Below are 72,089 nucleotides of genomic sequence, written 5' to 3' on the forward strand. Positions count from 1 at the left end.
AGACCTGAGACCTGACTGGGCATGCCTGGAGTGGACCCCAGAGGGGAGAATACAGATGCAGTTCTCCTGAAACCGTTACAGCCTGATTCTTCGCTCACTCATACTGGTGTAAAGTAAGGGTATCCCACTGAAGTCAATGGAGTTACACTAATGTAAGATGCTGATACTGTCTCCATTGAAAGCCGGAGAAGAGGAAACCCCAACTCTAAAGGCTGGTGGATGGGGCATTTCTGATAAAGAAAATGAACAAGTGTGATTGAATTTTTCGTACTTCTGAAGCTATGAATTTTAATTATTCTTTCTTGGTCTAATCAGATCTTAAAGTTATAAAAATCTAACGTGGGAAACAGCCCCTGGAACATGGAGGAAATTATGAATAAAAGGTGGGGGGAGAAAGAGAAAGAGAGATGAAATAAAAGTAAATAGAATTAGACTTCCAAAGTTGTGGAAATAATTTCTTCAAGGTGAATTCAGCTTTCACTAACCTTTGTCCCATAAATCAACACTTTTGATGTTGGTAAATTACAGCAAGATTAGGAGAACACCATGTCTGTGCCTGCAGGGGGAAAGAAGGAAATTTGGATTCAAATGGGCTTTAAATTACAGCCTGTACATATTAATGTGATGATCAGTGAATGTACTAATGAATGAGCAACAGTTGACTTGTGTGTCTTTAAAGGCGTACAACTGAGATGCTTGTAAAATATAAACAGCCTCGTCTTCTGAAGTTGACACTCACCTCCTAGGGAATACTGATTTTGTGCAGTTTCTAATTTGAAATAAGATTCTGATGAAAAGTTTAACAACATAAAACTAAATGTAATTAGGAACAGAATATTACTGAATCTACAAAATCTCTGGCAGTCTAGTAAGCCAGTCGAAATGACCAATCATGGAGAAGTCTCCGCATCTGCCACAGCCCATGGGCCAATCAAATTGTTGTTAAAAAAAACTGATAACATTAGTGTCCTGTATGCAATCAAATTAAAAAGTTAGAACTAGGATGATACTAACTAAATGCAAAATCTGAAGTGATTATTACTTAGTTCGATGCCAAGGCTGAGTTTTAAGGTGTCTCCATGGAAGCTAAGCTTTCTGGAAAATCTAGCCTCCATTCTGGGTGGGGATCACTTGAAACTCTGTCCATGAGCATTTTTGAAAATCTGGCCCCACATTTCATACAGTCTGGTTAATTTCCCCTAACTGCCAATATGTTCCTTATGGCTACTTCAACATTTGAAACACTTTCAAATTATTACCTTCCCCCTGTGACTGATGAGTTTTCCCAATATCATATCATTGTGCTGCCCTGGCTAGATACATAGTAAGTATGGGGGGAGGGATAGCTCAGTGGTTTGAGCATTGGCCTGCTAAACTCAAGGTTGTGAGTTCAATCCTTGAGGGGGCCACTTAGGGATCTGGGGCAAAATTAGTACTTAGTCCTGCTAGTGAAGGCAGGGGGCTGGACTCGATGACCTTTCAAGGTCCCTTCCAGTTCTAGGGGATAGGATATCTCCATTAATAAATAAATAATAATAAAAGACCAATTGCTAAACATGATAATCAAGGAAAAAGTCTGTTTCAAGAAATAACCATATGAAAACTCCCTGAATGTCCCTCATGCACTCTTGACTTTTTAGCAACGATGAATACAAACAATCCACTCTGTCCATGACAGTTATGTAAGATAGGGCAAGTGTATATTCAGTACAACTGCACTAGAGTTTACATTAAGAGTTATTGCGGGGGGGGGGGATTGTGAATGTATATTACAAGAACAGTGGATCTATTCAATTGTAATTTTATGCCAGTGGCTTTTTTGTGTAAAGCATATTTAAACTGGTTACAAGTAGCTAAGGTCTATAAATATTATTTTGTGTACATTATATATTCTGCTCTTTTACTTTATCCCTAGAAACTGATAGTCTTGTTTTCATGTGGAATTTGATATAAATATGCAAAACTGCATGGACCTTGGACCCTAGTCATAGTTTTACAAAGGTTTTTGTTTTTTAACAATACTTTGAACCTCAAATAAGGCAATTTCTTCCTGGTTAATATCGCCATTCTTGCCCCTGCTTACCTTGCCTACCCTTCTCTGATACACTAAATAAACTGAGCCACAAGAGGTGGAAACCTGTAGGGCAGCAGTTTCAACTGAAAATAAAGATTTGGGGCGATCTCGGCAAACCACTTGGTCCCCTTCCCCCAGAAACATAGCCCATTCCCCTTGCAGATGGTATAACAGTGCCTGCCTCGAAGTACGTAAGTGCCCCATAGCATTACTGTAGCTTGATTCACTTCTAAACTGATGCCACCTGCTACATAACCTCCCTCAAAGAATGTAGGGTCCTTACTCAATCTTTACCCATCAGCAGCCATATATTTTATACCTCTTGCTACCTTCACCTTCTGAATTTTAAGTACAAAAGAAAATTAATGGATTGAAACGATCCACAACTTAGTGTTTATGGACATAGAAAAGACGGCGGGAAAGGAGGAAATAAGACCGTATAACAGAGTGGGTTTAAAAATAATATACTAGATGTTGAGGTACAAAATTCCTTTCTGATGTATTTACATGTATACACTTACTGTGCATGAATTCAAAAAAATCTCCCTAGCATGTCTCACTAAGGGAATCAGGTTAGATTCATCCACCTTCTTCTTTTGTTTTTGGCTGTTGTTTCTGTCTATCACACTGGAAGCTTTTCCCTGGTTGTGGTGCCTGATTCTTTCCTAGGGCACAAGTACGTTCTGGCCCTGGTTTTCAGGTACACTATGTCTCCTTACACTAGCAGAGGGACACTAGTGTATCTGAGAATCACGCCCTTTGTTTTTGGTAATAACGATATTACTTTCCCACTGTAGTAACAGAGATCTGAAAGGCACTAATATTGTTGAAGTTTCAATCTCCATAACTGGCAGGTTTCCTGCCAACATAATGATCCAATCCAACACCCATAGCCAAACAGCCCTGAACAGTGGCAGAAGTTAGGACCCAGATTCAAACGATATAGCTACATAGTAAAGCATTTGCTGGGGAAACAGAGCAGCACTTTCTGCACTCAGATGCACAACTACAGCAGCAGCCTCACAAGCTAAACCACGTCCTATGAAGTTGAACAAGGGAAACAGAGGAAAACAGATGCAAGAGACAGTGTCCTGTTCCATATTAAGAACTAGCCCCACCCAGTGTAAACTGCTAACGAGGCCTCCAATGGGATGCAACACTTACACATTCATTCGCCTTATAAACGTTTTATTTTCCGGCTGTTGATGGTATGCTCAAATTGGCCATCAGTGAATGAGTTTTGTAGAGTAAATCCCTCCATTAACACTAACTTCCAACATACAGAATAGAAACCAGATCCAAATGAAGAAAGCTGGCAGCCTGCTCTCTGCAAGGCAGGCAGGGACATGCACCACAGACCAAGCAACTGTTCCTATTGCAAAGAAAACAAAAACACAGGTGCAGAATGCATGGAGCCCATGCTGATTAGAGCCTGGTATATAGTACACACTCTTTACAAGAAGGAAAAACATTGCTTTTGTTATTTGGCCATGATTCTCTTGAGGCTCCTTTTATCCCATCTCATTGCTCAAAGCAGAATTATTCCAGAGCCCACAGTGGATGTTCTTTGTGATCAGAGAAACATGGGCTCTTTCAGGCCTTTAGAAGAGTTATTCTGGGAGATCACCACCCAAGGTGAAGTACTTGCTACCTGAACAAGCACAGGAAACACTGAGCACCACAATGAATGTTGCTTGGTGCCAGCTTCTCCATGTTGCCCAGTCTTACAGAAATCTATTTTAGTACACATCTGTAAGCCCCAGAGCTAGAAGTCTTGAAGGGAAAAGAAGCTCTCTGCTCCCCCATAGGAGAATGTGGAACGCTAGATCTGGCAGGATTAATTTGCATGTTATAATTTTGCCCCAGTGTGGATCTGTACAGTGGTTTATGATGTATTGTTTGGAGTTACTTTTGTCTGGTTTTGGAAACTATATTAAATAGTGCATGGAAATATATTTATATAAGGAGGGAGACATTGTGAGTGGTTTAGCTGGGGGAAAGTGAATCACCCTGAGCTGACAGTGGTGTACTGAGCCCAAATCAACAAAGGGAGCAGAGATTGTGTTGGAAAGATTGGAGGCTGTGCCCTGGGGAGGGTTTTGCTGTGGGTTGCCTGTCCAGAGATTCTGGACCCTCATGGAGCTGTCTTTATGAGACTGGATGGGCTGGCAGTAGCAGTAGAGCTGACTGTGGGACTGAACCTGACAGCAACTGAGCTGGGGCAGCTGACTGCAGTGAACGAGGACCTGGCAGCAGCTGATGGTGTGAACTTCAGTCGGCTGCAGTGGACAGCCTGAGGAGAGCCACCTCCTGATGCCCACTTGACCATCCCAAGTCTAATTGGATTTGTGAATGAGGTGCAGGTGAGTGGGGTTTGCTTTGTGAATAAGAGTTCTGGGCAATGAATAAGTACTTTGGTAGGATCGGCCCTAATGCACTGTTTGGATTTTGCTAATTTCATTTTATTATGTAAACAGAGGTTTATCTTCTTTCCCCCCCTAAAAGGGTCTGTGTTGTTTCCTATTCCCAAGGACTCCTGAGTGGTTGTGAGGGGGAAAGAAACACCCCTACAGTATGTGTGTGTGTTAAATTTAAAGGTCTTAAAGCCAGGGAATGGGGGCTCAAGATTTCAAGTGAAGGCTTCCGCTCATGTTTGTTATTTTAAAAGCAATTGGTAAAGAGCATTGAACCTGGCCTTTACTGCAGCTGATGACACTGGCAGAAGGGTCACACATCATTCAAATGAAGTTAATTGGCGCTGGAGGCCCACAATGTGACTGAGGCCAAAAAATAAAGACTAGCCCCTTCCCAGCACTCCTGTGTTTTATTACAAGGTGCAGCACAGTCGCAGAATGTATGGAGCATAAAATGGAATCTCAGCAAGGGGACAGCAGACAGGATTGAGGTTCAGTGGCCAATAATGGTTGGGGCCAAGGTGGAAATAGTAGGAAATGCTGTAGGTCAGGTACGAGTTGCACCGATAGCCATGTGTGAGGACCTTCCCTGGTGGTGATGTTTGTGTCTGATGCCAGGGAGAAATGAGAAATGCAAAACAACAGCATGAGAGAGGGTGGTCAAGTCACCTCCAACTATAAAGCAAGCTGTCCGTGTGTTAATAAACTGGGAGGAAGAATACCCAGGCTATCTTATATGTGGCCAGAATTTCCTTTATATTAAATATTCTGAGCCAGATTTTGCTTCAGATACATAATGGCCAATTGGAGTTTTATGTGTGCACCTGCCCCATCCAGGATCAGGACCCTCTTGGCATAATTTGACCCTTTTGTATCTTTTCTATTCATTCACTAATAATGTATCACTTTTTTCATAATCTACAGCAGCTGAGATTGATAGTCTGTCTAGGCTTACACTGGTGTGTGAGCAGAATTTGGCCCATGTGGTGAGGTTTGTAATTTTTGCCTGTCTTCATATTTTTAGCTTTGCATGTCTCCTCTGCTGTTTTGTGCAGAGACCAGTCCTCCAGACTGACGGAGACCTGCTTCTCACATTTGCACCAAAGATGTGATTTAGAAAGTTGTATTCCCTCAGAGGTTTGGAGGTGGTCAGTGTATCATTTTGAAAAGTCTGTCTTGTTTTTATAAACAAGAGAAAGGTAGGTAAGCTTTTATTCCATTCGGTTGCTTTGATTATACCATTGAGTTGCTGTATTGGGCAAATCAGAACAGTGATGTTTTGTTTGATTCGGAGAGGGGGGGAAATTAACCACATTTAGTCATCCCCATTAAATATGTAAAATATGCACAGTGCTATTACACCAAGTTCAGACTAGATCTCATTGCAGTTTGCCCACAAATCATTTTTATGGCTCTTGCATCAACACCAACCAGAGTTCAACACGTTAAGCCTTTGGGTTTCATCCAAATGACCTGGTGGTTCTTTGACAATGAAGACTTCCAAAGCCCATCAGAATACACAGTTGGGTGTGGTCACTTGGAGGTCTCAGGAAAAAAACACAAATACCCATTAAGAAAGGGGGAGAAGGTGGAATTCACTGCTGACATAACACATTTCCACTGAATGCAGTGGAATTGTGCCCATTTATACCTGCGGTCTTTATGGCCCAGAAAGTAGATTTCCCAGGTATTAAATTTAACAGTTGCTGCCCTTGAAAGAGCTAGATACACATTGGTTTGCACCAGGTGAATCTGAAGTCAATGAAGCTACACGGACTTACTCCAGCTGAGGATGTGACCCAAAAAGTCAATATGATTTACATCGCATTAAGCTGTAATGCCTCACCGAGCTACACATTTTGAGCCCAATTCTGCTTCCATTTAGCTTAGTGGAAAAATTCCTGTTGATTTCAACTGGAATAGCATTGGGCCCTTTAAAATGTAGAGATCCAATATTTTTGTTTGCTCCATTTTGCAGATAAGGTGTCAGTTGAGAAAGTCATAATCTCCCCAAAGTTCTGGCCCAGATCCATTCTTCTTTCCAATACAGGAACTTCACGGAATTTCTTTCCAGGAGCTCTTCTCTAAATGTAGCATCCTTTCTGTCTTTGCTGGATGAGTAATTAGCTTGTTCCTCTGAAGTCTTTTTTTTTTTTAATGGAATAGATCAGTGGTTTTAAACCTGTGGTCCACATACTATGTCTAAGATTGCCAAAGAGGTCTATACCTCCATTTAAAATGTTTAGGGGTCCACAGATGAATAAAGGTTGACCACTGGAATAGATAATAACTAAATTAAAACCAGAGGAGGCTAAGGCCCGAATAAAAAAATCACTATCCATTTAGTCAGGGAAAGGCTCATTCAAATATATTAGGACATCTCTAGGCTTCATTCTGAAATTAAAGACTAGCCCAATGATACTGTTAAAGCTATTGTTACGTTCTGTTCCTGCTCCCACTGCAGTCAATGGCAAAGCTCCCACTGACTTCATTGGGAGCAGGACTGAGGCCACAGATGGTATTATAAACGCCTTGAATTACTACGTTTCCATTCTGAAAGTAGCACCAGGATCAAAATATCCACTGCAAACCAAACCACAGTTTCTTTCCACAGCCCTTATTACCGTTTGCAAAATGTTATTCAAGAAACCGAGCTGAAAAGATGCCCACTGAGAATTTCACATGGGGACATACTAAGAATCCAAACCAACCAACCGCAATTTATTCAAACCAAAATGTTTGATTTTAAAAGAACCCATTTCCTCACATTGCCAAATCTCCAGGCATCTCCCTCTCCCTCTCTCTTTTTAATGTGGTCTTATCTTAGCAATAAACACTGACAGAAAAGAAACAAACCACAGCTGACATGATAGAAAACTGGTCTCTGTGCCAGCGTCTTAGGGGACGTCTACACTGCAACTTGGCGCTAGCCTCCCAGCCTGGGTAGGCAGACTTGCGCTAGCAGGGTTTGAGCTAGCGTGCTAAAAATTAGGAGCTCCATTGGAAACTGGGGATAGCCGCCTGAGCTCAGACCAAAGGCTTGGGTGGGCTTGAAAGCCTGAGCTGCCATCCTTGCCTCAATGTCCACATGGCTATTTTTAGCATGCTACCTTGAGCCCCTCTAGCACACGTCTGTCTACCCAGGCTGGGAGGTTCACTCCTAGCTGCAGTGCAGACATACCCTTAAAAACCATAACGTGCTGAAACTGGTATTCATGAATAGTCGTGTACTCGTGAAAGAATGGTCTTCAGAAACTGGGGTTTGAGATGCTTCTCGTGGATTGGCTGCTGTCTGTTTGCCAAGACCAAACTGTCAAGGCTTATTTTGAATACCTCCATTTTGGAGTATGCAACTCCTGACACCTTGGGAGAGGGGTGGGAACAGCACAAAGGGGACATAGTGGCGGCTCAGGATTTGACCCTCTCTTTTTGCTTTGAAACCTCTCTCCAACCTAAAGGCCAAATTCACCCAGTGAAACTCCACTAGCATCGCGGGAGTGGGGTGATTTTGACCCTGAACATAAAAAGATTGTGCCACACACAATAATATTAGGGTTTGAGTCTGTCCCATTTAAGGGGAAGAGTTTTCAAAAATACCTAGGAGATTTAGAAGCACATGTCCCACTGGCTTTCAATTGATAAGTCAATGGGAGTTGTGCTCCTAAATCCTGTAGCTGCTTTTGAAAATTCCCCCCTCAGTCAATAGCAAATACCCAATGATTTCAGAAGCACAAAACTGAGCCCTTATTTTGTGAGACTTTAGAAGAGGTTTTCAAAAAGCACTAATAGAAGTTAGACTCCCAATTCCCATAGACTTCCAATGGGAGTTGGGCACCTAACTCCCACCCTTACAGTATAAGAGTTACTGTGACTAAGATTCACAGTGTAATTGTGTAAGCATTGTCGCCTGTAACATCTTCTGTAAAATGCGACCAGACATTTGCAGTCACATAAAACAAATTGCAATTAATAGTATGGGTACGAAATCACCGTCACAAATTCTAAGTTACATAATTTGAATTAAGCAAAGGTTCTTTCTGCCAAATTTTTATTTACTTACTAGGTCATTACCAATAAGCACTACACTAGGTATTTACTTAAGCACAACCAGTGAGACCTAGATGTCTCGGGGGATTGGCAGTAGGATATGGAACCTCTCAGCTCTAGATTACTGGCTTGGATATGGTCCAGACTGGCAGTGGCTTGAACTCATTGTCATCTTTGCAACATCCTGTGTGAAACGGATTGGTGAGCTCAGGCCAGCTCCTAGTAAATAGAAATCTACAACACACAAAAATGGTGTTATCTGCAATGGCACCAATTAGCAGGAGTTGCGGGGCGGAGTGAGGGGACAGACAACAGCCCTCCTCCCCAAGGGTTTTTTCACTTGCTCAAAGTTCCTTAGGCCACAGAGCTGGGGTGGAGAGGGGTGCACGGGGCAAGGCCTGACCACTTTTAAGCAGTGGTCTATACTAAATCCATACGGCTGCTGCCAGAGCAGGCTGCATGGTCACAGTGCCACTGAAATTTGATCTAGCTGCCCCTTCATACAGACGTGGAAGGGAAAATTCTTTGCTGGCATAAACCTGGTGGCAACAGCTCCTGTGTCAGCTGCCTTGGCAATTTATGGGACCTCACTTTGCATCTGCCCTGTGCAGCTAGAATCATTCAGGGACCTTCCCCTCGCTTGATACAGCTCCACACCTCCTGCAGCTGAGGTGTGGAGAGCCGGAATTCGGCCCTATCGCTATCTTGCTAGAATTTAGCAGCAGGCCATAATCGGAAGACACAAAACAATACACAATATGGCAAACCAGAGGAAAATAAAACTCGTCTTGCCTCCAGATTACAGGGTAGTTCAACAAGCACTCATTAAAGGGGATTTTAGACAAAGACACTGCAATTCAGTGTATTTTGTAGGTACTTGAAAGTCTTAATATTCCCAACACATTTTAATCTGGTTTTTCTTGGTCCCTTTTATTCTTGTGCTCTTTGCAGTCAATGAGAGCAGCAGCAACAGTACCACAGACTCACGCTTTGACTATGCCAATTTCAGGATCCTTTCAAATGTGCTGATAGTATTGATGTACTACGCAAGACAGGCAGGCTGTAAATTCATCATCCATGTCCTCTTCCAGCTATATCACTTTCCCAGTCCACTGCTGGATTCTCTCTCTTTCCACTTCCCCTCCCCTCCTAAAAATGACACATACAGACACATTGTTATAGGGTTATACAAACAGATGGGACTTGACCTAAGCCTAAATAACCCAGCATATCTGGTGTTTGGATTTTGTTACAATAAAACAGAAATGTGTCTTATAGTTAGGAATATTGTTCACGGAAGATGAATGTGCTGCATTCATATAAGGACACAATGGCATTTTGAGATGGGGAACAAACTAATAACCTTCCCCGGTGATGTTTGCTTCTGTAAAGTTCACTATCAGATCATTTCATGGGCACCCAGAGGGTGAACCTGTCAGTTCTGGGGCTCTCTAACTGCCAGGATGTTTATAACATAAGCACAATACCCATTTTTAGGTGCTAAGAACATAGCCCTCCCACAGATCCACATAACTCCTCAACATAGCAGCAGAAATTGTGTAGACTTCAAGGGCCTGGTGCTTATCTCACATTGATGCAAATCAAGAGTTATGTCTATAGGGTTAGAGTCTAGGCTCTTTGGAGCAGGGACTGCTTTTTGTTCAGCCCCTAAAACAAAGGGGTCCAGGTCCATGATTAAGGTTCCTAGGCACTACTGCAATAGAAATAATACTAATAAAAATACATTGGTGTTAAACCTGTGAAACGGGAATCAGCCAGACCCCAGGAGTCTAAGGACCCAAATCTGCAACCCTTATTCATGATGATTACCAGTAACTTGCCTGAGTAAGTTGTATTAAAGGTTGAGTAAGAGTTGCACAATCAGGCCCTAAGACATTAAATTTTCCTCCTTTTGAAATGAATCACCTAGAAAAACACCCATCTCTCTATTTAGCCTTGTACTCATGGGAATGTTATTGCCTATTTAACAAATTCAGTCTATGGGGGGTTGAGGTCTGTTTGCTTGTTTGTTTGTTTTTTGAACTCCAAATATTGCAGATTAGTACAAACACAGGTATTGAGCCAATCTTGCTGGTTTTACTCACAAACATTGTCCCATTGATGTCAGTGGAGCAGAATCTGACCCACAATTTGTATTTATGTAGCATCTTTAATAAGTTCACAATTATAGTCTGAGCCCAGTCCTGTAGGCTTTCCACATGTATGACTTCAGCTGAAGTCAATCGGAGTTTAAATACATCAGAACTGCATGATCAGGTCTCAGAACTGTGTGTAAAGAAAGCCTGATTCAGGATCTAACATATTAGACCATAAAGGGTCAGTGTAACTACTGTTTCTCGGGTCCCTAAATACATTCTTAGATCCTTGATTGTAATAGCTGTGGAGTAGCCATTGTGGTTTACTGTGTAAACTATCATACATGCTCAGTTTGTATTAATTATCGCAATCTTTAAAAACTAAATAAAAACAAAAGAAATGAACCCATAAACAGTGCTTTACAAGAAAGTTAAAGGATTTGAAATAAATAAATCCACAAAAGGAATGTGAGATTCCAGACTGGGTTTCCCTCCTTAATTAACCCAGTTTTGCTTAGGATGTACACAAAATGGGTATGATTCTTCTCTCTCTCATACTGGTTTTATACCACTGTGACAACTGGGGAGTCACTCCTGATCTACGCTGATGTAAGATCAAAATCAAGGCCAGAATCTGTAAGATCCCTCACGCTTTGGAGATGTCATCACACACCAAGGCATAACAAAGTACATTTTTAACTGTGAATGGCTTTGCCTGTGTCAGTTTAAACCAGACTGTGTCACTCTCGTATAGTTTTATTTAAAGGGGTTTCTCATTATATCTCTCAGCAGCAGCAGAGAACACTATAATTAAAGTTGAAATGGCACTTCCATTCTAACCCATATTTTCACTTGCTTCGTCCGGTATTCCTGTTTTAGACTGAAGCTTTCCATGCTTGATCTCAGCCAGATCTGATTGTATATGTTGACATTTTTAGCTAAAATCAATTAGTCTTTTTCAGTTTCACAAGTAAGAAATACTTTTTCTCTTTAAGAAACCCACCCCATACCACCTTAACTTTTGCATTTTGTCATTTTTGTGTGTTTAATTGCCTTACTTTAATGTATGTTGATAATTACATGCACAGGTAAAATGAAAAGCATGAAGTACCATACTACTGCATATGTATATATCTGAGATATTCAAAAGTGTCTAGGTTTTTTGAATGAATCACTAGGGTGACCAGATGTCCCGATTTTATAGGGACAGTCCCGATTTTTGGGACTTTTTCTTATACAGGCTCCTATTACTCCCCACACCCTGTCCCGATTTTTCACATTTGCTGTCTGGTCACCCTATGAATCACTGAACACCCATCCTCTGAAAATCAGGTCCTTTAATTGTGTTTTGATTTGGCCATCCAGAAATTAAGGCATCCAAAATAATTAGTCATTTTTGTGGGGGGAGGAAGAGGAGGAAGGGAAGCAAGGCAGGTTAATATACCATATTATATATATGGTACAGCAGTGATGTTACTAAGATTGTCCCCTTATATACATACATACATGTGTGTATTGTAATTAATGGGTGGGAATTTTTAAAACACTTCAATGTGTTGGGCACCCCACTCTCATTGAAAATCAATTAAAGATGGGTGTCTAACTCCCTTATGCAATGATGAAAATTTTAGCCTATATGTGTGTATGGGCTTGCCGTTTATATCACTATATAATATGCACATGAAAGATACAAACTACCAGCATATAAATTAGTAATGCATAATTGCACAGAGTGAGTGTATGAATACAGTGGCAAAAATATTGAGTGATAAATCCCATGTACTAAATGCAGTATCATTTCATATTTCCCTTCTTCAGACTAGAAAGATGCTTGTTTTCCAAGCCTGAACAGATGCATATGTAAACTTTGGAAGGGCAGGGATTTTTCTACTTTATCTCGTGTTTATTTGTTTTGTTTTCATTTCCAGATGTGTGAAGGGAGGATTCCAGTTGACAATGACTCCGTTTCTCTTGCAGAACGTAATGGGAGTTGAGTTGAAAGGGACATTATTGCACGTTCAATGAGTATATTGTGGCATTGTGGGGGGGGGTTGGGGGGGGGGCACAATTATTTCCCTCTGGGTGACTGTGAAAAGGTTTGGTGAAGGAGGCATGTGAAGGCCTTTGCATGGATCTTGCTGAGCATGTGTTAGGGTGGGATGCCCTGCTGTATTGTGGCGTGCAGGATGTCCCTGCTTTAACTCCAATAAACGCATCCAAAAAAAAAAAAGAAAGAAAAAAAGAAAGAAGCTTTAATGCTTGGAATAGGGTGACCAGATGTCCTGATTTTATAGGGACAGTCCTGATTTGGGGTCTTTTTCTTATATGGGCTCCTATTACCCCCCCACCCCTGTCCCGATTTTTCACACTTGCTGTCTGGTCCCCCTAGCTTGGAATAAGATGTCCCTCCCTCAGACTCCGGCTGAGATTCTCTGCCATGTGCTCGGCCACCTTTCCCACACGTTAGACTGGGACGGGGCAAAACCGAAGCACTTTAAAGGCGGAGTCCCACCGGGGAGCTGGGTCCGGTCAGGTGGGCAGAGCTCCCAGGTGACCGATCACCTTGCGCACAGGCGCAGGGCGCACGTGTTCCCAGCCCTTTAGACGTGCCCAAACTCTCTGCGCTTTCTATGATCCGACCAAATGCAGCAGCCCCCTTCCTCTTGGAAGAGGGTGTAAACTCCCCCCATTGCCCGCGGGACGCGAGGGACTGCATTTGCCGAGCCTAGCACGGCCTCTCGCGCGCGCGTGTCCCCTTCGGGGGGCGGTTTCCCCTTCGCTTTGCCTCTCGCTCGCAGCCGGGCCCGGCCGAGCCCGGCGGCGCGATTGGCTGCGGATGACACAGCTCAGCGCCGGGGGACTCCGCGCGCAGAGCACAAAACTCCGCCAGGCTGCGCCTGCCCCCGCCACAGCCGGAGCGAGAGCGAGCGAGCGGGGGGAAGCTGCGATCCAGGCTCCGCTCCACCGCCGCCGCTTTAGCACCACCCCTGAACCCGCCTGCAATAATAATAACAACCGCCCCCCCCCCCCCCCCCCCCCCCCCCCCCCCCCCCCCCAGGCAGGGGAAACCCCCCCCCCCCCCCCCCCCCCCCAGCCCCCGGAAAGGCGGCGAGGGGGGGTTGCTGCTGTCCTTATATTTTTTGCATGCATGCAGTTGTGTGTTAAAGCCTCCTGTCTGCAGGATCCCGGGGGTTGCAGCGCCCAGCAACAGCCCCGCTGCAGATCGCGACTTCCCCCCCGCGGACTGGTCCCTGCGGTCTCTGGCTGGGGCGGGGGGTGAAGCAGCCGCTGGGCTGGTTTGCTGGCGATCTGCTCCCTGGGGTGGGCTCGCTGCACGCCCGGCTTTCGCGAGGGGAGGGGGCTGGCCAGGATGGCTGGGTCGCCCCGCTCGCTCTTGTGCCTCTGTCTCGGCTGGAGCTGCTTGTGCCTGGCGCTGGGGGACCTGCTGCGAGCTCACCTCGTGGGGCTCCGGAGGAAGGCTGCCCTGGGAGGAGTCACGGGCGGCCGAGCCCGGGCGGCAGGTGACCCTGGCCCCGCACCGCAGCAGCTGCCGCCGGGCGACAAGGTCTCGGAACACATGCTCCGGCTCTATGACAAGTACAGCAGCGCCCGGCGCCAGGAGCTCCCCGGCCTCCACCCGCTGCACCTCCAGGAGGGCAACACGGTCCGCAGCTTCCGAGCCCTGCCAGCGGGTGAGTACGGCCCCTGACCCCCTGGCTCCTCTCCGCCCGCTCAGCTGCCACCTGGCCGGTCAGCTGCTGCCCCTAACCCGCCCCGCAGTCTTGGCTTCCTCCCCCCGAGCCCAGGTAGGTGTTTGGAGTTCAGGGTGAGTCTCTCGAAATTGTGTCTCCTCAGGGCTGTCAAAAGCAGGGGCAATGGATGAGGGAAACACACACACACACCCATCTGAAATGTCAGGAGCTCTGAGTACGCTCCAGTCTCTCCAAACAGAAGTTGGTCCAATAAAAGACAGCACCTCACCGGCTTGGAAAGCCACACAGAGCCCTCCTCACAAGAGGCAGAAACTTCTAACGCTGCCTTAATGTGACCCCCCCAAAATGTGACATCCCCCCCAAACCTGGGAGCCTCCCTCCCACTGAGGCTTGGTAGATATCTATCTGCTGTGTGGTTGTGACTACTTGTGGCGAGAGGTGAAGGCTGTTTGTGTATTTGACTGCACTGTCAGTGAAAATGCAACTGACACTTCATGCAAAGGGGCTGGGGGAAATGTAACCGGCTTTGCACTGGGTATGAGCATGGGGAGAAGCTTGCAGGTCTGCAAAGTGAGAATAACAAAAGCAGAGAAACTTCATATGGAAACAGTTTACCTATATTCCGAGATTCCTTTTTCTTTTGGGAGTTTGGTGTGTGTATTTTGCAGGGCTGGCTGTGCAATACCTGTGCCAGAGACCTTCTAGCCGTACGTTAGCTATAATCCTTATGTGACATGTGCGTATAATAATCGCTGGATCCTACATGAGTTTCGAGATGGGTGCTCCTTTTTCAGCAGATGCAGAGGTTAATCCAGCTCTCTGCCAACACAGCACAAAATAAACTCTGTTTAGTAACGCATTTGCATATAAAACCAAATATATATAATGTCAACTTGATAACACTTGTATCCAGTTCGAGTTAAGGAACTGTCTAGTAACGTTAATAAACAATCTTGCACTGTAGAAGTCGATAGGAGTTTGGCCAATGACCTTAATGGGGACTGGATCAGGTCCATAATTTTTAAGGTGCTGATAATGTTCTTGGTCTGTCTGAAACCACTGTGAAGAGATTTCCCCAAAGCTCTAACATGCACAGCTCCTGAAAAATCCATTCGTCAGTGAAAGCCTTAGGATGACAATATAAATACATTCTGGCGCTTTAATGGCCAAATGGCATTTACAGTTAATATCCCACTTAGTCTTTTCAAGGCAAAAATCCCCTCTTTCTACCTGCCCTGACTTACAGCGTCAAATCAAACTGAAGTTGCATGTTTCAGTTGTTGAAAGCATTAGGATTACCTGTGAGCATTTGGCCACTGCACTGCAAACTGCAAGATGTTTCTGTACTATACAGGATTTACGGTTCAAGAAAGCAACTCATTGAAAATGAGCCTGCTCTAGAGAATGAAATAGGCATGCTCATCAGGCCTGGTGGGGGAGAGGGAGTTAACTTTAGCATGTGCATGAGTCTTTGCAGAATCGGGGCCCTAGAGTACATCATGTTTAAACTGACAAGGAACTCCAGGGACTGGAACTCGAAGGTGAAAGAAACAAAGAAGTAGTGCTCCCTACACATATGCCAATATGTCTTCTGATGTAATGCATACGCTGCATCATATAGATGGTTTAATTAGTTTTTTATCTATTTTTTGTGCTAACTATATACGTTTATGTTGCTAATCCTTCTATCCCTCTGGTAGCTGAGTTCCATGTGTGATACAGTACAACCCTGATTAACCAAATATCATAGGGATTTTGGCTAATCAAGGATTTGTATAATTGAGGGGATTTTTGGTGTAATTAACAGGCAGTAGGGGACATGACTCTCTTTTGGATAACAGGAAATTGCAGATAGTTGAAGTTTAGCTAAGTTGTACTGTATATCTCCTATTAAGGGTTATCCCTATAGCTGTTCTCTAACTCCCATTGAACTCAAGGAGTGTTTTGCATATATAATAGGACTATAAAGTGGCTTTGGGCTCTCTCAGGCAGCTAGATATAGAAATATAATTACTTAAAGTTGGTTGCAGCAAAGGTCTGTTTGGTGACAAATACAGGAAGAGGAAGATGGTTTTACTTTAAGTACAGTCGTGCATACAGAATAATTTACCCCTCAGGAGCTCTGTTAAGTGGAGTTTGTCTTTTGGCATAATTGGGGTTTCGGCTTTAAACGGAAATGCACCAGTAAACCTATCAATGTTGAAAGTCGCTTCTTACTCGGGAATATCTATCTAAGGAGGGTGGGGAATCTACAGTGCCTATTTTGACACTATTTGTTGGCTTCATGTCCTTTGCAGTTAGTTTCTGGCTATGACATAGCACATGGTTGATGGGCTAGTTGTTTTTTTTATTCCTATCTTTAAAGAAAAAATAAAAGCTTGAAAAATTGCACATCTTTGCTGTTATGAAATTAAGTCAATAGCTAAATTTTTCCAAAGCACATTGATGGGACTCAGGCTCTGAAGTCACGTAGATGCTTTTGGAAATTGTATCCTGTTTGCCCAAGCATGTATGTACATTGGCAATCCACCAAGACTGTGTACCAAAAGAAGCAAGCGTTAACAGCAAAGGGGAAAAAGTAGAATCTGTTCCTGATTGTTTAGCTATCTGGTCATTTCAAGAGCTTTTAATATGTAGGGGTCAAAAATAAATGCTGGAAACCTGAAATGTAGTGTTGTGATTCCAAACTATTGTATTCCTTTAAGCTTCTCCATTCCTGCAATATGTGCCTTGATATAGACTCATTATAAAGCCTCATTTACTAATCATATATTTTTCATGACACTAACTGATCGACCCTGCAGTCATTTCACATGCAAAAGTCCCAATGAAATCATTGTCTGGGACTTCACAACCGCCTAAGAGAAGTAGTTCCCCAACTCCCACTGAAATCCAGTGAGCTGGGTGCCGAGCTCCCTGAGGCTTCTTTGAAAATCCCAGCCTTCGATTCTTTAAAGGCTACAATATGTATTGGTTGTTAAGGACGTGATTGTGCATACACTGGGCAAACTACTGTGAGTAGCCAAATTCCTCTGGAAGCAAGAGACTTAAGGCCCAATCCTGAAAACATTCACTACTTATTTATTACTGTGTGTTGTTCTGTCCAGGATAACCCATAATAAGTGTTTGCAGGGTCAGACCCTAAATCTGTTGGTGTCAGAGCCTGAAGTATGTAAAGATTTCCTTACACTGTTCCAATGAAGCAGCTCCCATACGGTTTTAGTTCTGAGGGACAGGGAATACCTACTTTAAATCCTGCCTGTCCTATCTTTTTAAAAGCATGGTCTCTTTCCTAACATTAGTCTTCATATACAGAAGGCTGCAGCCTTCTAAATGTTTCCTGTTGATGCACATGGCCTGATTCTGAAATAGACTGAAAAAGGGAATGATACAATCCAGGCTGAGTGGTATTTGCTCCTTTAAACACACCTGATTAAAGGTATTTATTGTTCTAAACCTAGAAGGCCTTTGGTTGAAATCCCATCTCTGCGGTCTTTCTGATTATATTTATACTGTTACTTGACTGTGGGTGGCAGCAGTCCTATGAACACACTGTTCACTAACCCCTTTCCTCCTCCCCCAATACTTTCACAGTTCAAGTGCCAAAGCAATAAATTTGGAGTGGTTATAAGTTTTCTGACACTTTTATAAGTATTTATGCAAAATATTTAACCAGTTAGGTGTTGTCTTCCCTTTCCCTTAGGATATAGCAGCTCATTTGTAAGGTTATTGATGGCAGAAACTTGCAGTTCTATAAAACCTTAGATCAAATGATGGGGGAGAATGGCGGGGAGGGGGAAATCTTATATTTACTGAAGGTTAAAAGTAGTTAATATTTGGCTTATAACGCAATAGAATTAGGACACTGACAGTATTTCCTTTTCGAGCTGTTTTGTTTCCAGATTCTGCCCTCAGCTTAAGACATTCTCCGTGTAGATTTCAACTCTCCCTCTCTTCCCATGACACTATAAACCTCATTGCCACTGTTCCCTGAATAATTTAGGATGATGTCCCTAACTGATAAGGGGCCGATCTTATACGCATGAGACCAGTAAAGCTCCCATGGAAATCAGTGCAGAGTTGCCTGTGTCAGTAATGAGGATGGAAAGGGGTCCTTAAGAGGACCAGAGCAAGAGTTCAGAAAAAGAAATTTCCACTGATCTAATTTATAGTGTAACTGAGAAAGGAGGTAGATTAATTTTTCTGAAAATACAATGATCAGAAATAGCAAATGAGAAGTGAAAAGACATATGGAAGTTCTTGAAAGCTTGCTGTCCACAACACTTTACCTTCATTAAGAACTTTTGGCTACTATATAATATTGATAACATGACATAAAGGAAAGTTCTTTGCTAGATTTCCAACTAACCCAGCTGGCAAACATTCTGAACTTTATAAAGATAACGTATGTAGTCTGAGTCCAAAAATTGGGTTCCATCACTTGAAATCCTACCAATCTTTTAGCCAAACAAAAGAAAGGGCATCACTTTTGAACGCTGTAATCTTACAAAGTGACAAGGGCAGTTGAAAATATGGATGAAAAAATTTAGTAATGATAACAAGCTTCACGATTATTGTAAAATTAAAACTTTGCCCACTATAGATGGAGTTTTCAGAAGTACCTAAGAAAGTTAGGATTGAAAAGTCCACCCTAAGCTGAACTGAAATCCTTTGCTTACAGGGGATAATCTTGCAGTGGCAGAGAAATGGGCTGAATTACGTAGTTGTTTTTCATTTCTGATTTTGATGTTTCTTCACATGTTCTTTTTCATTTAGGCAAATACAAATAATTTTTAAAAATACGGTTAAATACATTTAAAAGATAATTGTTGGATTTTTACATCAGTCAGTCAGAAGCTTAGAAGTCCCTCACCAAGTAAAAACAATGAACTAACTTAAATATATGTGAGAATATACATCACATATGAGAAGTCAAATTGTGTTCTGGCACAATTTGCTCTCGCTGACTTGAATGGAGTTAGTCTTGATTCTTCCTGCGTAGGAGACTGATCCTGTATAGGATTCAATGGATGTTCAGCCATTGATTTCAATGAGAGCAGGATTGAGAGCAGTCAGAAACATACAATAGTGAGATATTCATGGGATAAAATCTGCAGTCCTTGCTCAGGTAAAACTCCTCATTTGTTTCAAAGACAAATTTTGCCAGAGTAAGGCAGAGAATAAGGCTTATAGTTCTTTGTCTCAGAACGTCCCAAGAGTGAGTTATTCTACATACCACATGAGCTAGAAGATTTAAGCATAAAAAGGGGTAGATTAAGAACAGTACTTCAGCTATAATTGTAAATTTCCTTAGTTTTGTAAGCATAAGTCTGACGTGTAAACTTGATTTTAACTTAATGGTTTCTTAGTGCTAGTTAAGTGCTGTTGCAATCACATTTGTAAGACGAACGATAGGAGAGGGGGAGAAAAAACAATCAACAAAACGAAAAAAGCCCACCTGATTTTTTTTGTATTGGGTTTCTAGGACATTAGGGGACCAGCTCTTCAGCTGGTATAAAGTGGTGTAGCTTCTTTGATTTCAATGGAACTATATTCATTTACACTACCTGAGGCTCTGGCCCTGAATGCAAAGTTACAACCCAGAATAAATGTTTGTCTGAGTTATCAACCTTGGAAGATGGGACTTCTGAAATCCAAACTAAAACACCTTTACCATAGCATCATTAAAGGGGATAGTGTCAACTTGAAATGGAGACAGTTTGTTTTAAAATGTGTTTTAAAGTAATTTCAGGTATTACATCTGCCTATGAGCCAATTTTTGTGGTTTTATAACCACCTTTTCCTATTTTTAAGACTGTTTTCCTTCCCTTTGTTGTGGCATGAAACACCCACACAAACAGCTAGGGAAACTGAGTATAGTGAAACTGACTAATCATTAATTGCAGTCAGACTGAAAAACAAAATAAAGAAAACTCTACTCTTTGTCCTCTAGCCTCTTTCAGGCGTCATTTGCAACAGCAGCTTTCAAAACATTCTGATAGAAGTGTGGTATATATATATCTCTGTATCTATCTATCGATCGATATAGTTGTTGGTGACCCCTTGAATCACACCACTTCAGATGAAATACAAACAAAATCAGGTTCTTTGCATGAGAAACTTGAAAAGTGAGACATTATGAGTTAGCAACATTGGGCCTGGCACTGTAAACTTTCTCTGCTTGGAAATTGATAGGAGCTACACAGGACGAGGGCTTGCAGGATCACGCCCAGAATTTGTTCTGGTTGGTGTAGATAGGCTGGATGTACCTCTATTGACTTCAGAGGAGTTACTCCTGACTTGCACCAATGTAAGCGATAGGAGACTCAGGCTCTATGTGTTATCTAGTTGAAAAACCCATCGTTTAACCAGTTTACTGATATTACCCTTTGTACTACATTGGAGTACACTCGCTATGGGTCTGATATTCTTCTCACGGTGGTGTAAATAAGAAGTAACTCATCTGAAGCAAATTTAATTACAGTGCTGTACAACTAGGGTAAACAAGAGGAGAATCAGGCCCTATATATCCATGTATATCTATCAATGAGCAGATAAATTCACCCTTATGAAGTTGGGATGAAAATCCACAAGCCCAGGCATGAAAATCTACGTATCCGCTTTTACAAATAATTTTATACACACCTGCAGTTACTTTACATGTGGATTGCAATATTAAGCCCATATACTGGAACAAATCTTTTAAAGAAAGAAGTCCATAGTTCATGGATGGGTACTATAAACCATATATTACTTTCAGAGCCGGTATGACCTCTGTGTTTAATTTATATAAGACATATCATTTACTCACTACACGGTACATTTATGATGTGTAAGATGCATATTAAAATCTTTCCAGTCATAAAACGCCTCCTGTAAATTAGTTACTGAGCATGCATGTTCATTGCTTTTCAGAGTTTTTTTTATTAAAGTTGTTATCACTTTTATAGAAGGGGTGTTTTTTTTTTTAATTCCAGGTATCAACCAATATTACATCCGAAATTTCTTCTTTTAAAAGAATGAATCTGGTGCTATGTTTAACAAAATTGGAAAGTTTTATATTTTTACATGCATAATTTAGAAATAGCTAAATTAATTGGGGAGTTTGGGAGAAGGTTGATGGGAAGAGATAGGGGAAAGTTGGGGGGAAAGAAATTTGGCATCAAAATTGTATTCTCGGCCTTGAGCTCTTCTATTCCAAGTTTCAGTTCAGTTGTGCTATGAACCCATGAAAACAGGGTTTTATAATGGAAATGCTGATACATTCTTAACTATATACGGGTGCAAGAGAACTGCTTTAATATCTAATTTAAACTATGGATAATGACGACTGTATAGCTAAATAGCCCTCATTATTGCATCCTTTTTCACCCATGGGATAGATTTGGCAGTCCATAAAAATGTCAGTATATCCTCTATAAAGGTAAACACACCACATGTTAGTGGACTGGTTCCAGCTTATTGATGTCTGGGAATGCCCCTTGTAACATGAATACATGTTTATGCTGGTGATGTCAGTTTTCGCAGGCATGCTGCCTTTTAAAAAATACTTTTTATGCCAGTAATGGTAGTAGGCAGCACAAACAGCTGTGGGTTCTTGTGGGAGGAAGAGAAAGCCCAACGGTCGCTTTTGAAGAATCGTCATGTACGAAAAGGTACCTCACGGTGCCATCAGGGGTCTGTTTCCCATTCGAAGTATGGGTAACTCCACTAGCATCTCTGATATCGCTGTGTAGAAACTGAAGGCAAATGCTGACTTGATTAAGGGTGGTGACTAAACACAGAATATGTACATATTTAGTACTACTTAGAGGGAACCTTCCTGCTATAGATCGCACAAGGCTTATTCGTCTTTGTGGAGCTCCATCATTGTGCTCTTACAGAAAGGCTTTGATTTCAATGAGGTCAGGATTTCACGCAGGAAAACCGAGACAGAGAAGTGAAATTCTTGTTCACTGTCATATGGTGAGTCAGTATAAACTGGGAATTAAGGCCAGGTGAGTCTGATGCCCTAGTGATTGGACCATGTCTGCCTCCCCAGGATATACCGCAGGAATATAAGCAATAAAGTGTGTTTGTGCAGTGTCTACCACAATGTGGCTCTGGTCCAGACTGAGGCTCCTACATGCTACCACAATACAAGTAATAGCAATAAGTGTGTTTGAAGTCTGTCTTGTCTATTTCAATTTACAAGGGGCTGAAAACCATAGGGCTTGATTTTCCAAAGTGTTGAGCATGCAGTAGCAAAATCTGGCCACTTCATTTAGATGCCTTAATGGGAGCAATCCTCTCCTTTTCAATCTGACCTTGTGGTATGTAGGTACCAGTGGAGAATCTGGCTCCATATTTTCAGTCAATAAACTGATCTCTCCCTCTGATTATGAGCTTCAGTAACCATATGCAAAGCAGTGATGCTCAATCATTGTAAGACCACCTCTCCCATGGCTGCCTGATCCTAAGAGAAAGCATCGGCAGGAGCGTTGAGCACCAGGCCCATCTCCTGTATTGTAAACGCTCCTCTCTGGGCTTTCTCTCTTTGGCATTAAAGACCCTGAGATGTGTATTCAGATCTGTTGATGAACATTTCATACGCAACTGAATAGCAACAGGAAAGAATTGACTATGCAAATAGGCAGTGAAGTGTTCTGCCATTTTGTTTGATGTGGAAAGCATATCAAAGGGCTGTTATGATGCCATGACTTGAGAGTGCTTAGATTTTTGACCTCTAGAATGATTTCGTTTGAGACATAGACTGCTGTTTCAAGCAGATTATACTGTCTGTAAAATCTTGAAATCCTCTTATTGGGAGGAGACAGTGGCATCGTAGATAAAGCACCGAAGTGAGACTCTGGACACCTGAAATCGATTAGCAGCTTTGAGATCAACTGATGAAAAGTGCTGTTTAAGAGCTAAGTAGTATTGTCAGACCTAATTTCATTTAAACCGCTCTGCCATGTAAATGGGAGTCAGGCCCAATGTGTCATTTTAAAAAAATTATATTTATTTTACAAAGAAACCTCTTAGCCATTATTCATATGCTAAAGGCCAAATCCTCAGCTGGTGTAAATCAGTCTAAATATTGAAGTCAGTAGGGAGAGAGGCTGATTTACTCCAAAGGCTGGTCTGGTCCATGACTGTACAAAGAAAGAAAATCCTGCAGGACCTTCCTATTCTGTAACATGCTCCTCAGTAGCTCTTGACTTTAATCAAGATTTTGAACTGTAGTGTTTGTGGACACCAGTGCTTTGTAGCTTATGTTCTTTGGCTTTAAGTGCTGCCGTCTCATTGTGAGATCAGTGAGAGTTTTTCCTGAGAAAAAACTGCAGGATCAGGTACCTTGTGGCTAAATCCTCTTTTAAATCTTCATCCTTTGATACTTCAGGGCTTTGTTTTAATTTGTCTGCTGCCCATGCTTTGAAATCCATTATCCCTGCTGCATGATTGGTGAATTGGACTCTGTTCCCAAGTGATGTCAAACCAAGACATACATTTTTGTGTATTTTTTGTTTTAATCGAATTCTAAAACCAAATACATAACACATCAGTGACAATAGCTAATAATCAGCCAGCATGAGTTACATGCAGGTGGGAAACTGGATTAGTTAGTTGCATAAGTGGGTTGTATGAAAGTAGCACCATTTATTGGTAGCATGTGACGTGTGATGTTAATTTTTTTTAAGTAAGAGTGCAAGAATGGCTTGTCTGGTTTTGCTTGTTAATCAAAATACATATTGCCCCGTTCATGTGTATCACAAACCAGTTAGTTTTTCTTTCTTTTTTAAGCAAGAGCAGTTTAATTTGTGTTCCCATTTTCTTTTGTTCCTAGATTCTGAACTGTTACCATTTTTGTTAATTGCTAAAATCCCAAAAGAAAAACTTGACTCTGCATTTAAAAATAAGCTCAAACAACAGATACCCTCATGATAACATAATTGTCCGTAGGAGTAGATTGATGTAATTCATTATTTGTAGATGTATGTATTATTCACGTGTCCATACAGACCCCAACGGAGACCAGGTGGTCATGTGCTAGGTGCGGCACAGACAAGTAGTAAGAGACTGTGCCTGCCTTGTTTGTAAAATAAAATAAAGTTGGATCTAATCTGTTGAAAACAGAGTCTTCAGGTAATGATTCATAGACACAAATTGGATGAATCTCAAAGCATTCTGCAGTTTAGTTCAGTTAGGTCAACTTCCAGGTGCTTAGATTATCTGAACATCTCGAATCCACAAAACCCGTCAGGAAAGCATGTGAAAACAGGTTCTTGTCTGTGTGGGATTCTCAATTCTTCCTTCTGGGTCAGAAATTTGCATGAACTATTCTTCCTTGTCTTTGCAGAACAATGAACATAATAGAACAGGTGTTTTCCATCCCTTAACTGCGCAGTACCCACTTTTCCTAAAACTCTTCGGCTCTATTAGCAAAAAATGGGAAAGAGATGGGCTAGATGTGTTTTTTACTTCATTTGCTGGCTTTATTCAGACCTTACTGGCAATTTTGATGTCAGAATCTGGAAGCCCAGAGTTCCATCTCCCCCCAAAACCTCAAACTTTTTGGAACATCGGGGGCAGGGGAGAAAGAAGTGTTGATTTGTGTTCGGTTGAAGTGCTTGAGCAAAGGTTAATATCAGCAGTCATTTTCTTTATCCAAAGACCTGCTCATCCCTATTTACATGGGCACTTCTGGATTTTATTTTTGTCATTCCTTTTAAATGAAAGAACTCTTTCAAAACCCTGTGAGCTAAAATCCCTCCTTGGACTCTTGAGAAGGTGGATTGCCATGATGTCAAAGAAGGTTTTAACTTAATGTTACCTTGTTTTTCTAATGTGTTGGTTTGTTTCCAGTCCTTTTGGGGGCTGTTGCATATACACGTTTCACTATAGCTGTATTTTCCATACAGCCCAGTTTTACAGCTCTCCAGTGTTTCTTAACGCTAGAATCTATATTTCTGCCAGTTTGACCAATATAAACGTCATCGCAATCTGAGCATAGAACTTGTTTTAAGGAAACCTGCTGTTGCTAGTTGCCCAGTGGAATCACTTTTATGCTTATAATCAAAACACAAGCTTAAATGCCCTGGTGACTCGGGGCCTCTGTTGTAAGTGTGTCTTTGGATTGTGCGAGATACCTGTTAGACTGACCTCTGTAGTTTCAAAGCCATGGAAATTCCCCATTCACAAGAACCTGCTCATTGGCACGGTAACATTGTGCCTATATGGAATTATTGCCCTTGGTTTGTTTCCTTGTGGATCATGCATTCAGGAAAGAGGGTCTGTTTGACCCTTCCACTCCAATACCATGGATGTTTTTTCTCATTAACGCCTTGTTTCAGATCTTGATTCTTCTTTAGCAGCCTCTCCCTCTCTAAAACATTCTGCACGGGTTGTTTTTGACCTCTGCACCTTGAAATGTGACATCATTTAATGCACTCGTGACCCGCTTATTCTGGAGGAAAGTTTATGCTGTGGACTGTGGTCTGCATTAAAAACAGGATGCTGTAACAATGCCATTACCTTGTAATAAAGATCTGTAAAATATCATGTCATGGATTAGCCAATTGTGCAGAAATATTTCTTCTCTTATTGCCTTAAAATAACCATACTATGGCTCCTGGTGTACTTTCCTGGGCTGGTGGGACTAAAGAGAAAACCTTTTGCTTTTCCACATTTTTAGAGGCTTGCTTTATTTTTACTTAGAGACATTTTTGATTATTCTCCTAATTTTGTAGTTGTTGCTGTTCCAATCTCTATCCCAATGGACATGTAGTGCTCTAACACAGTGGTTCTCAACCATGGGTACATGTACCCTAGGGGTGGGCAGAGATCTTCCAGGGGGTACATCAACTCATCTAGACCTTTGCCTAGTTTTACATAAAAAGCACTAGCGAAGTCAGTACAAACTAAAATTTCATACAGACTATGACTTGTTTATACTGCTCTGTATACTATACACTGAAATATAAGTGCAATATTTATATTCCAATTGATTTATTGTATAATTATATGATGAAAATGAGAAACTAAACAATTTTTCAGTCACAGTGTGCTGTGTCACTTTTGTATTTTTAGGTCTGATTTTGTAAGCAAGTAGTTTTTAAGAGAGGTGAAGCTTGGGTGTATGCAAGACAAATCAGACTCATGAAAGAGGTACAGTAGTCTGGAAAGGTTGAGAGTCACTGCTCCAGCATGCCGGGAACCAATCTACAAATACAGGGTGAAATTTACCCTGGTTAAAGGGCCAGTACTAGGGTTCTATTCTGATTGGTATTTACATGATATGTAGACTTTGTGCATGGGCCCTGATGTAGCAGAACATTTATAGTGCTTAACTTTTGTTTTAGTTTTTGAAGTTTATAATATTTTGAATAAGGAAATGTAACACATCCCAGTTTATATTGGTAAATATCCTGGCACATTGTACACCTAAGTTTCTGAATGACAGGTAGACACTAAACAAAAAATAAAGATCAAAAAGTATTGTCCCCATTTTACAGATGGGGAGCTGAGGTGCAGCGAGATTAAGGGTGGAATTTTCAAAGGAGCCATTGAAATTCAATGAGATTTGGGTGCCTAACTCAACTGGGCACCTTTTGATAATCCCAGCCCAAGTGGCTTGCCTGAGGTCACACAAGAAAGCTGGGAATTGAGCCCAACTCTTCTAAGTTCTAACTGATTCCCTACACCCATCCTCCGTTGGTAGGAAGACGTTAGGGTTGAAGTGACGCATACTGGTAAGTGAATGTGTTGAAGCTTTAAAAGACTGACCTGAAGCCTAGTGAAATCAACTAGGAGCCTTTCTATTGACTTCAGTAGGTTTTGGATGAGGTCTAAATTGCAGCTGCCCATGCCAGACCCCTCTTCTGGACAGAGAAAGAACGTTTGTTCGCTAGGGATGTCAAGCTAGCCATTTGTACACATGCTAAATAAACACACATTAAAAATACACTTGGCTGTCAAATTCCTGGATGTTCTTTTGCAGTCTTCAGTGTATCCTTTTAAGCAGTCCTGCTTCCTGTGATATCGTTTACTTCCTGACCTCAGAAGGGTGCAGTGTGGATGCACTCATTGATATGTGCTAGGCACTCAAATATTCTAATGATGTATAAGTACCTAGCTAGTTTCCAAATTCAGTCAATCCTTGGCCTCTCTCCTGAGGTTGCCAACAAAACTGCTAGTTGCTGTTGAAGTTTCACTTGGCCAGTGAGAACTGAATAGTAAAGTGTATTCTTTAAAATTGAACGCTGGATGGGGACTGTGTGGGGATTGTATATTCAAACGTAATGGTCTGCTCCTGCTCCCGTTAAAGTCAATGGGGAATTTTCCATCGGAATAAGTGAAGATAATACAAAGCAACAGGTAACACTGGCCCTTTGGTCTTTTGGGGTGTTAGAATTTTCTGTGTTCTCATGTGAATATTTCTTCTTTCAGGGAGCCCAGGAAGCAAAGAGCCACATGTTTTTAATCTGACCTCCCTAACCAAGTCTGAAAATATCTTGTCGGCGTCATTGCATTATTACATTGGGGACCTACTAAACGCTACCTGGAGTTGTCCCCGATCCGGAGGCTGCTCTCGTCATGGACACAGGAAACCTGAAATTCAAATAGATTTCTCGGTGTTGAGTTTTCCTTCTGATGGGAACCAAACTCGAACCCTGGGACGTTTTCTAATAAATGTTTCCATGGCTTATCGGGATGTCCTTTCCTGGCAGTGGAAGGACATTACTCATGTCCTGAGTGAGGCAAAGCAGAATGATGAACTTCTGATTGGTGTGAAAATGGCCTTGACTGGCCGCTATTCCAGGAGGAGGATTCCGTCCTGCTATGAACCTTACATCCTGGTTTACGCCAATGACTCTGCTATTTCAGAACCAGAGAGTGTTGTTTCTAGCTTGCAAGGACACCGTAATTCCCTGGTTGAGGGTTTCCCCAGACCGGAAGACCACTCAAAGAGCAGCTTTGGTGAACAGCGACGGAAACGTTCCACCAACGTCCTGTTGCCCTTGCAGAACAACGAGCTCCCAGGTGCCGAGTACCAGTACAATGAGGATGAGGGGTGGGAAGACAGAAAACCCTACAAAACCCTCCAGCCGCGGCTGGCAGAGAGGACAAAAGGTAAGAAAAAGCAGAGAAAGAACAACCACCAGAAGAGCCAAACGCTCCAGTTTGATGAGCAAACCTTGAAGAAGGCAAGAAGGAAGCAATGGAACGAACCAAGATACTGTGCGCGGCGCTATCTCAAAGTGGATTTTGCAGACATTGGCTGGAGCGAATGGATTATTTCCCCTAAATCCTTTGATGCATATTACTGCTCAGGCGAATGTCAATTCCCCATTCCAAAGGTACAGTATTTTTTTTTCCCCCACTGTCTTATTCTCCTATCTCCAGAGAGTAGGAAAACACATCTAGGTTTTATGAACTGCACATATTTGTTTACAATGGTAAAATCCAGTTTGGCTCCTATTAAGCTCTAGAATGTAGTAACTAAGTAATATTTTATGTCTGTTCTTTAAGGGGTAGTTGTTAAAATAGCTAATATGAAGTTAGAATTGCTTTATACAAAGATATAAAATCAAAGTTATATAGCAGAATTATTTTTGTCCAGAATCCAAATGTGCTGTAAATTGCTTATTGGGTAATAATAATGTGTGAACTGGTGACCGTCCAGTTTAATCAAGTATAATAAAGGACTGATCCTACAAATGCTTATGACCAAGTATAGTAATTACCATACTGAGTTAGTCCCAATAGAAACCAATGAATGGGACCAGTTGGAGTAGTAAGCGCTATGTTTGGTAGTAAATATTTTCAGGGTGGGGTTCTAAAGCTGCTCTGAAAGGGGGAGGAGGGTGTAGAGTCCTAGAAGTGGATGGGACTCTGAGTATCCACCAAGGAGCTAATGAAATCAAAATCATAAGTCATTTGCTAAAGAACTGTATCCTCTGAGATACATACATAAGCACAAGAGACTTGATCCTGGAACCCTTACTTTAGAGTTGCCCCTATGGCTTTGAGACTACGGCTATGAATAATGATTACTCTGGTGAGTAAGGGTTCCATGATCTGGCCCTGTTGCATGAGCTTGGCTTCTCGAAATCAGTAGGCCAAATTTATTTCTGGTGTAGCTCCATTGGAGGTCATCCCCACAGCTCCCAGCCTACCAAGGCCACAAAGTGGGATGCAGTATATAACAAAGACCCAAAATGGGGAGAGGGGGACACACACAAATTATTCCTGGTATCTGGAAACCACAGTAGATGTAGGGTTCATTGTTCTTGCCTTAGCCTTATCTTCACCATTTTCTCTTTTTCATGTAACTAATTGTCAGCACTGAAAGCAAAATGATTTCAAATCGGTGCGGAATTTTGGGATTAATCGGAATGATGTCTTTTTTTTTTTCAATGAAAGACAGATGAGATGTATGGTAACATCCGGGATAATTTAGTCCAGTATGGGCCTGATCAGGAAGCCTTTACTTATGTGAGCAGTTCTGTTGATTTCAGGGAGACTGCTCACTTGAATTAAGATTGCAGGATCAGACTCTAAAACTTGGAGGGCTGGCTTCAGTTTTGTGCCTTTGCTGAGAGTTCAAAAGGCAAACAAGGAGATTTGCAGTGTTCTTGGAGCCATGTTATTAGAAAAAACTGGTGGATGAGGTAACCTCTTTAATTGAACCAACTTCTGTTGGTGAAAAAGACAGGCTTTCGCGCACCACAGTGACCTAAAGAAGAGCCCCGTGGAGCTCGAAGGCTTGTCTTTCACCAACAGAAGTTGGTCCAATAAAAGGTATTAACAAGATTGTTTGTTTTTCAGTGGTAGTAAAACATTCTACTGGGTCTTTTTGGCTTCTCCCTCTGTGATTGATAGCATCCATGCTCTATCATACCTATATCCCCACGTATGGGTTTGAAACAGACCCTTAACTTTAGCAGCAATTTGACCTGGACTTTTTCCATGTTAACTTTAAGGACTTTAAGTTATAGCAATGCCCTGGGCATTGCTCTGGTTAAGGTTGTGTCAGCACTTCCAATTTCAACCTTGTTTATAAGGATTTTAAACGCAACTGTAAAAAATTTGCTCCGGGGATTGACCTTGGCCCAAGAGCAAATCGTTCATATATGTAGCAATATTTGAAATAGATCAGTGTGGCTATTTTAATGTACAGGAATGCAAAAACAAAAATAATTTTTAAACTAATTCTCTCAGCTGCTCCTTCTACCTGAAAGCACTTTACATTTTAAATGAATTTGAGCATGTTGTGAGCCGTGTAATATGGGCAAACAGATGGATATTTTGAAAGAAGTAAAACAAACAGGGAAAACAATTTTAAGCTGCCAGTTATTCTGTATGAGACTGCTCCAAACCCCACTGGAAATCTGCTACTGACTTCTATGTGATTTGGATCATGTCTTACAACGACGACACTATTTTTCTATCTGTGGACAATCGTTTTTTCCCTGTAAACGCTACACTTCAGTGTGCTGGTGTAGAAGCTGCATCTGCATAGCTAAGTGGACCAGTTCCTTGGACATTGTTTAGGGTCTCTAGATTAAAAAAATAGTATTTTCTTATAGCTCTGTTCTGCAGGGCTTCAGATCCTCAAATGTATTTAGGCAACTAACTCCCGTTAATTTCAATGAGAGCTAGGTGCCTAAATTCTTTTGAAGATCTGGTCCTTCAACTCCCAGTGAAGAGTAGCTCAGCTCTTGGTGGAGTGTAACAGTTCACGTCCAGTAAGTAACATGTAACATGCCATTTCAAAATTGGCACCCATTCACCTGATGGCACCGTGATGGCTTGGTAAGAGGGCGCCTGTGTTGTGTAGCAGGTAAATGGTACATATTCAAAATAGGCCTGATCGAAAGCCCATTGAAGTTAATGGGAGTCTTTTCATTGACTTCAGTGAGCTTTGGGTCAAACTTCACGTGCATAAGAACATGCACCTTCAACAACAAATGAGCTTTTGCAAAAATACACTGAAGTTGCGCAGTGAGGTTATCAGAAGCACTCCTTGCCAACTCTGCTCACACTGAAGTCAAGGGTTTGGCCAGTGCTGAGAGCTTCTGCAAATTTCACCCACAGTTGCTGCTAAATGCCTATTAACATAACAAAGAAAGCAAGTTTCATATAAGGATTTATGTTCTATTTTTTTTTTAAATGTGGAGATCCCGAGGCAAAAGAAAAGTCCCTTTTCCCCACAAACTGCCAAACCCCAGAAAATAGAAAGAGTAATAAGAACGTGCACTTTTTGTACGTAGCACTTTCTTTGTGTAGCACCCTGAAGGGCCCTAAAACACTTCACAAACAGAGGGCTTGATTCCCATGGCCTTGCATCTCTGGTAGTTAAAAGCAAATGCGAGCCTCCCATTCTGATGTGATCATTTTACTATCAGAACTAGTTTGTATTCGCTGCACTAGTGTAAATCACTACAGGAGGTGCAAAACCTAGAATAAGGGATTGCTCACCATCAAACAGGGCCTAAGGTGGCGTCCGTTCTGCATTAGGCATGCTGCTCAGCTGTCTGGAGAAGGGGAAGTGAAGATGAATTGGTTCTAACAAAGCTGCTATTTGAGGTGTAGAGAAGCCAAAGGGAGACAGTGTGCTTACCCAGACATCGGAGAAGACTTCCCATCTTTTGCCAATTTACTTGAGAAACCGTAGTGGTTTCTTAACAGTCTTCTTTAAACATTTAGAGTCAGACTCGTGCTCAGTGAAAGCAGGTGTGAGTCCACGGAGGGTTGAGCTCAGTTGCATCAGGTCTTAATTTGGTTCTGAGAACTAAATGCACTTCACAGTAACGGTTGCTATTTATTGTACGTATTACTTTGTGCTCAGTCCCAACTGAGGTTGAGGCCCCATTGTGATAGGCCCTGTACAAACAAGTAAGAAAGAGTCCTTGCCTTGGAAAACCTTAAGGTCTACATAGATGAGATGGATAAAAAAGGACTACTGACCCCATTTTACAAGCAGGTACATGAGGCACAAAGAGATTAAATGACTCGTCCAGTGTCACACAGGACATCTGTGACAATCATGAACTAAATCCAGATCTCCTGAGTCCAAGGTCAGTGCCTTAACCACAAACCCATTCTTCATCTCTAAACATACTTTAAAAGGCTTGGTACAAATGTAGGGCTTGAACCTGCATTTCTTAAGCATGCAAAACTCCCACCTTGGGGTATATAAGGAATGTCGGATTGGCTCCTTAATGTAAACTTAAACGTGACCTTTGAATAACTCTTTCCTGTGTTCAAATGGAGTGTATCTAGTTTATTATGGAAGTAGGTGACAATGTCATGTCTCTGGTTCCATGAACATCGACAGCAAATTCCCATTGATTTTGGGATCCAAACTGTGCCTGTTGTGCACATGTGCAGTGTGAAATACAATTTGCACCATGTGAACCAAAATCCACTTTGGTTTTTTAGTGCGAATGAAGATTCAACACATGACAAGGAGAAACAGGCAGGTTGAGATCCATGTAGTATTCTTGATCCATGCGCACGACTCCCATTGACATTCATGAGAGCTGTGCATTTGCAAACTGATACTGTAGCTGTCAGGTAATACCAAAAATTCATCTGTGCTTATGGATATACAGCGGTCCTTCGGTGAAGGAGAACTGAGCTCCATCTAGCCTGGTTGATGAACCTGTTGGGTAATTAACAAAAGATGCGCCTCTTCCCCTCCTACCCCCACCCCCAATTCCCAGCCTTACCCTCTCCCTGTTTCGGTGAAATGGTTAGAGTGCTGTCAAACCCACATGTGCTGAACTTGCAGAATACCATAGAGCATACAGGCCAGACAGTCCCTCTCCCAGGTCAGGAATGAAAGCTGGTCGCTGACATCATTCTCTCCACTCCTAATGCATCTATAATGAAATTCAACTGGGCAGCAAGTCTCTCAAGGATGCGTGCAGCTTAGCAGGTGCAGCCCTAACCACAGCTGGACTCGTTCACAGATCTGGCCACTTGGAGGTTACTGGGTTTTTCCCTTACGCCACTCCCACTCTAATAGAAAATCTCATGTGAGATCCAGCCTGCTTTTCATTAGTAGGAACCAGACAGAGCAGGCTGCCTTCAGGCGGAGATGATGTAACACGCTCTATGCAGGGTATATGCCAGTTTAACCCTTTCCATTGGGAATTTTAAAATGCTCCGCTTTGGCCTGACTCTGCTGCCGGTGAAGTTGTCCATTGACTTCAATGAGAGCAAAGTTAGCCCAAGCCTGAGCGCCTTGAAAATCCCACCCTTAAGAGTAAGGGGCTGTGTATTTTCTGTGGGCTAGAGGCTAACACACAAGACATTTCAGATATTTAAGGAAATAGGTGCGATCCGCCCAGTACCAAATAATGTTGACACTTACTGAGACCCTTTGCCAGATGATCCACCACACCCAAAGCTCCTTCTTATCCCATGGGAGGCCTTTACTCCGAGCACCTTTGGAATCAATCCTGTAAACAGACCTGTACTTTAATCTGTTTAATTCAGAGCGTTATTGGGATGCAATTGTATATTTCAGTGCTCCATCCAAAGTGAGTAGTCCAGGGTTTGAGTTTAAAACCCCACCCAAACGGAGTCAGATCTACTGATTAGCTGAACCAAAACCTCAGCTATTAAGGACAGGCATTATACCATAAACCAGTGGATCCCTGCTCTCCTCTTTTGTATGATATCATTACGGCTGATAGTTTCAAACTTGACCAAAGGAAACCATAAGAGTGGGGAGAAATGCAAAGTCTTTAGGAAACTAAAATAAAACACCAAATAGCAACTTTGTTAAAACTGATTAATCTTCACGTCCCCTCCTCCTGACGGTTGAGAAGCATTCCTAGTACAGAACGGCCGCCACCTTAGACCCTGGTAGTTTAGGTCTACCTAAACCTAGACCCCATTTCAGTGATGGTGAGCAATCCATGATCCTCTAATGCCTCGCACCTCATGTAGTGAGTTTGGGGTAGCACAGGTTCCCTGTCCGAAGAGCCATTTAGGGCTCCCAATAAGAAGCTGAGCAAAACTATGAAAATCTATTTTCAATTCCTATCAATCCAATAGACACCGTGGATATTTTCTCAATAATAGGATTCTTATTGATTTTTTTTGTGAGAACTATAGGGACCCTCGGACATCGAGGGCCATAAGTTCCCCTTGATTTTTGTGCAAAATGCTCATTGAAAGCTGTGTGTCTGGAACAACCTTATCTGTCACCTGCTTTCTGACTTCACAATTTATACAAAAATCTTAAGTTGTGGGAGCACTGAAATTTTTAAATGCTCTATAAAATGTTGCAGAGGAAATCACAGTCTCTCTTTAAAAAGCTGTCTCGCTGCAGGATCTCCGAGTCTGGATAACTGTATTTTTGAGCAGTCCCTTTTCAACCATATTTGGCTTATGGCTGTAAAGAGGGCTTTCCTTAGAATTCATGGCTTTTAAGGCACTCCATCATGCCTTATTGCACTGGGGACATGGAGCTCTGAGGTCGTTTTGTTCTATTTAAAATCATAATAATGTAAAGCTTATTGAAGCTTCCTGCAAGAAATTAAAAAGAGAATTTTACTGAACTCTTTGTGTTTAAAAAAAAAAGAAAGGCGGGGGGCTCTTGCTGCAGGTAGATACAGAGAGCTTCTTGCAAGGCTCTGAGGCCCAGATCCATAAAGGTATTTAAGCGCTTAACTCCCATTGATTTCAGTGGAAGTTAGGTGCCTAAATATGTTTGAAGTTGTGAGCCTGAGTGCCTTCAAATTTAACTACCTTAAAATGGAGTTAAGGGAACTCAGGATGGGTCCCATGCATTGCTCAGTCTATCAGAGTGCAGGAATAGATTCTCTCATCTGGAGAAGAAGAAGAAAAGTTTGGATGATGTTAACCCTAACCAAAAAACAGTGGAATGTTCCCAAATGGATCCTTTTGAATCTTGCATCAAAGGGTTCCTATCCTCGCTGAGAATAGTTCTAGCAACATGATATGGAAACTGTCCATTCTGACTCATTGTGGTTGGAATTTAAGGATCGCCTATCTCTGAGATAAAGCAGAAGAATACCGTTGGCATTTGTTTGCTTAAATGGAGGCAGGTTGGAGATCCCTGCACATCACCAACATAACTACAAGTAGAAATTCCTAATTATATTGTGTATATGACATAATGAGCCAGAATCTCCAAATTGTTCCAGTGCTTTTTCCGTGGAAAGTCATTTGGGCCTGCAAATCAGGTAGTTAGATGTCTAATCCCTGTGACTGATTTTTGCAGATACAAATTCTATCTTTTGTGTCAGGAAAATTGCAGGCTCTCTGAATATTTGGCCCACTGAACCCTGCCTGACATTTGAGTAGGAGTATTTTTAACTCTGTGACTGCCAGGTTTTAGGTCTGAAATGAGTTATAAAATGAAGTTCTGAATATCTTTCTTAAAGGACAGTATCAACAAAAAAAATCATATTCTTGTTGGGTTTTGTCGTATTACTGTGTTTTCCTGTGTTACTAGTACTGCTACATAGGTTACTGAAAATGAAAGTATATTTAAAATCTTGTTCTAAATTTGTTTACTCATATTGGGCAATGAAGTTAGCTCAGTCAGTTTTGTTCTCTAGTTATAATCAGTGGGCCAAATTCTGCTCAGTTATAGAAATGTAATTCCAGGTACCTTCAGGTTTACACCAGTGACTGAGAGCAGAATTTTGCCTTAGTGTTAATAGGTTTACTACTGATGGAATTTGTTGGGTCTAGTTGTGCAATGATGTAAAATGATGGTGTAAGTTACAATCAGAGGTACATTTACACCCACTTACGCTGCTTTTCTGACTAAGCTACATCCGGCATATAATGTACACCACCATTTCCATCAGTACAAAGTGTCCTGGTCTATATGTTGCTGATGCAGCCGTTGCCCCTAGATGGGGTGTGTCTCTTGAAAAGGCAAGAAGTTAAGGGCCACTTTCTTCAGAGTAAGAAAACTCTAGCTGAATTGTAGAGCAACAGTGACACCCAGCGGCCAGTAAAATTAATCCAAAAATGGTATTCCCTGAAGATATCCCGAGGGATATACCGTGACAATTGAGAACAGAGGTACTCAGAATTGCTGCCGCTAGGTAGCCTTTTTGACTCATCGCTGTCTTTCTTCAGGGAATTGGCTATATTTTGTCCCAAACAATGAAGTGCAGTGTTACAATACAGTTCCATTTTAACGTGCACCTTAACATTTCCTTCTCTTCTTGTTCTTTCTTCTGCAGGTCTTGAAGCCATCAAACCATGCCACCATCCAGAGCATAGTGAGAGCAGTTGGGGTCATCCCTGGTATTCCTGAGCCTTGCTGTGTCCCTGACAAAATGTCTTCTCTCAGCATCCTATTCTTTGATGAAAATAAGAACGTGGTGCTTAAGGTCTACCCCAACATGACAGTGGAGTCCTGTGCATGCAGATAACATCCCAGATGAGCCCTTTGACGTGTCTAAATTGAGCTGTTGCTTTTTCTTTTCTCCCCTGCCAATGCATTTCATTCAAAAAATAGATTTATAAACAAACCTGAATACGAGAGAAGATACTGAATGGAGATATCCGGGCAGGGGAACTTAAACTTAACTCACCCTTGAATCTGACTGAGAAGTAAGCTTTAGCAACTGGCGCTAACTATTTCTGTTGTAATGGACAAATGAAAAGTGAAATTTACAAAGGACTGTTCAAGATTTTTTGGAACTGGCAGGAGGACAACGTTGATTTATTTTTGTACAAGGCTTTGAAAGTGGCAGCCGCTGTTTGATTTTTTTGTGTCTGTTCTTCTAATGACTAATGGGGAGGGAGATTAAGAAATACATTATACATTTGAAGCTAGGCCTTGGGTTACTGAACAGCTCAGCAAGTGCTAAATAACCTGAACAAATCTAACTTATCCTAAGAGCCTTAGAAAATCCAACGTAAACACTTATTTCCTTGATCTGACATCATTGATTTCACGTGTATATTCATTATTGTATAGCTTGTTCTTTAGAATTCAGCCCATGTGACATTCCTCCCCTCAGATTTGATAATATAAATCCCAGTTATGCTACATGAGAAGTTGTGATGTCACACAGAGTATACTGGGAAAAAATTGACCCAAAAGCCTAGCACAGTGATTTTCAACCTATGGTCCACAGACCCCTGAGAGGCTGCAGATTATGTCTAAGAATGCTAAAGGGATTCATACCTCCAGTTGAAATTTTTTAGGGGTCTGCAAATGAAAAAAGGTTAAAAAATCACCGGCCTTGCGAAATGCAAGTATCATACTCAACAACACAGCTGGCTGAATAATGAACAAATATTTTATCTCATGTGTGCAGATAGTCCTTAAGCAACTCATAAATGTCTAAAATTGTTACATGACATTTGCTGAATAATTCTTTATCTGTAGCTTATTTGCATGAACTTCATTGATTATTTGATGATCAACATTTAGTCTGTTAGCTAGTTTTGATTGGTTACAGAGGTCAGGTGGTATTGTTTCCATTCCCCTATTGGATACATGTTGCTTTTAGAATCAAATTGCCAGTTCAAACTTTGCTCCGTGAGAGTTTTCTCTAAGAAATATCTAAAATGTGGTGTTTCCATGAACATTCCTGCCTGTAAATACATTTGCTAGAACAGCTGAAGAAAGTGAATCCTACGGCCCATAAACACAGTTGGAGAGATTTCACTTTCTATTGAAGGGAATATATTCATGGAAACATTTTTGAGGTATTTGCCCAACTCCTCATTTTCAGCAACGTGAAACCTAGAAACATTGATGCTTTTGAAAGAGACTGCTGCCGATCAACACTGGAAAGAACAATAATATAAAGTTTATTTAATTTGTTAAAATGTAATTCTGGTCCCAACCTTCCTTTTTTTTTTTTTTTAAACCCACTTCAGTAACTAACTTTGTGAAACTGCATCACTGATCATAAAATATTCACATTTCCTAATCAGGGGACAAATTCTCAAGACCAAATCCCTCCACAGCTCTCATGGCACCTGTGTCAAGTTTCCCACTGTACTGAAGTCCTCAAAAAGGAGTTTCAGTGAGTAGACACCTACCTGAAGCTTCAGTGGGTGCTCAAGGTTAGTTTGAAAACGACCAATGATAATTTACTATTGCGTCATCAATGCCATCGTGTTTGTCACCTTGATGTGTGTCTGCAGGTGTGGGGAAACAGAGACAAAGTTCCAGTCAAAAATCAGTGGGCGTTTTGCTTAAGAAAAAATTGTAGATTAAGTCCTTAATTCCCTATGGGCCCAAAGCTCATTCATTGTTGGTCTGAATTGGGGCCAGATCCTCAGCTGGTGTAAGCTCAGTTAAACTCAGTGAAGCTGTGTCAGTTATGACCGTTTATACAAGTTGAGGATCTAGTCCCTAAAGTCATAAAAGTTCAAGTGTTCTGAATCTTGCCCTACAGGGAGAGTTCCAACGAACTGTAAAAGACAGATCAGTAGAAATGTTAGCCTCTAAGACACAAACCAGGCATGTGCAACCCCTGTGTTCATAAGCCATGCATGTGCAAATTCCTTAATATTTGATGCACTTCCATGTGTGGCAGAAGAGTTAGCACTGAAATGTGGTGAGTTGAGTCTGAACAATTGGGGGGGGGGGGAACCGCACGTTTTTCTGATGCAAAGGGAAGAAAAATGCAGACAGAAAGATCCTTCCTTCACACAGCAGATTCCTGAATTGCTGCTGGTGGTAGAAAATGTGTCTGTCTGTGTGTGAAAGAGATCCTGTGTACAGCGTAAATGGAAAGATTTAAAAAGACAGTTCAAAGCACCCAAGTGTCCATATTCTGTGGGGATTACCTTGAATGTTAACTATTGGCCCAATCCTGCATCCATTGAAGCTACTGGGAGTTTGCCATTGAGTGCACCGGACCCAGGACTGGCTCCCGCTAGCACACATCAACCCTTGCAGAAGTGAAAAGTAGATGGTTTTTAAATAAACTCCCTCCCTACGAGCTGCAAAGAAAAAATCAATTGTTTATCCAAAAAAAAGTAAATCAATGGCTGCTATAACAATAAACCCTGACCAGCTCTAGTCACTAATCATTAGCGAGACTGTCAAAAAGAAAATTGCGTAGAGCATTAGTGGGTAACTGAGTCAGTAGTTCTGATGTTTTTTCCTTTAGGTTTAGGTGCCAGCTGAAGACAAATAGTTTCTTTCCCATCTCTTCCCATGTAATATTGTTGATGATTATTAGGGACTAAGTTCTTTATTGTGATATGCACCCACACTTCCCATTGACGTTCACCTGTATACGAGGATGGAACTTGTCCTAAATTTGTCTTTGTAAGTATTGCAATGTTTTTCCTTCTACAGGGCAGACAATTTGTGCCATGCACTACAGTAGGGATGATTTATTTACCAACAGCCTTCCAGAAAGCCTGCAATTCTAACTGTTCTATATTAAGGAATTGGTATGCAACTGTCTCAGCCAACGTATGTATCTACTTTTATTAGAAAAAAAAAGCATTTATTCTTGTTATTAAGGAATGGGGACTATTTTATGCTATTGACTTCATTAACCTGGAATGGAGAAAAATAGTATTCTACAGCCAGCCAGACTTTTTTCACAGCAGTTTGGGTGGGGAGGGAATGTTAGAGAATTCTTATCCTGGGTTTTATATGTGCTGTGTGTGGCTGAGAGAAAGAGAGTGAACAACAGATTCATGGGCCTAAATCCTGCCCCAATGTAAAAGGCATCTCAACCAGTTAGGCAGGCATAATATAAGTAGGCCAAGACACCCAGACTTCTAGTAATGATGCAAAAGAAGAATATAGTAGGGTGTAAGCCTGGAGCCTAAAACAGGAAAGGGTCATTGCGTCTGACCAAAAGGATGAGTTTAACGGGGAGGAGTATGCCTCAATGAACAGTGACATTTTAACCTGAGTTAAGAACACACCTTCTCTCTCTGCACTGAAGACATGCCCTCAGTTACACCTGTCCAAGCCAGAGCATCCCCCTTAACATCAGTTACTTTGAATTGGCAGAGACATGTAACTGAGAGCACAATCTGGCTGTCGCTCATCTGTTTCACAGGCTCTCTGAACTTACAACTTTTATGTGAGTTTCAGGATTTTGGCCCCATGTTCCTCAGGTCTGTACCTGCAAAAGCAGCAATAAAGAATTCCAAATCACCACAGAAGTGTATCAAAGAAACAACGGGGCTACGGTAATATGTAACTGTTCAGTATGCAAACATGAGAGTTGACCTTTACCAGCTCCTAGAAGGAAGTCAGACACGATTCTCTGCCATGGATTTTTCATATTCAGTAGTACAGCACGGAGCGGGGCTTTGAACATGATTGTTAAGCAATCAAGGCCCTGTTTCTTGCTGTTTCCATTCCTGTCAAATCCTTATTAGGAAAGGCCTTCAATTTTTAAAGGGTACATGAGTTCACAATCTGCTTTTCAAAATGTCATTGCGCTCAATGGTCCTATTGGCTTCTTAAAACCATCCTGATTGAGTCTGTACAGCACAGTTGAGTGGTAGGATTTCATGTATTATCTTTTGATACCTCTTCTATGGGGCTTGTAGTGATTAAGGGTAAAGAAAGTCCTGTCCTGCCATTCTTATTTATGTGATTCGTTCCATTGATTTTAACAGAAGTCCCATGGAATGTTTCTTCCTGTACAAGACTAGTATTGGCCATGTAACCAGTTTCCCAGCTGACAGTTGCAGGAAAATCCCAGACAGCAGTGGTTCACACCAGACCTCTGTCACCCTAGTAACACATTAAAATTTTAAAGCTAGTATCATTCTGGCATCCCAGTCTCAACCAGTATCTGAGGTCCAAATTCTGTTGTCAGTTGCTTGGTGTAACTGAATGCAGAATCCAGACCTAATTAATTATAAGGTCTCAAACTGTGTCCCATGATGGTTGTTTTTGTAAGCATTGTGACTTTTAAAACAGGGGTCACATCCACCATCAACTGAACATGGTTACCGCATCAGTAGCTTAAGTTAGTCTAATGTTTGCAACTCTAGTTTGCCTGATTCTGACCTGATGATCAGTTTCATGGTTTAACACTATTGACTTCAAAGGTGTTAACTACATCGATGCCAATCGGGTTTAAGTTCAAATTATCATTAAGAAGGAAAAATAACCATCTCAGACTCTTTCATCAGAGCCACTCCTTTGCTCTCACCTATGTTGACATTCACACACTGCAATCACCCCAGGAAACCCCTCTCTCGTTAACCATGTATAAGTGATGTGTTTTGTGTACAAAACTTTTTCATTCATACCTCTCAGTGAAGGTTTCTGAATAAAGCAATGTCTCCTTAACCATTTATTAATCATGGACAATTTCTGTATATAGTTATGCGTCAATACAGACCTTACAATGATTTTCCAAATAATATTAGTCCCCTATTTTATTTACGCTTAGCTCAGTTTGGGGTAACCACCCTGCCCATATTCTGGTAATTCTGTTCATTGGTAAATGGCTCTGCCTCTGCCTCTCAGCTATCAACTGGCATCTCCTGCTAGTGCATTGTTGTTGCAGCTGGCTCAGAACACAAACGAGAACAACTTGAGCGATAGCCATATACCTTTTTAGCTGGGTTTGCAAAAGCACTCAGTATTGGCCTCACTCTGCTCCCCTGAAGTCAGCAGTAAAGCTCCCCTGTGGGAGCAGAGTGAGGTCAGTGCTGAAGGCTTGTGAACCACCCTCCACCTTCAAGCCTAAATAAGGAAGCTTATTAGCGTATTACACAGCGTGCAGCATATGAGGCCTGCAAATCCAGATGAATATCTTTACTCACAGAGGAGTAGAGCCAATGAGACCACTTCTCTGTGTGAAGATTGGCAGGAGTGGGTGTCTCTGGAGGCTGGACCTTGTAAGTTACTGAGCATCTGCCAGGAGGTGCTAAGTGCCTCCAAGGCCCCCGTCCCTGTACCAAGGGCCCTCCTCCTTAAGTTCCCATCACTTGGGAGATGCTCAGCAGTTTGCAGGGTCATTTTAAAGTATTGACCCCTCTTCTTCTCCTTGTAAACAAACCAAACCTTCGTAAATGTTTTTAGTTTAGAAGTTAGTGTGTACAGACAGTGGCAGTAAGTAAAAAAAATAGTTACCCCCCCAAAAAAGTTATTTGTATATGGAAAAAGCTTTTACAAATGCTTTTAATTTATTTTATGGCTGTTGCCTTCTTGTCCTTAATTCCCATCTTTTGATGCTGTTAAGACAAATCAATTTGCACAACAGTTGCAAGATGAAATGATAGATCCTTGACAAGATCACAAGGGCATGTTGCGGTGACACTGTGAAGGACACGTTTCACTACTGATGTATAAGCTTGCCCGCTATGTATCGTTTCCCTTCAATAATGGGAATCTCACTACAAGCTATGAAAAAAATAAATAAAATCACTTTGAAATTTCATTTCCTTCTTGTGTACTCGAGTCTTCCAAGGATTATTTACTCTGCAGTGCTTTATACATGCAGCACTTGGGAACACAGCCAACAATTCAGCTAGACATTGCATTCATTAAATGAAGTAAACCATGGCTGGGGAGTGGGCCCTGAATGTTCAGTTAATGGGTAGCTGCTATGACAATAACCACTTTTGTAGTGCATAGGGTCTGATCCACAGCCCAGTGAAGGCAAGGGGATTGCTTCCATTTCAATGGGATTTGCATCTGGCTTATAACTAGTATACTGGTATACAGCAATGCACCTGAATGTGATGCAATCCCCAGTAGGTCATGAAAGGCAGACCAGTTGAGAATCTCTGGGTAAAGGTAAAAGGGGAGAAAAAAGGGATCTATTCTAGACTTGTGGCTCTGAACCTTTCCAGACTATTGTACCCCTGGCAGGAATCTGATTTGTCTTATGTACCCCAAGTTTCACCTCACTTAAAACCTACAAAAAAATCTGACAAAATACAGAAGTGTCATGGCTTACTTCCTCATTTTTACCATCTAATTAGAAAATTAATCAATTGGAATATAAATATTTACTTGCATTTCAGTGTATAGTTTATACTGCTCTAGATACAAGTCATCATATGAAATTTTAGTTTGTACTGACTTCATGGGTGCTTTTTATGGAGCCTGTTTCAAAAAACTAGAAATATCTGTAGGAATTGATACCCCCTTGTTGAGAACCACTGCTATAGATATCAAGTCAGGAAGAGGAGGTAGATGAAGTATTTCTTAAACATATCCCAAACAAGACTTGGTAGTTGTCATCAAGCATCAACAATGTGGTGCTCTGCTTTATCCAATGTTGATAAGTCAGCTGCATGTGTGTGCTGTCCTCTGCTCTGCGTAAATAGCTGGCACAACAGACTCCAATAAGGTATGAAGGCATCTGGCCAGGTTTATTGCCAAATGAGAAAGTCTTGAGCTCCCTGCATCAGGTGTCTACAGTTCTGCTAATACATATGTGCTCCCTGACAATGGACCAGCTCAGGCATAGGGGTTTACCACTGCCCCCTAGGCCAGACAGACAACCCTCAGGAGTGCATTCTTATACAGCAGGTACAAACAAGTTACACCTTATTGCTGAGGTATTGAAGTACAACCCCTCTATGTAGTAAGGTGCTGCCTATCAACTTGTACATGTTGGTTTGATCAAAACAACCCCATCGATCCTATTACCCTTTTGCCCTGGTCTTTAGGATGGGTCAGCATATTCCTGCTTATCTGTGTGGCATGTGCTAGTATCGGAGAGTTCTGTTACAATCCTGGCATAGATTTTATCTCTAGTGTCCAGTACCTTTTAGGTATGTGTTCTTTTGTAACATCAGCCCTCTCCGTGCCAGACTGAGCAGGGCCTGCCTCTTGCTCACAGCTTAACTTTGCTTTATGTTACAAAGTCTTGACCATTACTTTAGTTCAGGTCTTAGGCCTCATACGAGGCCTCTAATACAAGGGTTTATGTTTCAGGGCCTCATCTAACTACAGTAGTAATATCACAAAACATCTAATAAGTTCTTGGAATATATTGGGGCCAACTTTGTTTCAGAAGGTGGAGGAAGTAACCAAGGGACTGACATTTTAGATTTGATTCTGCCCATGTCAAACTTTAACATATGCAAAGAACTGGTAGGTAAGCTCCCATGGGAAGAAAATCTAAGGGATAAAGGAATTTAGGAGAGCTAGCAGTTTCTCAATGAGACAATATTAATGGCTCAAACTATCCGCATGTGAAAGAAAGATAGGCAGAATAGGCCACCCTGGCTCCATCAGGAGGTATTTAATGACCTGGAAATAAAAAAGGAATCCTACAAAAGTCAAAATATGGAGAAAGGCAAACAAGCACTTTAGAAGGTGGGTAGGAGGAAAGGGGACCTAGGGAAGTATAGGCCAATCAGCCTAACTTTGATTCCTGGAAAGATACTGGAACATTACTAAACAATCAATTTGTAAGCACCTAGGGTGTAACAGGGTTATAAGACATAGCCAGAATGGATTTGTCAAGAACAAATGCCAAACCAACCTAATTTCTTTTTTGACAGGGTTGCTGGCCTAGTGGGTGGGAGGAAGCAGTAAAGATGACATAACTTGGTTTTAGTAAGGCTTTTGACAGAGTCCAACATGACATTCTCATAAGCAAATGAGTGAAATGTGATCTAGATGAAATTACTATAATGTGGGTTTGGAACTGGTTGAAAGACTGTTCTCAAAGAAGAGTTATCAATAGTTTGCTGTCAGTCTGGGAGGATGTATCAAGTAAGGCTTTGCAGGGGCCTTTTGTGGGTCTGGTACAATTCAATATTTTCATTCATGATTTGGATAATGTGTGAAGAATATGCTTATAACATTTGTGAATGACACCAAACTGGGAGAAGTTGCTAATATTTTGGATTAAAATTCAAAGTTACCTTGACAAATTGGAGAACTGGTCTGAAATCAACAAGATGAAATTTAAGAAAGTGTAAAGTACTACATGTAGTAATAAAATTAAATGCACAGCTTCAAAATGGGGAATAGTGGCTAGACAATAGTACTGGTGAAAATAATTGAGGGGGTATGGTGGATCACAAATTGAGTACAAGTCAGTGTGATGCATTGTAAAAAAGACTAATATAATTCTGGAGTATAACAGGAATGGTATATGTAAGACAGGAGGGAATTGTCCTGCTCTGCTCAGGGCTGGTGAGGCCTGCACACCACCCTTTAAGATGTGGGCAAATTGGAGAGAGTGCAGAGGAGAGCAACAAAAATGATAAAAGGTTTAGAAAACCTGACCTATGAGGAAAGGTTAATAAAACTAAATATGTTTAGTCTTGAGAAAAGGAGACTGAGAATATGTTGAGGGCTGTTATAGAGACAGTGATCAATTGTTCTCCATGTCTACTGATGGTAGGACAAGTAGTAGTAGGTTTAATCTGCAGCAAAGGAGATTTAAGTTAGTTATTGGGGGGAATCAAAACATAAGGGTAGTTAGGCTCTGAACTAGGATGTGGAATCTCTATCACTAGAAGTTTATTCGTGCAGGTCAGACACACTTGTGAGGGATGATCTAGGTTTACTTGGCTCTGCCTCAGGCAGGGGGCTGGACTAGAGGACCTGTCGAGGTCCCTTCCAGCCCTACATTTGTAGGATACTATGAATTCACATTTGAAATGAAAATATTGATGTGTTTTTATAACTGGGCCACATACAGAGGGTCTCAGGGATTCTGCTGGTCCTTACACAAGTGCATAGTGTGGGGAGAGCGTAAAAAGCCTTCCCCTTCTTATGTGGATCACAAAGACAGGTAGAATTGCAGTACAGGGACCCCTAGATACCTCTGAGGATCTCCACCGCTACCTCACCATACTCAATTTCATTGTGCTGGCAAGGGACAGCTCCATTCCACCTCAACACAGGGTTGTGCCTAGCAGCGAGAGAGCCATTGTTACACCTTTTTCAGGTGGGAGGTGCACAGAACCTATGGCAATGCACGACAGCAAAGAACCTGCAGGCATAGAAAAACAGAGGGTTACAATGAATAACTTTTGTGCACCTCTCCTGCTTTGGGAATTTCCCATGCCCTCCACAACTGATGCAACTTATTTTTCACCTGGTCCCCACACACCCACCACCTGCACCAAGGGGGATCCAACCTATAGTCTTACTGCCCCACAACCCATTACTGATAGACTGAATAAAGGCAGCTGGGTGATACAGGACTATCATTGAATGTCTGGCAGTATCACATACCACAGTAAAATTCTGACTCCCTTATCTGCTCCCAACACCCTCCTGCCAGCTCACCAGCAGATTTCCCTACCCAGCACTGTCTGACTCCCTCAGCTCAGTACTGGCAGAATTGGTCTGTGGTAGCAGATGCTGGGAGTTCATATGTACAAAACCAGAGTCCTTTTTATACAAGCTATTACAGGTACCACATTGATCAGGTAAGACAGAAATTCATCCCTGCAGTAACTTACTGTCAAGAGTTATTCCAGGAATGGACTTGATCCCTTTTTCCATTATCCAACATGCCAGCTACCAAACCCATTTATATTCCGTAAGTACACCTTTTATTATTGGTGCTTTTATCTGCAACTCCCTCTCAAGAAATCAAGCACCAGACAAAGACCATTCATTGAGTAGCTGGTACCTTTCCTTACAAAGCTCTTCCAGTGCCCACCAGAAATAACCCTTCTGCCAGCATTTCACTGCAGGCCTCTCCAGAGCACAGACTCCAGCTGGTAGTCCCGAGTAGTCAGCAACGTTTCATAATGTGGGCAAATGTCTATTGAGGAGTAAAATAGATTTTTTGAATGTCTTTAGAATTAAAATAAAAACACACTTATCCAAGCTGCTATGGGCTAGAGCCTCAAAGGTATCTGCTCCCCTAAAATAGTTAGCACCTAAATACCTTTGAGGCTCTTGGTCTAGGTATCCTAGTATTATAAAACAATCACTAACTTCCTAGTAGCATTAAAGTGACTATTTCAATAGCAATGCAGACAGCCACCCACCCCTCCAGCATGATAGGAAACATACACTCAGCCCCCTCCAAAAGCCCTGGCAAACCGACATTTTGCAGCCTGGCTGGAAAGTTACCAAATCTGGGCTATTTCAGACCAAGGTGGGGAGCAAGTTTCAGATCCCCCAGACACTGCCCTGCAAGCTGCCCCGTGTCTGATAAAGGGGATCTGGCTCAAGAGCCCCGCTGACTGCAACTGTGACCGTATGGAAATACATCAAAATCCACTTTATTTGTGGCCTAAGGCACATCTGAACCTAATCCAGTGAGAGTTCACAACCAGCCAGGACACCGACCCCACTACAGAACAGTTTGACCTAGGCAAGGTGTTAAGTATTTGCAATTGAAACTGCTGGAGCATTGGGCCACTTTCCTGGCCTTACCACTGATGTAAATTATCACAGGTGTGGGTTTAGGTGAGCAATAAAGGGCTTGACCTTTTTATTATTAATATTTATTATTGATTAAGTGGGTCAGGAAAGCCCAGTAATACAAGCCCTTGACATTTGTATTGAAACAACTTAATGGGTTGTGTTAGAGGTCTTCTGGCACCACAGTGCAATGTGTAGGGACAGACTTATTTATTGAACTGGTGTTTTTGTTTAGCAATGCAATATGTAAGCCAATCTACATGGGACTGAATTAATTTACTCCCCCAGTGACTAAAGAAATAGATTTCACAGCTGTGCCTAATGCTAGCAGGCCAATAATTTAATTGGAGTCTTCATTTCATCTGTCAACATTCCTAGACTACAGCTCTGCATATGTAATGGCTTCTGGCTCAACGAAGTGGATCATCTCTGCTGTGAAGTGACATTTGCCAATAATGGGTCACAGCTTCAGCTGGTGCAAATCAGTACAACTCCAGGGGTAAAATACAGGTCCACTGAGGTCAATGGGAGACTTCAATGGGCCCAGGATTTCACCGCGTGACTTCAAACAGGGCGACACCAATTTACACAAGCTGAGGATTGGTCCCCATCAGAGTATTTTCAGTGGTCTCAGATTTGTGAGTTCTATCAAAGGATGCATGAGGCCATGAAAATCTAGCTCAAATCTTGTCTGAGAGGCTGAATTGCTGTTGTAATGATCCCCACTGTGTCAGGTGACATTGGAAGTGCAAATAAAGAGCTCACATTCTTTGAAGCAAATCACTAACTACCTTTCTCATAGCTGAAAAGTAAAGCTGTTTGTTATGACCTGATGATCACTCCAATACCTTTGCTTTCATGCTCTTGTAACTAAACTAGCTACCCAGGGAGTTGTTTTGCACATAATATAGGCAACAGGGATCCTATCTCAGTCCTCTGATTTCTAGAAGATCAGGGAGGGAGTGAAGAAGTTGGCTCTAGGGAGAAAAGAAAGGCCAATTTCCCTAGCTGCTCCAATCCACTGAACGACTTTGGTTTTGGTCTCAGAGAAAGTCACTTGTGTGGCCAGCTAGAGGTAAACCAATGGCTCCCCAACCTTCCAGCCACATGAGGCTCCTGGGGGACAAATTGTAGTTCTCCAAGTATGGGTGTTGTTGCTTGGAATCTCAGCAAGACTGATCTTCATTTGGCTCCAGGTATATCTGAAGGGATGTTCTAGACCCCCTGACTTCCCTGTCTTCTTGGTTAGGATTCTGTACAGTTAGTCAAAAGGGTAGTAGGTTGCATGGAAATGTAAACTGCTCTTAGAAGTGAGATTTTGAACTCCTGGTCTTCTCTTTCCTAGCTCAGGGAACTTTCAAACCACCAGGAAAAAAGTCAAATATAACCAAAGTTTATATTCTGTGGTGGGATTGCACCATTTCAATAAGACTTCTACAAAATAAAGGTTGAACATGCCTGTTAAAATGGAACTCTGAAATGCAACCTTAACTGTGGTGCTGCTATTGCCACAGCATGGGATTTATTCATTAATCATGAATCAAAATATATAAATGAAAAAATATTCTCCCTTTGAGAGAAATATTTTATCTCCCTGTTTTCTGCAGCTCTCTCAATAAAACTTAAATTGAGCTCTTACCTCATATGTGACAACACAGAGTATTTCAAAGACTGTAGGGAAACAACTTTGATCTGTGAAACTTCATATAAAAACCTTCTCCCCCTCTATGAAAAGATGCATCCTTCTTTTCAGCCTTGTATTTCACTTTGAGGTTCCTTTTCTGTAAGACAGATCAGAGACTCCAATTCTCATAAACGAGCCTTTTCTAGCAAGCCGCAGGTTAGAGTGATTTCCAAGGGAATTTGCCCAGAGAGTGCTGTGTCTTTTTGAAATATGACTGTGACCAGGGACTGCTGGATTTAATTTAGCATCAAATATTTTTTAGCTCACCACAGTGCTAGCTTTTGTTACTGCTTTCCCCTCTTATTTCTGTTCCCCACAAAACTGCCCCCTGCATTCCATCTGCAGGGAAGAATTATGCAATTTTGGTCACAGTACATTTGACTTCTACAGGATAAAAAAATTGTTGCACTGCTCAGAAAATAGACTAAGGGCCAACTCATCCGCTGGTGTAAATCTATATGGCTCCAGCTACACTATTTATACCAGCTAAGAATCTGGCCAGTAATTAATATCTTACATTTATATGGCACCTTTTATCTCCCAAAAGTCTAAACACTGGGCTAAAAACTATACACTGGGATCATTTAATTTAGCATGGAAATGCAACCACCTCTGGGGTGAAAATGTGGAAAATGTCCAACAGTCAGTGGATGTAGCACCATTGACATCAATCCAAATAGAGACACATGGAATAGATTAATGGAATTATTCCTACTTATTCCAAGGCTGCAGTTAGCCCTAGTACAAGTAGTAAAGAATCAAACTGAAAATTCTAGAACCCTAACCCTACTGAAGCCACCAAGGTAATTTTAAGGAGGCAGAATGACTAGACTGCAAGAGTCATTGGTTCACTTTAAAAGTAAAAAACCCCAAGCCTCTCCCATGGCTCTGCTATTCTGCTAATGCCAGAGAGAATGGAGGAGGAGCTGGTTGATTGAGCCCTATACTAGTTCCCTGAGGATTTTGGTTCTATTCCTTTTGCTGTCTCAGGCTTCCTCAAGGACTCTGGGTAAGTCACTTAGGGTCAGATTTTCAAAGATATGTAGGCACCCACAGATGCAAATACGTGCCACCTGCATCTCTAGGGGATACATCTACCTCTGAAAAATCAGGTCTTTAGTCTCTAGCTCAGCTCCCTATTTACAGAATGGGGATACGACTACTTCCCCACCTCAAAGGAGGACTGGGAGCACCTCAGATACTGTGCTACCCACAGGGAGCAGGTCAGTAGGCTGGAAGAAAAGATAAAGAACGTCTCTGGTCTCTTGGCTGCTTTTTGTTCTCAGCCTATGGTTGCAACTTTGTAGGATCCTCAGGTACCTCTGGATGTTTAGATTGCTTCCTCAGCTGTGCTCAGGGACCCATAATTATACCCTCTTCTTTCAGATGGGGACCCCACCTCAGTCATGAATGCCTTGCTTGCCTCCAAACTGGGTCAGAGCAGTGCTCTCTGAAGTGACAATCGCTTGTGAAAAATAAAGGGCTGCACCTGGAGGCTGCTCTGTAACTCCATCTGGTGCAGAAGACATCTGTCCATTTGCTTGGTGTTTCCCCACAGAGAGCAGCTTACACCTGTGCTCCAGTATCAGCCCTGGTTTCCAGCTAAACTCCAGATGCAATCCAAGGTATTGATTTTGAACTACAAGTGCTTTATAGTATGGGTTTCCTGACTTCCTCCCTCCTTATGTTTTAGCTTAGTTGAGATAAGCTGGGGCACACCAGCTGAGAGTTCCCTAAAGTGTTTCTCTGAAAGAAAGCATTCCCAATGGAGGGTCTTGGGCTTGGCATTTACTCTCCCTCTATTCCCAACAGAGGCTGAGTTTGCTGATCTTCAAGTCACATTATTGACCTCCCCACCACCATTTATATAGGTCAACTTGTATTGGTTTTAGAGGTCATATATAGATCTGTAGCACTGGATAGGGGAATTTTATAAGCTGAAGAAAATCAGTACAAAAACTATTGGCTGCCAAAAATCTGAATTACTCTAGGTCTTTCCACACAACATCCATTGCTTTGAACTTTTTGCCTGAACTAAACTAGTTGAAGTTAGAAGGAAACAGTATCAATTATGTACAAATTAGACAAAATCCAAGTTTTCCCTCACTCTTGTCATGGGAAATGTGTTTACTATTCTGAGATTTAAGCCTGCCTGCTCGCATAACCTTGGATGGCAGAAAGATAGGGATTCTTTAAATTCAAATATACATTTATTTAAACTGTCCTTCTGCCTCAAAGTGATTTAGCTCTGTTGGTTAACTTGCATGCTCAAAACATCTCTTGCATTAGCTTGTGCTGTAGGGGACTGAGAGTTAACTGTAGGTTTCACTACACCTGCAAGTGCTGATGACCTGTGTCCCTTTCCAGTTATCTTCACTAAAGCACTTACCCAGGTTTTCTATTTCACTTCTGTGTCCATTCACGTGCAGGCAGTACAATCACCACTAGATGGAGTGTAGTCCTGAGGAGACAGACAGACCTGCTAGATAGAACAAAATATCAGGATACTGTTTAGTCTGATTAATACTAGTGTGTAGATTACAGCAGTATCTGGTCCTATATTTAAAGTGCTATATAATACAAACTGCAGTTATGATAGAGAGGCCCCAGGCCACAACATTCAAATTTTTAGTATAAATACCCCAGCCTGGGGGTGCTCAGCTCTGCTGTCATAGTTTTGGCTATTCGTAAAATTCAGATTCTTATCTGGATCTGGTTTTCTAACATTCACCACAAAGCTCAGGTGTGTTCCAATCAGGGGGGTTGACACAGACTATCACTAATTATAATGGTGTTCAGCATGCTGATGGCCTTATCTTGCCTTTATTCAATGCAGTTGTCTGTCTTTGTAACCAAAATAGTTCCCTGTGGCTCACTTTTGCTATCTTTAATTTGTATTGGTCACAGACTTTTAATGAACACAGAAGTTTGATTTCTGATGTACTCTGCTGTTTGACATGCTATGTGTTAATGCAACTTTTATGCTATGCGGATTGTTACTCGTTTGCATGCATTTTTTTTAATGCAAGCTTTGCTGACCATTTTAATGCAACAATTTTATTAAAATTGTTGAAATGGCAAACAGCCCAGAGATATCAAAGGAACCTTGCAAAATGTAACTATATCTTTTCACACTGAACTACTAGTGCTGTTTTTCATATTAAACTATTCTTAAATTATTAATTTCATATCAAGCCTTTCAGCCACTTTGAAGCAAAAAACATTATCTGTCAAAAAAGAAAGGTGTAGTTCAGACCTGCACAAAGGGCTAACTTGTGAGCCACCGAACCACACCCAACTCAGGAGAGAAAAGCAATGCAAGACACCCCCATATCTTCTTGCATAATGGATAAAGCAGTGGCCAACAGGTTGCCACTCCCACTCCTGTGGGAGGTGGGGACTAGACAGACCCTTGACTCAGACTTTAAGGCCGGAAGAGACCATCATGATCATCTAGTCTGACCTCCTGCACATTTCAGGCCACAGAACAACTCCTGTAATAGACCCCTAACCTATGACTGAGTTACTGAAGTCCTCAGATCATGGTTTAAAGATTTCAAATTACACAGACTCCACCATTTATACTAGTTTAAACCAGGGGCACCATTTCAGACTGGGGGAGGGCAACTTTAAGCATGATTCGAGGGGCTACTGAAGCACCTCAAAACTAGCTTTTTTTGCAGATTCAATGCTCCTGTCAGCTAATTTCTAATTCCTATATAAAGACAATTAAATAAATATTAGACCTGCTCAGCTCTAATACTAACATGTTCTGACATCTTGTGGCAAGTCACTTAAGGGACACTGGTTAGGGTTAAAATGTTAACATATATTCTTACTTGGTTACTAACTCTTGCATACAACAATTTAAACAATTGTAGAAAAATGTAGATTAACTTTCTGTCATTTAGGCTATTTACATTTTGCAGTTCAACAAGCTTGGAATATATCATTTAACTTTTGGAAACATCCTACTAGGGCAAGGCCCTATGAGTTTATACCTCATCTGCCTAGGGCTCACCCGAATACAAATAATAAAAGACAAGAAAGGGACTTAAAACAGGAGTGACACTGACACTTTCAAGTCACTTTCACTTCTGTTTAAAGGCTAGTTACTTTCCAGAAGGCTCTTAAACACAATACTACAGTGATTGACTTGCAGTTCTCACAGGGGAATATTTAAAACTGAACATCAAGAAAATGCCACATTTTAAAGTTGAGAAAAAAATTGGGTCTTGAAGCCAGTTAGGTTTTTTGCCCCTACTGCTCCCCTTGGAATGCCGTTCCAGAACTTCACTCCTCTGAACCTTTGTCTAACTTCAAACCTAAACTTGATGGCCAGTTTATATCCATTTGTTCTTGTGTCCACATTGGCACTTAATTTAAATAACTCTTCTCCCTCCCTGGTATTTATCCCTCTGATGCATTTATAGAAATAAATCAATTTACCCTCAGCCTTCTTTTGGTTAGGTTAAACAAGCCAAGCTCTTTGAGTCTCCTCTCATAAGGTAGGTTTTCTATTCCTCAGATCATCCTAGTAGCCCTACTCTGCACCTCTTCCAGTTTGACTTCATCTTCCAAACTTGCATGACTAGAATTGCACATAGTATTCCAGATCATGTCTCACCAGTGCCCTGCATAATGGCAAGAACACTTCCCCCTCTCTTCTGGAAATACTCACCTGATTCATCCTAGGACTGCATTAGCAGCTCATAGTCATCCTATGATCAACCAATACCCCCAGCTCTTTCTCCTCCTCTCACTTCCAACTGATAAGTCCCCAGCGTATAGCAGAAATTCTTGTTAGTCCCTAAATGCATGACCTTGCAATTTGCACTATTAAAATTTCATCCCATTTCTATTACTCCAGTTTTCAAGGTCATCCAGCTCTTCCTGTAGGATATTCTGGTCCTCCTCCAGCCCCAAAAGCACCTTCCCCAATGCACTAGCAAGCACAGCTGAGTGAGGGGGAAATGCTCACACTGTTTACTGTCCCTTGGGGACAAGGGGAAAGCAGGATTGGGAATGTGACCCTGCTCCTGGGGCAATCAGGCCAGATTACAAGGTGCCAATCAAGCCAATGAGCACTAGATCAGACCTAAAACAGTACTCAGTCATTCAGATTCACAAACTCATCCGTGGCAATGTGATTGGGGCGGGGCAGGGAATCTAACTTTCATACATGCTGAGAGAAAATGGCAAAGGGCTGAAATGGGGCCATTGCTATGTCATGTTACAGTGATTAAAGTAGGACAGACCTCATTAAATACAGAGAAAGATGTCGTTATCTGTCATAGCACAACAACTAATTATCAATGTGGGGGAAACAAGACATTCTTGTGCACCCTTGATTAGAATCAAGGCCCCACATGGAACATTACATACCTAAATCTTATTGCACAACACCCACCAATTTAGGCAGCAGAGTTGATTATGGAAGCAAGGCCACAACTCCAGGAACTCCATATAACAGCTGTGCTAGCCTCCCATTTCCCCACAAATTCTGAAGGGGCAGTAGCAACACAGTGATGGCTGCTCTTACCTTACACATAGATGATGGATGCAGGTAGCTAATAAGAGTGTTTGTTATGAACCCCAATAGTCAGGAGAGAAGCATTACCCAGGGTGAAATACTAGTTTACCACAAGAGGTGCCATCTCAAAGGCGGCCTATAGACACAAGATGAACCATTGTGGAACATCAGTGGACAAAAGACAGATTGCACTCTCCACACATGAAGAGGAGGCGGTGCACAGACATCACAGTTTGAACAGTGGGGGAAGGGAATAAAAATCCCTGACCAGAAGGAAATGTCATTGTGCAGCTTGGAATTTGGAGAGGGCAATGTTCCCAAACCCAAGTGTCATGGGGCAAGCACACCCCATCCCCTTTTGGGGCAGAGTCTGGATTATTATTTCCCTACAGCTAAGTCTGTGTGATCATCCCTTGCCTCAGGCTAGCATGGCCTAGGGGCAAAAGTCAATAGAACTGCCCTCTCCAGCAGGGCTGTAGGGCCCACTGGCCAGGGTCAGGGTGGCTGCTCTCTCCAGCAGGGCTGCAGGGCCCTCACTGCTCCACCAGGTCCCAGCTCAGGGCCCTGGCAGTGGCAAGTGCACTCACCACTAGGTTAGGGGGGAGCTCGCAAAAACACCCTGACAGCACCTAGCACAATGAATAATTTCCCCTGAGCTACCTCCTACCTTGTCCCTGGTGTAGTGGTCTTGGCATCTCCAAGGTCTTTGGGCTCCTCTGCCTGTGTAGCTCCATCACTCCTGGAATGTCTGCAAGAGCTTGGGCATTCACCTGGGTGTCAACATCACTGGCATCTGCCATCCAGGGCCTCAGCTGTTCCCAGGCTGGAGGCCACAGCATACATCCTCACTCCTGGGCAGTCAAACCAGAATGAGCTGAGCTGCTCCCTTTTATACCTGATCTCCAGCCCAAGCATGCCCAGCAGAGCTGAGGGGGCATGGCTTCCCCGGCCCAAAGGGTGGGGTTAACCCTTGCATGACCAGTGTGGGGCAAGCATGCCTTGTCACAATAAACAAGGGATCCTCACCCTGCTTATTTTGGGTTAGCCCTAAGAGACATATAGAGCTTGCACATTACGGCAGCTTCTATTACTTTTTGAAACCTAAGACTGTAACTTATTTGTTTGTTTACCTGTTTTAACCTTGTAAATAACTCGTATCTTTTTCCTAGTTAATAAACCTGTAGGATTGGCTACAGGCGCTGTCTTTGAGCGATCTAAGGTGCAATTGACCTGAGGTAAGTGACTGATCCTTTGGGACTGGGAGTAACCTGAATATTGTTGTGATTTTCGGTGTAAGGAACCATCTCTCACAAAGGCAGGCTTGCCTGGGTGACAAGATAGACTGCAGGGCCCAAGGGGACTGTCTGTGACTCTGTGTTAAGTGCTTGAGTTGTTCATACTTGATATTTGGGTGGAGAAATCTAAGTATAGAACTTACAACCAGTTTGGAATTTGCGCCCTGGTTTATAATAGTCTGTCCGGAGGTTGGTACCCATGTTCGTGCGACACTCCAGACAGCCTGACACATCCTTCCCCTGACTTCAGTGGTAAAGCTCAGATGAAACTTTCTCTTGGTCTTCCTGCTGACTTTGATCTGGGAGGATCTCCCTCTTGTTGCCTCCAACTGAGTTCTTGTAAGGGCAGCAGCACAGGAAACCTACTGCCGTTTCCATTGTTAGGGAGTCAAAGAACAAAGGAACAGATTAAGACAGGAAGATAAAATGGCAAAGTGGCTCAGAAGCAGGAGGAAGCAATGTGGATTTGTGCATTAACTCCATGTTACATATATGGCACTTTGAAATGTGGAACTTCAAAATATCTATTTTCACCGCATTTCTCTGGCATTGTGAAACTATCTGGGCCTGATTTCACCTGCACTACTGTGGTTTTACACCAATGTAACTGCATGGTCATTAGTGGAATTAAGCCAATTGTTTTCGAAATTCCAATGTCCACAGAGTCATGAGAGTTTCAGTGACCCTTATCAGATACCCCAATTCTTTAATGCCAAGAAATGTATGCTCGAACTGGTTAAGCCAGCTGTAATTCTCTGCCCCTTGCCCTCTGCCCTTGGGTTGTTCTTAATGTCACACACGTATTTCTTATTTTAAATTTTCCAGCAGCTCAGCGGTGGTTTTTCAGAAGAATCTGGACACCGAATGCTCCGAAGGAGCAAATGGATTGGGCCTGATCTGGTATTACCCAGACCCCAAACCAGATGCTCAACAGGATGCTGAGAGAGAAGGGATGCTTATCTATAGGCCGGTACAATCTAACACTGAAGAAGAAATATGGTGTCAAGCCTGTGTGAGGCCGTAACCATGAAGTGTGCAATTGTGTGAGTTATCAGGCACTGCCGGAGAGAGATGCAATCCGAGGACTGCCCAGGGGTGTCGTAGATGTCCCCAGCCGGAGGAGTCATGACTGTGTAAACTGGACTGGAGATGATGTGAACTGTAAAATCAGAGAAATTAGTGGTAATTTATGCTTTGGGGATGTTTTAAATATTCTCATCCCACTGGAACACCCACTGCAGTGCCTCTGTTTAACCCAGGGACATTTAGTTCAAGGGGTAGAGCTGGTGTACCAAGTGATAGAGGCAGAGAGCCCAGACAGAGTGTTAAGAGAAATAATCAAACCGACAGAAGGAACAGAGTTAGTGGCAGAAATGTGAAGGCCAGAAGTGCCCATTGTGACCATCTAGTCTGGCCTCTTGCATTACCCAGGTGACAGTTTCACCCAATGACCCATAACTTGTGGCTGGGCTACAGCCTATATTTTGGAAAGAGCCAGTCCTGAGGGAATGCCGGGAAGTGATAGAGAATCCACTGCATCCCTTGTTCTTGCAGAAGGCTGGTGCAACTGGCTCTGGCATGGGAATGGCAGAGTCCTGCTGGGTCCATGTGTCTGAAAACACTCTGCCCTGCACCTAGGCGCTAAGTTCCCAGATGCTGGTTTTTCTATATCAGGAATATTCTGCTCCCAGATGAGGCCCCAAAGTTGATAAACATTGAGTTGTCCATTGTAATCCTGAAGTTCTCACCCCCACACAAAATGTATTTACTACATCAGGCCTGAAAATCAGGCTTTGCCCTTGTGCTGGTTCTGTCCAGGGCTAAATTTTCCCCAGCCTGAGCAGCAGGGAGAATTCACCAGCGTTGGCCTCAAGCAAACTCCCCAGAGAACCTGTTGTTCAGTCTGAGAGCCAGGCTGCTGCGTGGGGCCAGCAGAGTGGGATGAGATCAGAGGGGTTCCCAGGGAAGGCCTATACCGATGGACAAGCCTGGACCTTTCAAGGTGGAGGGTGGGTGCCTCTCATGCAGGAGTGGCACTATCCTCACCTGGGGAAGCGAGGGCTCTATCTCCTGAGCCAGGGATCCACTGCCACCCCCTGGCAGAGATGGGAAGCAGAGTATTGGTACTGGGCAAGGTCATTCAGGAACCCAGTGGCGGAGGGGACAGGAAGCCCATCTCCATGAATGCCAGGCCCCACCAGTAACCCCCAGCTCACCTTCCTTCTCACACTGCCCACTATGTCCTCCAAGGGTGGGCCCTGGGGCCTTGTGCCCAGCTCCTCCTTGCCTGCCTGGAGCCCCCTAACCCAGAGAGTTCCACTTGCAGGGAAAGGGCAGACTGGGGGCAACTCAGACTGACTGGACGTTTCCCAGGGCGTACGGGGGGGAGGGGCAGAGGGCTCCGAGCTTAGGGCACCATTGGAATGTCCATAAGAAGCCTGCAGTCCAGGATTGGTCTTAGCACAGGTCGCTGGGGAAAGAGCTAAACAATAGCACTAAACAACTGCCTAAAGTGTGTGGGAGGTAATATGACACGGCTTCTACTTTGCTTCCCCAGCTGGGCTCCGACATGCCTGTGGAAAAACGAGCCGGTAGCAGATCGAACCCTCCCAGGCTGGGGCTAGAGAGGGCTCTGAAGGGAAATTTGCATTAGGACTCAACTACAGAATTTGGTGTTGCTGTGAGACTCCCCCGACACACAGATAAATGGAGACAGAAGAACGCGTTGGATGGAGTTATCTGGCTTGGCCTGGCCTCAATTGTTACCCATTCAGATCCAGGAACAGTTAAGGCATCTGTTGGTTGTTTCTAAAGCACAGGGATACTCTTTGGACTGAGCGCATATGCCAAAAGACAGCCCAGGGCGGTCGCTGGAAGGACCTCCCCCAGCCAGATGTAGCAGCAGAGAACACATCTGGATAAATGAGATGGTACAGAAAAGGGAGGTGAACCTGGGACTGTCCAGGCGGGAGTCAGGGCTGTGACTGGTAGCAAGCAGAGTCACCTGAGGAGATGACATCAGCGAGGAGAAAACTATCTTGCAGGTTAGCTAGAAGCAGCGATGGCCCCACCTCAAGTAAACATGGTCAGAGAGACCCTCTCACATGGAGGATGGCTCTGGGGAAGAATCGGCTGCTTAGAAGTAGTGTGGTGCATAGAAGGGCATGGCCAGTGCAGGTCATTGCATGCGTGAGGATTGGACTGATCAGGAGACAAGAAGGGCTGGGATAGGCTGGGAGAGTGTGCACTAAGTGACTAATGCAGAGATGGGACTACTGAGGTCATAGCAGGGAGCAGAGCATGTAACCCCTGGGGGGAACAACAAGTAGCTGAGCAGGGTGAACAGAAAGTGAGTAGCAAATGGATGGAGGGAGTTTTCTACAGGGAGTCCTTAGCCAGAAGGAAATGACCAGATGCCCAGAAGGAGTACAAGACCTGCCCCTGACAGCAATTGGGGTCATGAAGAAGTAAGTGAGGGTTGTAATGATATCAGTGAGGTCATATGAGGCCAAGTAGCATAAGCCTCTGAATAAGGGGTTTCATACAAGGTCATCAAGGAAAAATTTGGAGGCAGTTGGGGTCATCCAGGGTCACAGAAAGTGAATTTACAAGCAATTGGGGTCAGGAGGAGGTCATGAGGTCATCNATTGGGGTCGGGAAGGGGTCATGAGGTCATCTGAGGACAAGTAGCATGAGCCTCTGATTAAGGGGGGGTCATACGAGATCATCAAGGAAAATATTTGGAGGCAGTTGGGGTCATCTAGGGTCACAGAAAGTCAATTTACAAGCAATTGGGGTCATGAGGAGTTCATGAGGTCATCTGAGGACAAGTAAAATGAGCCTCTGATTAAGGGGGTTCATATGAGGTCATCAAGGAAAATATTTGGAGCTAGGTGGGATCATTTAGGGTCACAGAAAGTGAATTTACAAGCAACTGGGGTCATGGAGGGTTCATGAGGTCATCTGAGGACAAGTAGCATGAGCCTCTGATTAAGGGGGGGGTCATCCGAGGTCATCAAGGAAAATATTTGGAGGCAGTTGGGGTCATCTAGGGTCACGGAAAGTGAATTTACAAGTAATTGGGGTCGGGAAGGGGTCATGAGGTCATCTGAGGACAAGTAGCATAAGCCTCTGATTAAGGGGGGGGTCATCCGAGGTCATCAAGGAAAAATTTGGACGCAGTTGGGGTCATCTAGGGTCACAGAAAGAGAATTCACAAGCAATTGGGGTCATGGAGGGTTCATGTGGTCATCTGAGGACAAGTAGCATGAGCCTCTGATTAAGGGGGGGTCATACGAGGTCATGAAGGAAAATATTTGGAGCTAGGTAGGGTCATCTAGGGTCATGGAAAGTGAATTTACAAGTAATTGGGGTCGGGAAGGGGTCATGAGGTCATCTGAGGACAAGTAGAATAAACCATTGATTAAGGGGGGGGTCATACGAGGTCATCAATGAAAGATTTGGAGGCAGTTGGGGTCATCTAGGGTAACAGAAAGTCAATTTACAAGCAATTGGGGTCATGAGGAGGTCATGAGGTCATCTGAGGACAAGTAGCATGAGCCTCTGATTAAGGGGGGTCATACGAGGTCATCAAGGAAAAATTTGGAGGCAGTTGGGGTCATCTAGGGTCACAGAAAGGCAATTTACAAGGAATTGGGGTCATGAGGAGGTCGTGAGGTCATCTGAGGACAAGTAGCATGAGCCTCTGATTAAGGGGGGTCATACGAGGTCATCACAGAAAAATTTGGAGGCTGTTGGGGTCAACTAGGGTCACAGAAAGTGAATTTACAAGCAATTGGGGTCATGGAGGGGTCATGAGGTCTTATGAGGACAAGCAGTGTATGCCTCTGATTAAGAGGCGGGGGTCCCAGGAGGTCATGAATTTTTTTTTTTTGGGCACCAACTGGCTCATCTAAGGTCACAGAAAGTGAATTTACAAGAAATTGGGATCATGACGAGGTCAGTGAGGGTTGGAATACAGTCACTGAGGTCATATGCGTTCAAGTTTCTAAGGCTCTGATTAAGGGGGTCATACGAGGTTATTAAGTAAAAGTTTGGAGGCAGTTTGGGTCATCTAGTGTCACAGAGGATGAATTTAGAAGCCCTTGGGGTCATGAAGGGCTCAGTGAGGGTACGTATGAAATCAGTGAGGTAATATGAGGCTATGTTGCAAAAGGCTCTGATTAAGAATTGTCATTTTGGGTCATCAATGTAAAATTTGTCATCAGTTGGTTCATCTAGGGTCACAGATGCTGAATTTACAAGCAATTGGGGTCATGAAGGGGTCAGTGAGGGTACATATGAAGTCAGTGAGGTCATATTAGGCTAAGGATTACTTATCTCTGATTGAAAGGCTATCATGCAGGGTCATCAAGTAAAGAGTTGGAGGCAGTCGGGGTCATCTAGGGCAGGGGGTCTCAAGCTGGTTGTTGGGGGTGAAGTTACACAGGCATTAGTGAGGGTTAGGCTGTTGTCAGCGGAGTCTCACTTGGGTCACTGATCATTATCTTGGAGCAGTCATGAATTGGGTCAGTGAGGGTCACGCAGGGGCCATTGGCATTACACAGTTCTGGAGTCAATGTGTCACACAGGGACCAGTGTGGCTGGGTATCAATGCAGTGCAGTCACGTGGGGTCATAGCAAGCTAGGCTGGAGGTAGTTGGAGGTCACCCAGGCATCATGAAGGCAAGTGTATACAGGGGTTTCTGTAAACACCCCACTTTAACCAGCTGAGCAGCCCACCTCCCACAGCTATTTTGTAAAGGAGATATGGGTTGCCCCTCGGTCTTTGTGGCTTCTGGCACAACAAGGGCAGATTAGGGCCAGTTTCTCCTTGGGGGATTAGCACTTGCTTTACATGCAAGAAGTGTTTGATTTGATGTCTTTATTCTCCACATTCTGGGCCTGTGGAGCTCACCAGTTCCCTGCACGATGGTTGGGTCGGCCTCACCTCTTCTGCCATCTTTGGCCCTCTGTCCCCAGCATGGCCCTCCGGGGAAAGAGCACAAACCACAGGCTGAAGCTTGCCGAGAGGCAGCTAGCTAAATAACCTACCTCAAGACTCAAACCCCCAGCACTGGTGGTGTTGGCGCTCTGCTCTACCCAACTGAGTGACCCAGCCCAGGACTAGCCTGCCGCTGGATGGCCACTGCTGATATGAGCAACTGGCCGCACCTGGGAACCAACAGCCTAAGAGCTGACATCAGCAGAGCGGGATATTTTTCTGGTGAAGGGAGTTAGCCCAACTCGTTGAGGGCTCCTTGCGCCTATCTAAGCTCATGGAATTGCTGACGGCATTTTCCAGCAGACGGTTGCTGGGGTGCCAGTTGATTGCTCTTCCTTTTTAGAAGGCATTGCCAGCCTGTGGGCTGTACGTTTCCAGCCCCCCGTCCTCCCTCCTTGCAAGAAATGGGGTGGGGTGCTAAGAAAAGCAGTTCAGCCCTGGTCCTTGTCTGCCTGGCAGTCACAGTGAGCACTGGCTGGTGCCTGGTGGATTCTCTCAAACCGCAGAGCACTCCTTTTCCATGGGAGACGTGACGGGCTCGATGCCTTCATTTTCCAGACCGCTCTGCTGCAGCAGGGGAGCGGGACCTGGCTGATCACTTTGCTCAAGGCTTCAGTGGTAGAGTGTTTGCTTAGTATGGAGCGGTAACGGGCCTGCGTCCCTCATTCGCCAGCAGAAAATAGCTCCTTGCTGGCTGCCTCCCTCTTCTTTTGTCTGCCTCTCACTGAGTATCAACAGAAGAGCAGTAGCTACAATCAGAGGACTGCACCAAGGAAGCACAGGGAGGCAAACTCACCACTTTGCTGTTATTAGCAGCACAGTCTAACCACTGAGCCAGCCCCTTACTGCCTCCCTCCCTCTTCTTTTGTCCACTGTCCACAGCATTCAGACAAAAGACAGATCCCAAAAGCTACACAAAGGCAGCCCCCATTCTTAGTGTCATTAGCACCCTGCACAAACCAGCCAGCAAGATACGTGCCTCCCCCAGCCCTTTCAGAAATGGGGAACAGTCCATGCTGCGAATCTCGCAGCCTCTAGAACAACAGCAGGGGCAGCAGAGATGGTACATAGCAGGGAACCCACATGGTGAGGGAAGGGAAGACGTTGCAGAGGAGAGCAGGACGCAGACATCACTGAGTGTTGGGAGCGCTGGTAACATGACTGATCAGCCTGTAACCAATTAGCTCCAGCATCTCTCAAATGTGTGGCATAGCTCTGCCACCCCCCATGGGTATTTTAAGTCAGGCAGAGATCCCCACGGCCAGTTGCTGGCAAGAGGGGTTTTAACCCACAGCTGCTGCTCAAACTCCAAGTCAAGTACTTTGGTGTCCATGAAGTTCTGCCTCTCTCAGTGCACAGGGGGGTGTTCATCTCCCATCCCACACTGGTATGAAAGTGACAGCACTGCCCATATCAGGGACGGTGCCGGGGCAGAACCTCCTTCCTCCAGTTCATTTGGAAACACCTGCCCAGTGGAATGCTCCAAGCTGGGGCTCAGGGAGGCAAAAACGATCAGTGCTCGAAAAATAGGGAATGTCAGGGAGCAGCCAAGCTTCCCAGGGTAGCTGTGTGTGCACTGTCAGTACCCGCAGGCTCCAGGTACCCACACAGCTCGCACCTTATAACCACCCGTGTCTCTCTTTGAACAGGGGTCAAGAGGCAGCAGGAAGACCCCACAGCCACAACAAAGGACCAGAATATGCTGTGCTCTTGGTGTTCACTTTCTTGCTCTAAGAAACTGAAAATGTTAGCAGCTTCCTGATGCTTTCCGTTACAATGTATCATTCGAACTGTGGAGGAGAACTGGTTGGCTAGGAAATACAGAGCCTTCTTGAGGTGACTGGTTCACAACTAACCCAAGTCACCTAGCCAAAAGGTCACATCCCCTGATGGCAGTATGGGGATCTTAGGCCAGTTCCCTTTGAACAAGTGACCATATCACAAAACCACCCCACCGTGAGCTCAAATCAGCTGCCTTGGGGGTCTCTGCAGAGACGTTGGGACACTGTCAGGCCAGGGCCCAGCTCATACCGAGGTCCCCCTGTCTCAACTGGACACTGCCAGATACAAAGCTGGAACGTGTCTGGCTCACTGGTGGCTTAGGACTGATGAAATAGGTATAAGAATGGGTTGGGAATGGTTGTGAGCTGTGGCACGTTTTGGGGAGCAGAGAGTGGGAAACCGAGTCTCACGCTACTCCCCCACCCCCCAATTTAGGCTTAATCAGTTTTGCCTTTATTTAATACAATTTCAGACAGAATTATCACCACTTCTCATGTTTGGCACATACATTCATGCCAGACACGTAATAACAGACAAGACAGAATAGATAAAGGGGCTCAGGTTATCACATTCCAAGGGACGAAGAAGTCCATCCTTCTTCCATGACATTCGTCACCTGCTCTGAGCTCCCTCGGGTCCTCTACTCTTGTTCTTCAGTTTTTGATCCAGTGTTTCTCCAGTTTTGGGGGGGGGCATTTTACACATATTCTTACACATTTTTACATTCTCCACTACTTAATTTTCCTCCCATCACATTGAACACATTATCCATTGAATTTTACATAACCTGTATATTACACATGCACAAACATTAATCACCGAATGTCCACAGTTTTCCCGCTGAATGTACAGTTTCTAGGTCCTTTTGCCCTGGGTCATCCAGTTTTTAAGTTTCCCAGAAAAAGGAAGATTTTTTTGATCATTACATGTGTGTATCTTAGTTACATCTTCTAACATGACATTAGTTATCCTGCTAACAACAGCATTTTAAACAAATCAGCCAGTTATATCAAAAAGAAATTAACAAAAATACACTCATCCCCAGCAAAACGTGAGCCTGAGTGTTACCTTATCTCTACTTTCTCAATATCCCTAATTACAATTCATTACAAATATAGCTAACAAAGCTTTTAAATCTTATCATTAACAATCCTTCATTTGAATGTTATAGATCACTCTGTATGTTACGCTCCCCCTTAGTCTATTAGGAAGGGAATTTTAGAGAGCACACTATGATTCTTTAATGTTAACATCTCTTATTTTCTGCAAATACAAATTTGTCAGGGGATTTTTTATTTTACTCAAAGTCCAAAAAATGTTGTACAGCCAAATCTTATCAATGCTTTTCCTGTTACAAAATTGTAGGTGCTCTGGGTGTTTTAGGCCTTGGTATATAGTTACTTTTAATGATACCCCAACAATGCATTAATCTTACTTGTAATATCTGTGTTCCATATTGTGAGCCTCTATAACTGTATAAATCACCATACAGGAGAGGGGTGTGAATTAGTGTGAGGAGCTGCTCTTCTATGGAAATTGTTATGCCCTCCCCACAGAGGAGACCCTTCAATACCAGATGGGTTAGGGTTGGGTCTTACAACTGGAAGCTCCCTACATCTGGATTGAAACCCCGTCAACAAAAGGACTAAAGACTGTAGTTGTTCTGCTCTCCTCCTCGCGAAGATGAGTCATGCAAGTGGACTCCTCCCATCAGAGGAGGTTGCAGCTCAGAGCACATGGAAGGAGGGGGATGAATCCCCAAACCAAAAGATCTAAGCATCTCTATACTGCTTGGACTCAGGGTGTGGGGGGCGCACGGGGCTTCTAGCATAAACAGGAGATCCCCAGCTGCTTAGCTAGGGTTAGCCCTAGAGGACAAATAGAGTTTACTGATTATAGAAGCCTATAATAACTTTTGAAACCTAAGACTAACTCATTTGTGTGTCTATGTTGCTTGCTTTAACCTTGTAAATAGCTCTCTAATTTCCTTTTCCTATTTAATAAATCTTCATATAGGACTGGCTACAAGCTTTGTCTTTAGGGTGAAACTTTGACTATTTATGTTTGCAGTGGGAATATCCTTTAAGGGGAAACCCCCAGATCAGGAGCTGACAGCTTTGCTCATACGTTTGATTAGGTGCAAAGGGAAGAAGATGAGATGGAGCCGGATCCAGAAGGTCAGAACCATCCTGTCCCAGACCCTGCAGAGGTGACCACTGCAATGGAACTGGTCCAGTTGCAGCACCTGAGAGCTAAGGAAGAATGCAACCACCAGAGACTCATGGTGGAATTGTGGATCAGGGAGACCGGAGCATCCCAGGCCGCTGAGGAGAGAGCCCACCAGAGATGCATGGAACAGTCAAGGCCAACCAAAAAGCTCAGGAGAGGCACACAGGAGGCTGATGGAAGCCCCAGCAATGCAGCTCAAAATACTGGAGGAGCAAAAGGGGCTTCTCATCCAATGCGTATACCCCACACACACACACACACACACACGGGAGTGGGAGAAAGTCTGCCCGATTTATAAAGTGACTGTGTAGAAGAGAACCTGTCCACCTTTCAGAGACTATATGGGATGCACAATATTCCAGAGGATAAACAGAGTCAGATTAACTTGGAAAGCAAGACATGCTTTTAGTGATATGGAGGAGGGTGATGCTGAGGTGTACAAGACATTTAAAGAAAATGTATTGAAAAGATTTAAGATTACCCGTATTGAGTGACGTATAGAAAGTTCAGAGTGTTTGACAGTGTCACTCATGTTTAATATGTACATCAATGTGTAATTTTATGAGAAAATGGGTCATGGGGGCTGAAGGCGATTATGGAAAACCGTTTGATCAGCCCAGGAGCAATCATTATGGAGAGTTACACATGAAGTAAAGGCAGCCATCTGTGACAAAACACACGCACAGTTTTAGAGGCTGCAGAAATTGCTGACGACTATGTAGAATCAAGGGCCCATGGGGGGCACAAACCCCAGGAGAAGGGAAATTCCCATGTCACCAAGTTAAATGGGAAGAGGGGTGTGGAAATAAACCGAAACCCCAACTTGGACAAAAAAACCCAAGGAAGCCCAGGGTTTAAAACCTCATCAAAAGGGAAAGCAATTAGTCTGCCATTATTGTGCGGCTCCTGGCCATATAAAACTAAATTGCCTGAGGCTCAAAGTAACCCCACAATTCACACACCCACTTTCCCCCGTGAGTGCCACCACCATTGCTCCATAGGCAGCGGTGGACAGGAGGAAATCCTCGTGAACTAGATTAGGACTGAGCCCTGGGAGGGTAATGAAGAATGTATTAAAAATGCTAAGGTAATTGGCATAGCCTGTATGGGCTGGAGGGACACTGTGTCCCGAGTCACGTTGGTCAGGGAAAGTTTGGTAAGGGAGGAAGATAGAATTCCTGGTAAAACTTCAGTCTATTAGCTGTGGCTGAATTCCCTGTAACTGTACCTTTGGCCAACGTCTACCCTGAGTACGAGAATTTTAAATGACTTCTTGGTGTGGGTATTAGATATCTACTTCTCAATGATGGTTTAATTGGTAACGTTATATTAGCCATGCCTAAAGCAGGTTAATAGCATAACTTGTGGCCAGATGGAGCATGGCTCTGCCTTGCCTGACTTGTCTGTAGGAGTGCCAACCCCCCAGGGTTGTCCTTAATTCCTGGAGACTTCAAGATTAATCTTTAATTAAAGATAATGTCATGTGATGAAACCTCCAGGAATTTGTCCAACCAAAGTTGGTAACCCTACTAGTCTGTGGACAGCAGGAAGGGCTGGAGGGGCGGGAAATGCACTCGGTCCCTCACCAGCTGAAAGGAAAAGGTGGTCTCCAGAGAAAGGGTTTGAAGATTCCGTTGATTTGCCGGAGTCTGCTCTGAACTTGAGTGAGACTCAAAGGGAATTTGAGGGAAGGAATGCAGCTCCCAGCAGGGAAAGGAAAGGGCAGATTTTTTTTCCTAGAAAGAGGTTTGTTGTACAGAGAGGGCACCATAGAGAAAAAAAGGGCACAAGCAGGTGTTTGTGCCTATTTAGTATATGACAGGGTTGCTGCAGGTAGCTCACGATTGCCCCTTTTGCTGGACATTTAGGGGTGGAAAGAACCCATGAGAGGCTCAAATTTCTATTGGCCTCACATGTTTGAGACAGTAAAAGATTACTGTAAGTGCTGTGTTTTATGTCAAAGCATAAGCGGTTAAAGGAATGCTGCAAGGCACCTTTGCCCATCATCAAGGTGGTGCTAAAACCCAGCCGGGAGTGGGGGTGGGGAAGGATCTCAAAGCTCTGGCTTCATACCAAGGTTGAACTTCTGCATGCCTATTTTTAGTCCTGCAGAACCAGCCCCATAAGCCCAAGTCTTTTGACACAGACTCTGAGACATTATCCTTTAGATGGTGCTGGTTCACTGTGAAAGGATGAGTCACTGCTATAAAAATTAGCCTCTGATGAATGTCTGATTATTATTTCATTCTACATCTGATTTCTCATTTAGCTACTTCCTCCAGTAGCAATAAACCTAATTGCCTACTAGGGCTATTGCTTTAATCTTTGGGCTTACTCAGTATATACTCAAATTTTAAGTGTGGTTAATTTCTAATAACTATCAGTCATTCACCTTTTTGGGAAACAGTTGTATTGGTTTTAGTCTTAATAAATACCAATATATTTATATTGGGCCTTTCACCCCAAAGGGATTCAAAATTTAGAAAACATACAGAAACTATGTAGAGGAATCACTTTGCTAGTCACTTAAATGCAGTCATTTCTGGGGATACCTAAAAGCGTCCAGAAAAATAAAAGAAAGCAAGCAAAATATATATTCTATCCAATTGCCACCTCAGACAGTATGTAGGTCAACACTAACTAACAGTCAGGACAAGACAGCGACAGGTATACCCAGCCTTTTTAATGACAATGTTGCATGGTCATTCTTTGAAAATAGCTGCAAATTATAAGCATACTTTTAGGATACATAAACAAATATCGTAAGAGATACTATACAATATAGATCTCTGGCAGATATGGGCTTCTATAATTTAGAAGAGACTGATATTTTTTGTAATAGATTTTAGCCCAGCAGTTTGCAAGGTGTGGTCTGTGGACAGCTTGTGGTTTGCAGAACACTTAACGGTAGCTTTTGGAAAGCTGGCAGGTCACCTGGTTCTTTGTCTTCCAGCTGTTTCTATAGATGTCCACTCATTTCATTAAAGGGAGCTAAAATACATATTCTCCTAACATTATTTTTCCAGGTAATCCTTTTCCTGTAGTTTGTTATACAATCAAGGATGGGAGAGTAGCTGTCCATAAGATAATCTCTGCATTGGGACATGGTCTACACCATGGAAAAAGTTGGAGAACTCCTGATTTAATCAGTTGTCAGATCTCATAACAGGACTCAAAGTGTAGGCAAGTGAAACAGGACATGTACTCTGTGAGAAAGTGGTCAAAGAAAAGGTTGCTCTTTTGTTCAACAATAATATGGTACTTACTCACTATCTATAACAAGGCACGGCACATCATTTTCCTCTGCAATTCTGTTTGCTGACCTGACATCATCGCTATGAACTGAAATAGATTAGAAAGATTTCAGAAGCACATCAGAACCGCACATGGTTTTGAAGCATTTCATGCTTTGCTATGGCAGGGTCTCTTTGGCAGTAGCTTAGAAACGAATACTGATAAGTGACTCATCAGCCTGTATGCCCAGTGCACAATATTTTCCTTCTGGGTAAATATTATTGAGCCAATCGCAATGCACTTTATCACTCCCAAGAATACCACATGATTCCAAAAGGGGATATTTTCCCATTCATTGCAATGTATTGTATTTCCTTTAGAATAGCATTTGCTTTAAGGAAGTCACCTGAGCCAAAGCCCATTGAAATCAATGATAATGATTTTAATCGGCTTAGGATCAGGACTCGCAGCAGCAACTTTCCAAGAACCTTGGTATCATACATAATTAGCCTGAAGCCCCCGCCCCCTTTTTAATCGAGAATTGTGATCCAGAGAGACAAAACGCCCTGCATTCAAGGCTCAATCCTCACCCAATCTTTTACACAAATATTCACAGAGGATTGATACAAAGGGGGCCTGGAAGCAAAATTAACTGACAATTTGAATACTCTGATTTTTAATTTTTTTTATTAAATTCTATGAGAATTCCCACCATGTATTTTTGTAAATAAACTTACACCTCCTTTTATAATAACGATGGGATGTCAGAGATGTATTTTTCACACTAACAAATCCTCAAAGCATTCACAGGACCCACTTATAGTCAACCCATAACATTTTAATGCACATATGTGAAACTGAACAACGGACATTGGCTTTGAGCAGAAGCGCAGATATTTTCCCATTTCACCTGCCTTTTCATTGATTTTAACTGTGTTATGTCAATATATCTGAGACTGGTTAGGCAGCTGTTGCTCTTATCATGATGACTGGCATTGTCTAATTGTTTACTTGTGCTTCCCTGTCAGTCTGTCTGTCTGCAGCCCCCTGTTGTCTTTTATCTTATACTTAGATTCTAAATTTGTTGGGGCAGGGACAATCTTTTTGTCCAGTGAATGTACAGCGCCTAGCATACTGGGGTCCTAATCCAGGACATGGGCTCTCGGGTGCTAACCCAGGACAAATAATAAATTATAATAAAGGTGCCTTTGCCCTGTGCCTGAGTATAGCGTGGCCACAACTGTGGATCCAGCCCTCTAAATACTGTGGATGCTTCCCTAAGGCTGGTTTGATACATTACGGCCTTAGGGATAGATTCTCCACTACCTCACACTGTATGTTGATGCAAATGGTAGTGTATTAAACCAGTTTTCACAGGTGCAAATGGCTAAGGCATCAGAGAATCAAGTCCTTGGACAGCAGAAACTTGGCACTAGATCTTAATTAATACTGGGTTTTAAACGCTCCTATCTATGACTGCACTTCTTGTAGATGCCAGAGATATCACAAACTAACATTTATTTTTAACGCCGCTACGTTTTATTATTTGCTGTCAGCATGGATTTCCCCTCTGACTTCTCTACGAATGCTATATTAGAAACACATTTTCTCCTTTAAAAGAAAAATATTGCCCTCTTTGGTGCATACAAAAAAAATCTGAAATTAAGATGAATTATTAATTTGTACCACCTGTGATAGTTTTATATTACAGAGTGAACATACCCAGGGGACAAGGGGCAAGCAGTTCTATCCAAAATGACTTCATAATTGAAATCTCGGGAGGCCAGAACAGCGTTATCATTGCATATGCCTGATAAACTACGGGGAAAGGCTTCCATGAATTGTAAACTGAACTCTGCTGGCGTGATTTAAACTGAAGTAAAAAATAGTCCATGTGTACTTATCAATGAATTATTATGTTGCACAATATTTTATGATTGACAGAAACATGACTTACTATTAGCCAACCTTACAGGAAGGGTTTTCCAGTATATTCTTAATGTGACAGCTTACAGGCACTTTATACTGTACCATGATGCAATTCCTAAACTCTCAAATTACATAGGCTTTTAAATCAAATAAATAAACTCAGTAGCATGTTATATCAGAATTACAGGTGTGGTTATATATGAAGTTTGATTCTGGGCTTTTTAACTAAAATCTCCGAAGTCTTTAAAATCTAAACGGTAGATGTAACAGAGGAGGAATAGCATAGACTACACTTGGGTCAGAATAAAATTACTTCATTTGCATTTCCCTAACTCCAAATGTGAATTCGTCTTGGACTTTGAAAATCATAATAATTGGGTTCCATGTTTATTGTGCCAACAATAGTACTTATACCTCTGTATGGCTTACTGCTGTAATTAGGCTAATGTTGATTATTTTTGAAAATACGTACGTTAGAATCTTTAATTTAGTTTTAAAATCTCTTATCACTGCAAGTAGTCTATACACTTGGTTAGTTTATCTTCAAAACAAAACACTTAGTTCTAGTCGTTATCCTTTGTATTTTCCTCCAGATCTTTTCTCCACGCTGTTTTTGTATCAATCGTTTTACTAAGTAAGGCAAAATCCTTGTAGTCGTTTACATCAGTGCAATATAGGGGTGAATCATTAAATGCTACTCGAGCAGAATGATAATAAGTATAACATTGGCATAAATACCTACAAAGAATGCAAAGTGTAC

The 72,089-nt window shown here is 42.7% G+C and overlaps 1 protein-coding gene across 1 annotated transcript; it reads left to right on the top strand.

Annotated features, from left to right (window-relative positions):
* Positions 1–13,736: 13,736 nt before the first annotated feature.
* BMP3 (bone morphogenetic protein 3) lies at positions 13,737–39,331 on the top strand. Its single transcript, XM_034772384.1, has 3 exons — positions 13,737–14,323; positions 27,773–28,683; positions 36,568–39,331. The coding sequence occupies exons 1-3, from the start codon at positions 14,002–14,004 to the stop codon at positions 36,757–36,759; spliced, it is 1,425 nt and encodes a 474-aa protein (XP_034628275.1). The 5' UTR covers positions 13,737–14,001; the 3' UTR covers positions 36,760–39,331.
* The last annotated feature ends 32,758 nt before the right edge of the window (positions 39,332–72,089 follow it).

Source organism: Trachemys scripta, chromosome 5, assembly GCF_013100865.1.
Source record: "Trachemys scripta elegans isolate TJP31775 chromosome 5, CAS_Tse_1.0, whole genome shotgun sequence".
NCBI lineage: Eukaryota > Metazoa > Chordata > Testudines > Emydidae > Trachemys > Trachemys scripta.

What these genes read in the sequence shown, in the direction of transcription:
- BMP3 (XM_034772384.1), top strand. Translation starts at nt 14,002, where the DNA reads ATGGCTGGGTCGCCCCGCTCGCTCTTGTGCCTCTGTCTCGGCTGGAGC. An exon ending in CTTCCGAGCCCTGCCAGCGG is followed by an intron (nt 14,324 to 27,772) that starts GTGAGTACGGCC and finishes TTCTTCTTTCAG; the next exon opens with GGAGCCCAGGAAGCAAAGAG. An exon ending in GTCAATTCCCCATTCCAAAG is followed by an intron (nt 28,684 to 36,567) that starts GTACAGTATTTT and finishes TTTCTTCTGCAG; the next exon opens with GTCTTGAAGCCATCAAACCA.